Source organism: Vicia villosa, unplaced genomic scaffold, assembly GCF_029867415.1.
Source record: "Vicia villosa cultivar HV-30 ecotype Madison, WI unplaced genomic scaffold, Vvil1.0 ctg.004221F_1_1, whole genome shotgun sequence".
In the NCBI taxonomy this organism is placed as follows: Eukaryota; Viridiplantae; Streptophyta; class Magnoliopsida; order Fabales; family Fabaceae; genus Vicia; species Vicia villosa.
In genome coordinates, this window is record NW_026706392.1 from 53777 (window position 1) to 125865 (window position 72089).

The window sequence follows — 72089 nt, forward strand, 5'->3', positions numbered from 1 at the left end:
GCAAAAAGTGTTCATTCAAACTTTTGAAGTTATCAATTTTTCATAAATAGTGTAGTAGTACTCATCTAGCAAGAGGGGTAACCAACGGTAACATATTCATTATCATAAACCTCATTTTATCTATTATCTCTTTTCATTCTTTCATCTACTAAAATACATAAAAGTTTCGTACCTTTTCCACTGTATACATGGATCCTGGTACTACAAAATCACTCTTCTGTTGGTTCGTCCTTTTGTCTCTCTAACTTGCGACCAAACCGTTACTTACATTTCTCGGATTTTAGCTCTCATAAAGACTTTGTTGGCATGGTACCATAGTTATCCCCGACCATTCATACTAAGTTTCCGAAAGTCCAACGTGAAAGCAACTTCTTGGTTTGGTGGCTTAACATATCTAATTGTAATTAACGTGGATAGAGATAAAAATTTATTTCTAAAAAATTTGTCCTTAAGAAACTTCTTTTATAATCTTTATGACTTTTTTTTATGCATAAAAAATGTAAAATATGTAAAATAAAATGAGTACCAAATAATAAGTTTTGTTGATTTACTGAAAAAATCATTAATATAAAAAATGTAGTTTTTTATTTTTTCTAAAGAGTTTATTTAAATACAAAACTCATTCACCTCCATTTTATATGTGATAAAACCTCCATTTTATATGTGATAAAATGTGCATCTCTTTTTTTAAAATAAGTAATAACTTTAATACGATATAAAATTGATAAAAACTGAGATAGAGCCCGGAAGTGTGCCCAACATAGAAGGTAGGTTAGTTAAGGTGTTATCCAAAAAAACTATCAACAATAAATTTCTAGTCTAGAAGGCAAGTCAGTTAAAAAAATTATGCCTAGTCTAGAAAGCAGGTCGAGCCAGGAAGTGTGCCCAACATAGAAGGTAGGTCGGCCCATAAAGTATGCTCGCTTAGTTTCTTGTAGGTTCATGAAATTGATCTTCTTCCTAACCATAGTGTCCACTATTTCTATAAATTTTCTAGTAAGTGTGCCTATATTCTGTTATCTAATATGAATCCTACTCTCATGAAGTAACTTCTTTACTCACATTCATTCACAAAAATGGGAGAACCCTTGCTTATTTTTTACTGCATTCAAGCGCCAATGCAACAACCCCTTGCTCTTTTGACACTATACTCGAGCCATATAGTGTGTTGCTTACGGGTAATGATTAGAGGTGTAAGCTAATCAGAAAAAAGTAATTAAATTAAATAGAAAAACAGGATTATTTCTGGTTTGATTCCAAAATCAAATCGATTAAAATTACACATATAAAAAATTTTAAAAAATTATTAAATATTTTTTAAGATAAATCTTATAAAAATAAATATAATATACATTTTTATTTTAAATATATAAATGATAAATATATTACACTGCAAATGCATAGGTAGTATCCCACAAATTAAAATTTCTTAGTCTGTTTCTGCCTTTAACAAGAAAATTTCTTTACCCACCTCCCTATGGGGGTCACCCCCAGCGAAAACCCCACTTTACCCCTGCTTCGGAAATGCATTTCCGAAGTATTTTTTTTTTAAAAAATTTTTTAGACTTCGGAAGTGCATCTCCGAAAACACCAAATGGGGGGTGTTTTCGGAGATGCACTTCCGAAAACACCTTTTTTCAGATTTTGGGGGGTTTCGGAAATGAACTTTCGAATTATGCAGAAACTGTGTTTTTTTTTTAATATTTTTGGAAACAGTCTCGTATTTTTAATTAAAGGAAGACGGCAAATAAAATAAGCGACATATAAACAGAAAATACTAATATGATAAAATAGTAATATATACAAGCCGATCCAAATCCAAATAATAATAGTGTGCGAAAGATACAATCCGAAAACAAAAGAAAAAACCGACCACTACTGGGTATGCCTAACCCTCTCTCCCTGGGACCTCCTCTGCCGCCTGTATGCCGCCGCACGGCCTGCATCAGTGACGATCATCTCCATCACGGCGACTGCCTCTGGACCGCCCTGATGAACGACACCTCGATCCAACGCGTCCCGCCCAAGCATCTCTATCCGCTGGCAGATCGGCAGGAGATCAATGGCGTGGTCATCCTCGGCCTGCTGGTTCTCCAGGATCTCCTCGTGTGCTGGCCTAGGAGCGCCGGGAGCGTCGGGTGTCAGCAGAGGATGTGACACCCGATAGAACCATGTGACGTATCCCTCCACACTGTGCCAGTCCTGGATGACCCGAATGCGACGATACTCTTCCGGTACCACATGATGCTCCCAATCCTCAAATATGGCAGTGAGCTGCACTCGGGTCACTGTGTCGGGAGTAGCCTCAAAAGGTGACCTGGGTATCATCTGGACAAATCCGAACTGCCGCATGCACCGCTCAGGGAGATACCGAACCATGGTGCTGGTCCCGCATGCCAACCAGCCAGAATATAAAGATATGCCGTCAAAGGGGACAATATGAGTGTAGTCGCTGAATGGCCTCCAAGTGACGTCATCATGCATCGTGCGGTCCAGGTACCCACGGTATGGTCCCACTGCATTGTTCCCCCTCTAGAGAACGTATCTGGCAGCCCTGGGCATGGCATCATCGTACTCAGGATCAATGTGGAAGCCGTGGATGCGGGAGAAGTAAAAGATGATCCAGCTCTGAAACACAAACACGATAATGTATTAAAATTAAATACGAAACATAAATAAATATGAAACAATTAAAATGAAACGTACCGTAAGTAGTGTGTAGGATCCGGTCAACTGCCTCGTCCTCCAGTTGGAGGCCTCATTCAGCTTCTGGTATAGGTATGCCAGAGTAGCTGCACCCCAGTTCCACTGGTGAACGGTGGTCAAGTCCATGAAGTAGCGGAGGTAGGTCACGTCGACGTACCTCGCACTCTTGTCCACAAAGATCGCAGCGCCTACCACATGCATGTACCAGCACCGGAGAGCGCAGCCACGGTGATACTGTGTAAAGAGGTCGTCACCCGCATCCTCGGATTCGGCCGCCGCCACCAGGTGTTGCTCGAAATAAGAGCTCAGTGTGGTGAACCGGATATGAGGCCCACAGGTCGTGATGCACTCAAAGTCAGCAACTTCGGGCTCCATACCCAAATAAAGCGCTATCCACTGACTGGCTTCGACCCTCTGGATCCGGGAGTGGGTCAACAGCGCCCCCCTGATCGGCAGGTGGAGAAGACACTGCACATCATGCAAGGTGATCATCATCTCCCCAACCGGTAAGTGGAAAGAAGACGTCTCCTTGTGCCACCGCTCCACAAAGGCCCCCTGCATGCCGTGGCTGATGGTGGAATACCCCGTCATGCAGAGCCCACTAAGCCATGAAGCTCTCACCGCGTCGTTAAACCACTCAGCAGTCGGTTTAAACAGATTGAAAACCTTCCGGGCGTGGTTCACCATTTTCAACGGCTCTCTCTCCTGTTACAAAAAAAACAAATAAAAAAGTATGTTAAATAGACCGTTAAGAAAATATTGAATAAACGTCTAAATTATAAACGGTTAAATAATGTAGTCGGGCAAATTATAAAAAATACCTCTCCCTCCTAGATAGGCCGAGCGACGTGCTCGTGGTAGGTAAGCAGCACAGAAGTGTCACTGGGCCCTCCCGGGTAGCCCTCCTCCTGCTCATCCTCCTCCCCGAGTGGAGGGTCAACATCCGGTACCTCCTCCGCCTCGTGGTATGGCACTGCCTCCTCCTCCTCCTCTCGCTGGCGGGAAGAAGATACCCGAGCCAGACGACTCCTCGATCCAGATGTAGAGGTACCCTCGTCCATCTCCACGGGAACTCGCACACGTCGTCCTCGGCCCTGCCCCCGTCCCTATGTCGACGCCAGCTACGCCGCCGCCCGCTCGCGTCTAGCCGACGCAGTCTGGGTCTCTCTACCCTGTCTGATGCATGCTTGGTTGCCTGACATGTTCCTGAAAACAATTGAAATCGATTAATATGCGAGACAACAGAAAAAACTAAAAAAAATTGCACTTCTGATACAATTCGGAAGTTCATTTCCGAAACTGAGAATGGAGGTGTTTTTGGAAATGAACTTCCGAAACACCCATGCGAGGAAGTTTTCTGCAACTTCCATGGCAGACCCCAAAAACAAACTTCAAAACTATGTTTAATCATTCTAAACAACCTAAATATCAGTACCAACCTAACCTAATACATTTTTTGCTATTTGTAAACACCCTAATATGAATTTTAATCATAGATCTAAAACTCGAAATGCTTACCGATTGAAGAGATTGGAAGGCTTTTGAATGTAGTATATGAAGCTTATTGGAGCCTTTGATGTAGCCTTGGAAGTGTTTGCACAAAATTTCTCTGGGGTTGTGTTTGATGTTGAATTAGGGTAAATGAATGGGGGAGGGAGGCTGTTTTGCTTAATCTGCAAAACACGCAATATTTCGGAAATGAACTTCCGAAATGGTGTTTTCGGAAATGCATTTCCGAAATAAGTCAAATTTTAAAAAAAAAAACGCTTTCGGAGATGCATATCCGAAAACACCTTTTTCTTGCATTTCGGAAATGCATTTCCGAAGTCAGAGGTATATGTGGTTTTTCACCAGAGGTGACCTAGAAGGTTGGGAGGTGGGCAAAGAATTTTCCAATTCACATTATTTTTTGGAGTTGATTTTTTGTCATAAAAATTTGACAAAATTTTATGTTAATTATCAACTCCATAACACAATCCTTCCCTTTATCCGACTTTGAAACCAATTATGCATAGGAAAGTTTATAATGTTTAAAATTTAAAGGGTAGAAGGCTCCTGATACTGACGAGGAAGTTCTATAGTCAAGAATGGTGTCTTAGGATTTGTATATTATGATACTTAGGTCCTTTACGCTCTACATGTAAAATAGTTGTGAAGATCATATATTCACGTGCATCTTATGAATGATGACTGCAATAATCTGAACAGGATTTAGAGTTGATGGTATTAGAAACTTCTTTCTCAGCTTTCAATTCATTTAGAATATGATGAACCCATTCTAATTATTTATTCTAGAAGTTACCTGTGTCTGACATTATGTTTATCCTTTCAAGAATACTAGTATTATTTTTGTAGGAGACTTGTATCCGTTGGCAACACGTAGTTCAATTTTGAAGATCTTTCAGTCAAAAATTACATCATTAAAAAGCTTCTAGGATTTATTTAAAAAAATTCGGCATAAATTTCAACCTTTTTTTAAAATTAATTATTTATAATTTTAAAAATAATCGGCTATTTTTTACAAGTGGTAAAAGGAAAAAAAAAAGTAATTAAGTAGAAAATAAAGTTCCATTACCATCGGTTAGAAAGAGAGTGAATATTTCAATAGAAGGTTCAGCAATAGATCGGTACACTGCATCATTATCAACTCTATTTTGCTATTAGTCAACAAAATTATTTTCTTAAAAAAATAAAATATTTAAACTCAACATTCCTTAAAGAGAAACTCTTTTATATTGTGAAGAATCGCAGTATAGTGATGTCAAACATTAACAGACTCTAAGATAAGTTTGATAGTAGAGTTGGAGTCAAAATAACACATCAAGTCTTTGATGCCAAGTTCCCAGGCCATAAACAAACCGTAATATAGTGCCACCAGGTAGGCATGAAGGATGTTGGAATAACTAATATTAGCTGCAAAACTGTAAACCCAAACACCACCAACATTTCAAATCAATCCACCAAAACCCGAGACGTTGGGATTATCGAGGATACTGCTATCAAAATTCAAAATTATATTGTTATCTTTGTGGCCATTCCGTGCGATTGATCTCGTTGGATGACATAAATTATGCTTGAGAAAACATTTAGCTAACAGATTAGCATTTACTACGATGAATTTCAAAATATAAGATACCACTTCATTCACAAGACATAACTTGTTCCTAGCAAGCCACAACCACCAACAAACAACCAAAAAGATAAAGTCATCATTGATGTCATGTCTAATCCAATCGTATAAATTATCTCCTTGGAAGAATAGTGGGTCCATTAATCCAATAGATTTCCTAAAGTGAGTAGAAAATTTATAGTTTCTCGGGCAATGTAGAGTCGTCTCATCGTCCTGATTGGATCTAGGATAGAGATTCGTCTGGAGCATATACCACGATGACACAATATTGATCTGGTAGGAAAATACTTATATAATGTCGTCCAAAGGAAGAACTCCACCTTCTCAAGAGTAGGAATATGCCACACCCACTTCCAAGAGTAATTATTTGTTGTATTCCGAGCAAATTAAAATTTGTTAAGCCAGTTATAACCATCTCGAGCAGTATAGATACTGTATAAATTGTCTTTCCATGTTAACCGATCAGGCACCATAGAATTCAAACAAACGAGAATCACTTTTAGATAATCGCAAACAATGAGATGAATAATAGTATATAATAAATTGAAGTTCCAATTCCCATGCAAGTAAACATCATTCACTCTCATTTCTAGATTGTGGAAATCCACATAGAGAACCTGCTTCGCTAATTTTCCTACCTCAAACCAATTGGAAAACCAGAAAGAGGAGATCACATCCCTCAATATAAATTCAAACCCACCTTTAAGAGAAGATAGAGCTATCATAGTTGCATTCTAAGTAACTGGTCTTGATTTCATTTTCATATAAAGGAATGTTTCCTCACTAATATACTTATACTTCAAAACTTGGACCCATATGGAATGACAATCCCGGTGGAAACCCTAAATTAACTTACCTAACCTAGAAGTATTGACCTCTCTTGCTTTTGGAATCCCAAGACACCCATCTTTTTAGGCTTAGTGATTTTATTCCAGCCAGCGAGATGCACACCAGAGTTTGAATTACCTTTCAACAAAATATTCCTAGCCATTCTATCAATAAACTAAGTTGGCTAAGATAGTCAAGCCACTTGAATATAATAATTTGGCATCGATTTTAGGATAGACCTAACCAAAGTCTATGACTAATTTTCTCCTCTAGAAACTCAAAGTTCTTGATTTCAAGACGACCATGCAACATTGAGAAACCTAGGTACTTGCTTGATACATGTGTTGGAGACAATCAAATCTATTTTAATCCTCTTAGTTGTAGCAGAGAAGAACGCCTTTGATTTAGCAGCATTCACTTTAAGGCAATAAAACATGGAAAAACGGTTCAAGATATTAGAAATGATCTTTGTCTGGGATTTAGAAACCTTCACAAAAAGAATAATATCATCAATAAAATATAAATACGATAGATGAGGTCCATTACGAGATAACCTAACAGGTTTCCATCGGCCTTCATTGTATTTCCTGATGATTATATGTGACAAGAATTCCATGCAGATAACAAAAAAATTGTGTGAAAGGTTCTCATGTCGTAATCCTCTAGCCGGGACAAAATTTGGTAGTCGTCTCCCATTTAAAAGAATATACTTAGATGAGCTAGTTACATAGTACATGATCAACTTTATAGTAATGGGGGGAAACTCGATTTGCTTCAAACAAAGTCCAAGAAATCCCAATTAACAAGATCATAGGTCTTTTCAAGATCTATTTTGAACATCGTGTTAGCTTTTTTATTTTTATATTTACGTATAGAATGAATTACTTCTTGAAGGATAATGCATTATTAATTGTCCCTTTACCAAGCAAAAAATAACTCTAGAAGGGTCCAACTAGCTACTTTAATTAAGGACGCAATCTGCTAACCATAACCTTCATAATAAGCTTGTAAATAGTGTTTCATAAACTAATGGGCCTGAATTCCTTAAAATTTTGGGGGCAGTCTACCTTAGGAATTGATACGATAAAAGTCTCAAAACAAGACAAGTGAAATCTACCTATCACAAAAGCATGTGATATAAGTTGGACAACATCATCTCCAACTATATGTCAAAAATGTTTAAAGAAAATACCCTGGAATCCTTTAAGGCTAGGTGCCTTGAAAAGGTGCATTTGATTCAACGCATAAGTAACTTCTTCCCTCGTGTCCTGTTGAGTCAAAAAGTGTTGGGCTTCTTCAGTAAAGATCGAAGCCATAGATTTTTTTTGATAAGCGATCGAAGCCATAGTTGAGTTACCCATACTAGTGCAGATTATATGAGTTTTTGGGCAGAAAATATTATGATCATTACACCAGACGCGGTTGGGAAGATAAAGGCCATGAACTTTATTTCTCTTCAGCCTGATTACCGTCTTGGTATGAAAAAATTTGGTGTTCCGATCTCCTAGTTTAATCCAATCATCTTTAACACTTTGATACCAATGAATCTCCTCTTGCGCAAGGATCTTATCATACTCTTGTTGAAGTTCCCGATGGAGATAAACTAGTATTATCAACTCTATTATCTCCAAAGAGAATTAGATACCCCTGAGTCTCTTCTCAATGTTGTACTTATGTTTTGTGACATTGCCAAAAGTTTCTTTATTAAAAAGGATAGAATCGTGTTGCACATTTTAGAGACAAGTTACAATGCCATTTAAGGATTTTCGTCAAGTAGGCTAGACTATATTGGAGTATTCTTATTGAGTGATCCAAGCCACCTCAAACCTAAAAGGACGTGGCCTGTGATCTTGGAAGGGAAGACCATGCCTAAGGAGAATGGGATTGTGATCATAATGAAATGTACACAACATTTCAACATAAATATAAGGGAAAGCCATGCGCCAAGCAACGTCAACCACTTCCTTATCGAGCTTGCGATCGACCATTCTATTACCAATACAAGGTCTATTCCAAGTGCATTTCCCAATAGATATGTCTACTTCAACTAAACTACATTTATTAATGACATTCAACAAAGCACCTGCCCATGGAATGATTAAAATTATCCCCTTTTATTTCACTTGGATGAATAATGTCGCAAAAGTCTCCAATCAACATACAAGGACCATTGATAGTGTTCCTCAGACTAATGAGGTGGAGCCACAAGTCAAGACGAGAAGTGTCCATGAGACTAGCATAAATGCTAGTTACATACCAAAAGAGAGTTCCCAATGATAGTTACATGTGGTTCCAAAATGGCAGAGTTGGCCTTGATGCGTGGTCTCCTATACGTGTTGGCTGACGCGTGTTTGGGGTAGACTTCTTGCTTGCGCCATTGTAGGAACGACCATCTGCGTCTAATTATTTGGAGCTTTCTTACAATCACGAGATTGATATCCATAACAACCACAACTGGAGCAAATAATGTGAAAACCTTCATACAAGACGGTGTACTAGTGGCCATTAACATTGACCTTTCTCAAAACCACAAGATCAGATCAATCTCCACGCAAATTCTTGCAAACCTTCCCGTCTTTAAATTCAGAGTGTTAGTATCAACCCTTAATAGGAGCACACACTACATATGCCATCCCAAGAAGGTCAATTTTATCATAATATAATAAGTTAAGCCCTGGAAATCGAATCCAAACCAGAGTCTTCTCCACCTTTGCGAGAGGAGATGCAAAGTCTGGAGTCCATCGAGGCAATGTCAAATAATGGTCAAATAACTTCGACGAGCCTTCCCACACAATTTTCTCCCTATTTACGAGCAGTTCACACTTGACCGTAAAGAAACCATTGTCAACGTCCATGATCTCAAAACCTGTGGTAAGTTTCGACATCTTCTTCAATATATCCTTCATCAAATGATAGCCCACATTTTTTCCAAGAAGTTTAATGATTAGCGTCTCCATCCAAGGATTATACAGTTCTTAAAAAGCTTCTCATTCGTGATCTTTAAATCGTATGGTTATTATTAAAAGTTTTCAGTTCTCATAATAACCAAAGTTCTCATTTGATACGTCCCTTATATATATATATATATATATATATATATATATATATATATATATATATATATATATATATATATATATATATAGTCTTCCTTTAAAAAAATCATTTGACAGAGCTTCTCTTGTTAAACAAAATGATGTTACGAAAAACATGAACTTGCTTTTTACCATGTGTTCTTAAGCTGTGGAATGTTTCACTTGGAGGTGGTGAGCGAGCATGTCTACCTCATTCAGTTATATCCTGCAAAAATACGCAAAAAACGGGGCAGAGCGAGAAGAGCATTGTTGCCGTGAACTTAAAACTTGATTCATCCTAAAAAAATAAGAGTGATACGAGCTCGCGGGCATTGTGCCTTTAACGTCTAAAGTTACAAAAATTTATGTTAATCTCTGCATCTACAAAAAGTTTGCAAAAGAATAGGACAAGACAAATCAAACATATTAGAAGATACAAACTTAAAACGTTAATCTACTTCTACCATAACGAAGATGTGTGACATATTAAATTTATTTTGCCACCCATAATTTCACCTCCCTTCAAGTGGATTCCTCTTAAGAAAACAAAATCAACTTTTCATTTTCATTTCTTAGGAAAAAAAAAGTTTGAAATGACACTATCCAATATAAACAAGAAAAAAACTTTTCTTTTTTATTTTGAATTACTTGTTTTTTGTGAACAGTGCTTTATCATATGTAGTTCATTGATAATCATGTTTTTGAATCTTAACCCAATTCCTCGAGAACAATAGGATTAAGAAAACATAAAAAGTTAAAACGTTAAAGTAACAAAGACAAGAAATAGGAGTACATACAACAAGTGCTCATTCAAACTTTAGAAGTTATCAACTTAGACCATTTACAATGGTTTCAACACTCAACACCCACTTTTTCAACTCCCAACACTCCACATCATTTTCTCTCTCTTCCACCTAATAACTCAACACTCATTCAACTTTTACCTTCTCCAATGGTTTTTCACTCAACACCCTACCCCACCACTTTTTATTTTCATATTCTTATTTAAATTTTATTTTTATTTTTATAATTACATAAAATTACAATTATCGATTAAAATTAAATTAAAATAATAAATACTTAACAAAGCATATTAAATTAAATTAAAATACAACACACAAGTAACGTAAACACTAATAGAAAGATAATAATAAGATTAAGATAGTGAAAATTTTAGTTTTTTTTTCTGTGTCCAAATCAAATGAACCAAGTCTCTATTTATAGAGAAAAAAAAAATCATGAATTTTGGTAAAAAAAATAAAATAAAAAAAAATAATTTGCAACGAAATAAATGAGTTCAAAGTATTAAATGGATAAAAATCTGGCCAACCAACCAGCCGCTGCCACGTCAGCCCCTGCGTCAGTTTACATGGTGTTGAGTTTTCTCAACATCTCTCTCCTCCAACACACACTCAACACTACACTACACACACCATTGCACATGATTTTGTGGTGTTGAGTTCAAATAAACCCACCATTGCACATGGTCTTAGTACTCATCAAGCAAGAGTGGTAAGTAACATATGCATAGCCATAAACTTCATTTTATTTAGAATTTCTTTTCATTCAATTATCCACTAAAATACATACAACTTTCGTACCTTTTGATTTGTCCTTTTGTCTCTCTAACTTGCAACCACTCCCACACCGTTACTTCCATTTCTCGGATTTTAGCTCTTGTAAATAACTTTTGTTGGCATCGTGTCGTGTCGTAACTGGTACGACAATTATCCCCAACCATTCATATTAAGTTTCCTAAAGTCCAACGTGAAAGCAACTTCTTGGTTTTGTAGCTTAAGATAACTATATATAATTAAACGCGGACAAATATAAAGAAGTTTGTTTCCAAAAATGTGTGCTTAAGAAACTGCTTTTAGAATTTTTATGACTTTTTTTTAAATAAAAATAAAGAATTTAAAATAATGTTTTTTTTCTTACTGAAAAAATTAATAATGTTAAATGCGTGTCTATTTCAAGTTATTAAATTACATCCTTTAAAATCATATTTTCGAAATTATTACTCTTAAGAATAATATTCATACGTAAGAAAGAAAAAAAATCATGAAAAAATTAATAATGTTAAATGCGTGTCTATTTCAAGTTATTAAATTACATCCTTTAAAATCATATTTTCGAAATTATTACTCTTAAGAATAATATTCATACGTAAGAAAGAAAAAAAAATCATGTGTAAAATAAATTTTGAAAATAAAAATTATTTGAGAATAATTTTAAAAACTTAAAACAAACCCGAGATTATTGTATTTTCAATATCTTATTCTCAGGAATCTTATTTTGTAACTTGAAACAAACACACCCTAAATTATGGTACTGGTATCCTTAACCAATCTAACACTATAATTTGATATCACGTTACTTTTATTTTATTTTAAATTAAAATCTTAACACAATTTACGCTAAAGATATATGTGTTTATGGGAGACAAAACAGACTCAACTCGTTAGATATGTCCATTTTTTCACACTTTTCTGTAGTGTGGGGCAAACTTTTATGCTCGTAACTTTAAATATGTCCGCTTTGTCACACTCCATTTTTTTTCGGGCACAAACATTTGCATGGAATTTTACATTTTAGAAAAGGTACAAAGTCCACAGACATTATCCGCCCAATTGTTTGCGGTGCAAATCAATATTTTAGATCTGCAGTCTCAATTATGTCAACCCCGATCTAATTTTATGTTAACTTTTGCAAAATAAATTTAAACAGGACGGACATACCCAATTGTGAATACCCATCTTAAATTCAAATGTACCAAATAATTTACCATTTTTTTATTTCTTCTAAAGAATTTATTTAAGCACAAAACTACTAAAGTGGAGAAACAAATGATTTAAACTCATTAAATCATTTATGCATATCAAATGTTTTTAAGGTGTTTTTTTGTTTTGTTCTTATTTTCATGAATAAAAAATACATTAACAATATAAATATTTTACACGTCAATCAATTAAAATCATCGTAATAGTTTAAAATTATGATTAATATTAATATAAAACTATTTTACAATACCAAAACATTATCATTAATGAATAAAAAATAAACTTATTTAAAAGAAAACACTTGTTTCACGTGGTTGATATGCACTCCAATCCAACTAGTGTATGTAATATTATTCCATGCGGTAGTATAGTAGACTATTTTATTTCAGACTCATAAGTAAAGTATACGCATCCCCCACTAAAACTCTGTTCACTTGATTGTTTTTAATAATGTAAAGTGGTGTTATCAACTTTTAATTGATTTAGATAGTTTTTAATATTAACTCTTAATTTAATTTTTTTTACGCGTACACATTACACTTGGTCATGGCAAAAATAGTCTCTCTCACTATGTAAAATATATATTGAAAGTTTAACCATTATTTAAATAGATGAAATAGCGGTGTTCAAATACAAATTGTTTAAATAAAAATTATACATTAATTTCAAAAAACTTTAAAATGTAAAAAAAGTTAAAGATTTTCAATTTATATAAATGTTTATGAGTGAAAGTGAAATTCTTGAGATTAATTTTTTTAAAACAATTCAAACAAATCAAATCAATGCATATATTTTAATATTTATTTATTTGTGACGCAAATGATATACTCCATCAACTTATTATTAGTTAATAATTTATTTGTTTAAATATTATTTTTTAATTAATTTAATTAATATATTTTTTTTTATGATTTTAATTTCAAATATAATCAATTATTTTTAATATGTAATATTAATTTTTAATATATTATATGTTACATATTACACCTAATATATTATTTTACATTGTTTTTAAAATATAAATATTAATTAAAAAAATTATTATTTGCAATTTTGATATTAAAAAAAAATCCAAATTAAACAAATAAAAATAGATTGGATAAATCAGATTTTTTAAATAACCATCGAAAATCACACAATTATAATTAATTTTATAATGAGTTTTTACCTAAAAAATCTATTCAAAGCGTGCATGAACATTGTACCGTAAAAACTTTCTCGTTTAAAAAGTGACTTATGATATACTCCTTTTGTCCCAAGTTATAAGTTAATTTGAAAAAAAAACACAAATATAAGTTATTTTACAATTTTAATACAATTTAAAAAAACTTTTTTTTTCAAATATATCCTCTATTACTCGTTACTTTTCCTTCTTTCAATTCTCATAATTTTTTTCCCTTCTAATTAATGAAAAAACTAATGCAAATTTGTACACAATCTCTATTTTCCGTATAAAATTAATTGTCTTTCTTGATCCGTACAAAATATTCAAAATATTTTATAATTTGGGACGGATGAAGTATAAGTTGAATAATACTAAATGGGTTTGTCTAACTTTTTAAATGTATAACTTGTTTAAAAAGTAACATATAACATATGAGTTAGCTAATAATAGAAAGTCACACAGATCACAACACTTGCAAAAACGTAGTATATGTGAATAAACTAAAACCATGGCTATGCCTTTATTAAGTTTCTTTCCAAAACAAAACGGATAGGATAAGATAACGTGATTGGGAAAAAAAATTCACATAAATAAATCTTCGCAAATTAGAAACCAAATAATACGCTAATAAAGGAAATTTCTTTCTTATATTCACAAAACGTTAAACACTCATAATCCTTGAATAACATCCAAATACACGCACACATCACACTCCTAATCTAACAACTAATCACAAATTAACTTTCATAATAAACAAATAAAATTAATCACAATTGAAACACCATGCATGCACCCCTTAATAATAATTTCCAAGAAGCTTCTTATAATTTTGTCTCCACTCTTTGTACTTCTACCTTTCAATATCAACAGGTGAAAAAGTTTTTTTCCCCACATGAATAAAGCTCTTTTGGTTGCCAACTAAGCTTCCCTTTTGATTTTCCACGTCATCATTAAACTTTTCAAATTCTTCTCCTTCTTCTTCAATATTCCCCAACGTGAAATACCTAACCTTATTTTCATCGAAGAATTTAGTACAAATCAAATAGAAAGAAACACCAAAAATGGTGACAAGGATTAAAAACCAACTAAACATGATATTAACAAGTGCAATAGCACGATGAAGTGCTTCATGATCAGAACATCTCACAACTCTATGGCCTTCTTCAAGATTCATAAAACATCCTTTTGATATCAAACTTGGTGTCCAAAGCATGAATCCCATAATCATAAGCCACAAGCCTTGGAAAAATATACTCAAGGATCTCACGAAGCTAACCAAGAAGCTTTTTTGCATGGAGATTCCGAAAAGAGTGGTTGAAAAGGACACAAAGATAAGAGCTTGTAAGAGAAGATGATATTGTCCTTCTGGTCCCATGTGGTCAGATGAATGGAGATGAAAGAGAAGAAATTGTTGGAAAAAAGCTATGGAAGCTAGTAGTTGAGTTAAGGAAGATTTTGATTTGGTTTCGAGTTTATCGAGGATGATGGCGAATACGGCGTAGACGAAGAATGTCATGGAGATCGAAGCGTGTTCGAAGTTGTGGAGATGGTTTGAGGGGATTGTTCCGTCGGGGTCAAAGGGTTGGTGTCGGTCGGGACCGATGAAAAGCTCCATGGAGATTGAAGATATTGTGGCTACCATGATGAGGAGAAGTTCAAGGTATTTGAGTTTGGATGTTGGGAACCATGGTGAGGAAATGTAGGTTTTTGGATTTTGAAGATGGAGTTTGGTGTGGTTGAAAAGGTGCCATAGGCCTATTATTAAGAAACCAAAACCAGGAGCAACATGGCCTACTAGAGTGCCCATAGTTAAGGATGTTTTTTAAGGATGTTTATTTAAGGATGTTTTTTAAGGATGTTTTGGAAGAGGGAATGGAAGAGAGGGTTTGGTTGAATGGAAATGGATAGAGAAAGGGATTGGGGGTTCAAATATTTAAAGAGGGAATTATTTAAGATTGTCTAGAGGGTTCTATGAGTAATTCAAGTCCAAGATTAATTTGTGACTAACTAGGTTGGGAATAAGGGTTTGTTTTGTTGTTTTAATTTTCTACATTATGACCAAGTGACGAATGAGATGAGGTTTAGCTTGTTTCTGACTTTCTAGATGAATAAAATAAGTTTAGAGAAGCACGCAGCCCTTGTGATTGTCCCCTTTGTGTAGATTAATGTTGTGCAACACATGACAATGATGACATCATATGATTTCGGTCTTTTTTGGTTTGAATGATTTTTTGTTTTTTTGTATTATTTTGATTTGGGATTTAAAGAGTATATTTATCTTTGAAGTTTTACGTTTGAAATACGCTAGGTTCTGACGATTTTTATTTGGTCAATTTATTTAAGATAGAAAAACTTTGATATTATTGGTAGTCTTACAAATAAATGGTAGGATTAAATTAGTTGATCTTAAAATTAGATATTTGATTTGAAAAAAAGAAGAGTAGTTTATTTTTCATTTCTAATCTCAAATTTAAGTTATTTATAAGAATGCTGTTATAAATCTTAGAGATCTTGATACTTTGTGTGATTTCATGGGGCACAAATAATTAATTTTCATAATAGTGTGAAAACATGGCATCTATAATATAAGAAAATTATATCACGTGAAAATTTCACAATTGTCTTTTTTTTTTTTAAAAAAATTGCCACCTCCTCAAATTAGGATAATTTTAGTCTAAAAATTACTTTTTTTCAACTAATGATGTTACATTGTTTGAGAAAATTTCTTTAGCCACCTCCCTATGGGGTCACCCCCAGCGAAAATCCCAAAATACCCCTGCTTCGGAAATGAACTTCCGAAGCGCTTTTTTTTTTTAAAAAAATTTCCACAATTCGGAAGTGCATCTCCGAAAACACCTCATGGGGGGTGTCTTCGGAGATGAACTTCTGAAAACACCTCATGGGGGTGAATTCGAAAATGAACTTCCGAATTATGCAGAAACTATGTTTTTTTTTATGTTTTTTCTTAAACTGTCTCGCATTTTAATTAAACGCAAACGCCAAATAAAAATAAGCAACAGATAAACTGAAAATACTAAGATGATAAATCCAATCCAAAAACACTGTGCGAAAGATACAATCCGAAATCAAAACAAAACAAAACAAAGACACGTTATTCTGCCCGACGAGCGTTACAAAATACACATCAAACAAAACAAAAACACGTTATTCTTCCCGACGAGCGAACTCCTCCGAATGAAGATAATTATACCAATCCTCATCCCACTCAGTCTCAGAACCATCAGCGTTGATCACGCCTGAAGACTGAGCCTGCACGTCCGAGCAATGGACCCCAAGGGGACGAGAAGCAGAACTAGTCAAAACCTTCTTCTTCTCCTTCACCTCCTTCACCTCCTTCTTTGAAGAACCCTTTCTTCCCTTAGCGCCACCCATTCCTGCGTAAAAATGAAGAAAGAAAGGTCCATGAGACCTCCTTTTATAAAAGAAGAAAGGGGACAAAAACGTTTGGGAAACAGACAAGTCATTAAAGAACAAAGACGTTAGAAACCAGCGACACGCCGTCAAAGAAGTCAGAACGCATGCACACAAACTTCAAAGAAACAGGCACAATAAACAAAGGCGTTAAAAATAAAGTACTTGCAAATTAAAATGGACACTCCCTACCCTCTCTAGCCGACGCAGGCTTGGTCTCCCTTCCCTGTCTGATGCGTGCTGGTTGGTTGTCTGACATGTTCCTGTAAACAATTGAAATCGATTAATATGCGAGACAAAATAAAAAACAAAAAAATTTGAACTTCTGATATGTAACACCCCTCTAATTAACCCGCGGCAATTAAACAAATTATTAAATCAGAGTAACATGTAGAGAGGTATCACAATTCAAAATAACAAAATACACGTCACATAAGTCATGCATCATTGGAACACCTGAAAATCATAACTCATTATCCAAACCATGTTCTACGCAGCGGAAAAATACACCATCAAGTCTACATTATTACTAAATGTATCAGACTTCAACCAAAACAGATAAATATAGAGTTACAATCAAAACTACAAACAAACGTTCCCAGTGTTACAACTACCAGAGCATGACACCTGACGCTAACTAAAAATACTGACTCATGAGCTAATCCTCATCGAGTCGATCAGCCGCTATCCTCAATCTGAAAATGACAACATGTAAGGGTGAGTCTCGTCATAATTAACAAATGTTATAAGGTTATAAAGCAATAACACGTCACAGTTGCATCATTCACCCAATTGTTTCATAAACAGACAATCAAAACAAAACAAATAACAACCAACGCATCATCAGCATTTACAACACTGGAACACCTCCAATCATGTCATAAATCATGCATATGAATGAACTGACACTATGCATGTGGTACCAACGTCATCCAATGGGAATAACCCATGACCGATCTATCATCATCCAGATACGGCCCTGCCAGCACAGATTCCACACAATGGGAATCATGCCCTTCACTGATCCAACACATCCCTTATGGATACAGTATCAACAATGCACATGAATGAATGCAACATATATAACATACTTATATCATTATCATCATCATCCTCAATAATCATCATCATCATTCGAGTATGTTCATATATATTAACATCATTCAACCACAATTCTATCATCATCATGTCGAAAACATGCACATATTTGCTACAATCACCATCATCATCAAGAAATAGCAACATATATTATCATCATTCTAAAACCAGTCATATCATCATCACATAGATCGTTTAATAAGGTTCATTTAGCCCAAAACGGCGCATCAAATGAACCAACGGTTAGAAAGTTATGCCTCTTTGAACTTTCTTAAAATATCACAAAACAACAACAGCACGCGGCGCCATCACACATTCGCGGCGCGAAACGAATCGAAACAACGCCTTCGCGGCGCGGTCACCTGTTCGCGGCGCGTACTGAACGCAACAAAACTTCCTGACCTTCTGCCTTCAGGTTCGCGGCGCCTCCCCTCTGTACGCGGCGCGAACCGCGATTCTGAAAACCCCAATCTGCAGAAAAAACAGCATTCCATGTATCCCAAAACACCCCAACACATACCAGTGCGAACATGAAGAAATAGAATGCACAAACAACACAGATTACAACTCGTAATGCACCAATTATACATCAAATGAGACTATAACAACACATACATTATAGATTCAAACACAGGGGTCAATATCATACAATTGACACAATCCCTAAACCTATCATATGACTCAATTGATCCGAATTCTACATCTATTCAGCATCATCAACCCCTAACCCGATAATAGATGATAACTAAGACAAGTCCCCCCTTACCTTAGAAAATTCTGGATTCTTGGTCTCTCCCTCTACCGTTCTCCTCCATGTTCTTCGTTCTTCAGACTTCTTTCTTTCACGCTCTTTCTTTTTCCCAATTCCAATGTTTATGAAATAATAAAATTAGAAAAAGGTTTTTCAGAATTACCCCCCCTTCTTCCTCTATTTCCACCTATGGCCCAAAAGCCAAAACCTCATTTATTCATTATTTCCACAATTTCTTTAATAATTCTAATTATTAATTCAATAATAAAATTAAATTAATATTAAAATTATACGGGCGTTACAACTCTCCCCCACTAAAAGAGTTTTCGTCCTTGAAAACATACCTCAAGCAAAGAGCTCCGGATAGGAATCTTTCATCTGGCTCTCTAGCTCCCAGGTGACATTCCCTTCAGCTGGTCCTCCCCAAGCTACTCTGACTAAAGCTATTTCCTTGCCACGCAATTGCTTCAGTCTTCTATCTTCAATCCTCACAGGCAATGTTTCAACCGTTAAGTTGTCTTTTACCTGTACATCGTCTACTTGGATCACATGGGACGGATCTGAAATGTACTTCCTCAATTGAGACACATGAAACACGTCGTGCAAGTTTGCAAGCATCGGCGGCAAACCGACACGATATGCCAATTCTCCCACCTTTTCAGAAATTTGGAACGGTCCAATAAAACGCGGAGTCAACTTCCTTGACTTCAATGCCCGACCAATTCCTGTCATAGGAGTAACTCTCATAAACACATGATCTCCCTCTTGAAACTCAAGTGTCTTCCTTCTTTTATCATAGTAACTCTTCTGACGACTCTGAGAAGCTCTCATCTTCTCCTGAATCATCTTAATCTTCTCCGTAGTCTGTTGTACAATTTCTGGCCCAATCACAGCACTCTCACCAGATTCATACCAACACAACGGCGTCCTACATCTCCTACCATACAACGCCTCAAACGGAGCCATACCAATACTCGAATGATAACTATTGTTGTAAGTAAACTCGATCAAAGGCAGATAGCTATCCCAAGTACCTCCTTTTTCCAGCACACAAGCACGTAACAAATCTTCTAACGACTGTATTGTCCTCTCCGTCTGTCCATCCGTCTGCGGATGATAAGCAGAACTCAACCTCAGTTTAGTACCTAAAGCCTTCTGCAAACCTTCCCAGAACTTAGACGTAAACCTCGGATCTCTGTCTGACACGATACTTGAAGGAATACCATGAAGACTAACTATCTTCTCGATATACAACTGAGCTAGCTTCTCCATCGGATAATCCATCCTCACCGGTATAAAATGTGCAGATTTCGTCAACCTGTCTACCACGACCCAGATAGCTTCACAATTCTTGCCAGTCCTCGGCAAACCCGACACAAAATCCATTGATATGCTATCCCACTTCCACTCAGGAATAAACATCGGTTGCATAAACCCAGACGGCTTCTGATGCTCAATCTTTGACTTCTGGCAAATTAAACAAGAGTACACAAACTCGGCAATTTCTTTCTTCATTCTCGGCCACCAAAACAACTTTTTCAAATCATGATACATCTTGGTAGCACCAGGATGAATACTCAACCCACTACGGTGTCCTTCCTCTAAAATACGTTTCCGGAGTTCAACAATATCAGGGACACACACTCGATCACCAAACCTCAGTATACCATTTTCATCAATTCTAAATTCACCACCCTTGCCTTGATTAATCAAAGTCAACTTATCTATTAACTCAACATCATCTTTCTGACCCTCTCTGATCTCTTCCAGAATGCCACTAGTCAGCTTCAACATACCCAATTTGACACTAGTAGGAGTACCTTCACATACCAAACTCAAGTCTCTGAATTGTTCAATCAAATCCAATTCCTTCACCATTAGCATAGACATATGCAAGGTTTTCCTACTCAATGCATCAGCAACAACGTTTGCCTTACCCGGATGGTAATTCAAACCAAAATCATAATCTTTCAGGAATTCTAACCATCTTCTCTGCCTCATATTCAACTCTTTCTGGTCAAAGAGATACTTCAGGCTCTTATGATCACTGAATACCTCAAATCTCGAACCATACAAATAGTGTCGCCACAACTTCAAAACGAACACTACAGCTGCCAACTCCAAATCATGAGTCGGATAATTCCTCTCATGTACTTTAAGTTGTCTCGACGCATAAGCAACTACTTGCTGATTTTGCATTAACACACCACCTAAACCCATTAGTGATGCATCACAGTAAATCACAAATGATTCTGTCGGATTCGGCAAAATCAAGATAGGAGCACTAGTCAACCTTCTCTTCAGCTCTTGGAATCCCTCTTCACACTTTGCATCCCAAATAAAAGCTTGTCCCTTCCTGGTTAGTTTAGTTAACGGCAACGCTAACTTTGCAAATCCTTCAATAAACTTCCTGTAATAACCTGCAAGGCCAAGAAAACTACGAATCTCTGATACTGACTTCGGAGCTTCCCACTGAGACACGGCTTCTATCTTTGTAGGATCAACAGCAATACCATTCTTAGAAATCACATGTCCAAGAAAACTAACTTCTTCTAACCAGAATTCACACTTCGACAGTTTGGCATAAAGTTGCTTCTCCTTCAACAGTTCTAACACAGTTCTGAGGTGTTCGGCATGTTCTTCCTCATTCTTAGAATATATCAGGATATCGTCGATAAATACCACCACAAACTTGTCGAGATAAGGATGAAATATTCTGTTCATATACTCCATAAAAACACCAGGTGCATTAGTAACTCCAAACGGCATTACAGAATACTCATAATGTCCATACCTTGTTCTAAAAGCAGTCTTCTGAATGTCATCATCTTTCACACGTATCTGGTGATACCCAGACCTCAAATCAATTTTACTAAATACCCGCGCTCCAACCAACTGATCCATCAAATCATCAATCCTCGGCAATGGATACCGATTCTTGATAGTAACCTTGTTCAATTGTCTGTAATCTACGCACAGCCTCATCGAACCCTCTTTCTTCTTTACTAGTAACACAGGCGCACCCCACGGAGAAACACTAGGACGAATAAATTTCTTCTCCAGCAATTCTTCTAACTGCTTCTTCAGTTCGGCTAGCTCAGACGGCGACATACGGTACGGTGCCATCGACACTGGACTGGTTCCCGAAATCAAATCAATAGAAAACTCCACTTCTCTTTGCGGTGGTAATTCATTTACATCTTCAGGAAAAACTTCTGGAAATTCACACACCACAGGTAATTCGCTACTAGCCACCTTTTCTTTCACATTCATCATTGCGAACAACATAAATACTGTTGCACCATCTCCGATAGCCTCATTCACCTGCCTAGCTGTCATTTCCAGATTATCAGCACATCCCTCTTCATGAAAAATTACCGTCTTCTCAAAACAGTTGATATGAACACGGTTGAACTCCAACCAGTTCATTCCCAGGATTACATCAAGTTCTTTCAACGGAAGGCACACTAAGTCCATTTCGAATTCTCTACCAAAAATATCAATCGGACAATTCAAGCATGCAGATGAAGTAGTTACTGAACCCGACGCAGGAGTGTCAATAATCATACTTCCATTTATGTCAGATATCTCAAGATTTAACCTCATAGCACAGTCCAAAGAAATAAAAGAATGAGTTGCTCCAGTATCAATAATCGCGACTAAAGGTGTGCCATGAATGAAACACGTACCTTTAATCAATCTGTCCTCTGGAGTAGTCTCTGACCCGGTCAAAGCAAAAACTTTTCCTCCCGATTGGTTCTTCTTTGGCTTAGGACAATTAGGACTGATGTGACCCTCTTCACCACAGTTGTAACAAGTCACAACCCTCTTCTTACAATCAGCCGCGACATGACCCACTTCCTCACACTTGAAGCACTTCTTCTGGTTCAGCTTACACTCATTCCTACGATGTCCCATCTCACCACAATTGTAGCATCTGATACGAGCACTGGAATCTCCCCCACTGGGTTTCTTCCAATCAACAGGTTTACCTCTACCATATGGTTTACCTCTGTCCATAGGCTTCTTCCCTTTTCTGTCAACCAACTCGCGAGAGTGAGATGACTTCAGTTTGACGCTATCTTCCTCAAAAATCCTGCTACAATCCACCAGATCAACAAATCTCCGGATCCTCTGGTACCTGATACCCTGTTTGATCTCATCACGAAGGCCATTCTCAAACTTGACACATTTCGAGAATTCACTGGCTTCGTCGTTGTTGTAGTGCACATAGTACTTTGCCAGTTCCACAAACTTGGCAGCATACTCTGGTACAGTCATGTTACCTTGAACCAACTCCAAAAATTCCACTTCTTTTCTGCCCCGGACATCCTCAGGAAAATACCTCCTCAGAAACTCCCTTTTGAATATAGCCCAAGTAACCGCTGTACCGCCGGCATCCAGTTCAGCTTTGGTAGTCAACCACCAGTCATCAGCCTCCTCAGACAACATGTGGGTACCAAACCTCACCTTGAGATTCTCAGCACAATCTATGACTCGGAAAATCCTCTCGATCTCTTTAAGCCATTTCTGAGCACCCTCAAGATCGTGCGTGCCTTTGAACAATGGAGGATTGTTCCTCTGAAAATTCCCCAGTTGCCTATCAGCACCAATCCCTGTTCCTACAGTCCCTCCTCCAAGCACACCAGCAATCATGCCCAGAGCCTCAGCAAGAGCATCATCGTTTCTTCCTCCTCTTCCAGCCATTTGTTCTGCTTAAATACAACAATCCAGTCAGAACAAGTATCGACAAATAACTCGTATTAGTCGTATACACAGGAAAACTGACACTGACACTAAGACTCTGGTCACAACGACCGACTATGCTCTGATACCACTATTGTAACACCCCTCTAATTAACCCGCGGCAATTAAACAAATTATTAAATCAGAGTAACATGTAGAGAGGTATCACAATTCAAAATAACAAAATACACGTCACATAAGTCATGCATCATTGGAACACCTGAAAATCATAACTCATTATCCAAACCATGTTCTACGCAGCGGAAAAATACATCATCAAGTCTACATTATTACTAAATGTATCAGACTTCAACCAAAACAGATAAATATAGAGTTACAATCAAAACTACAAACAAACGTTCCCAGTGTTACAACTACCAGAGCATGACACCTGACGCTAACTAAAAATACTGACTCATGAGCTAATCCTCATCGAGTCGATCAGCCGCTATCCTCAATCTGAAAATGACAACATGTAAGGGTGAGTCTCGTCATAATTAACAAATGTTATAAGGTTATAAAGCAATATCACGTCACAGTTGCATCATTCACCCAATTGTTTCATAAACAGACAATCAAAACAAAACAAATAACAACCAACGCATCATCAGCATTTACAACACTGGAACACCTCCAATCATGTCATAAATCATGCATATGAATGAACTGACACTATGCATGTGGTACCAACGTCATCCAATGGGAATAACCCATGACCGATCTATCATCATCCAGATACGGCCCTGCCAGCACAGATTCCACACAATGGGAATCATGCCCTTCACTGATCCAACACATCCCTTATGGATACAGTATCAACAATGCACATGAATGAATGCAACATATATAACATACTTATATCATTATCATCATCATCCTCAATAATCATCATCATCATTCGAGTATGTTCATATATATTAACATCATTCAACCACAATTCTATCATCATCATGTCGAAAACATGCACATATTTGCTACAATCACCATCATCATCAAGAAATAGCAACATATATTATCATCATTCTAAAACCAGTCATATCATCATCACATAGATCGTTTAATAAGGTTCATTTAGCCCAAAACGGCGCATCAAATGAACCAACGGTTAGAAAGTTATGCCTCTTTGAACTTTCTTAAAATATCACAAAACAACAACAGCACGCGGCGCCATCACACATTCGCGGCGCGGAACGAATCGAAACAACGCCTTCGCGGCGCAGTCACCTGTTCGCGGCGCGTACTGAACGCAACAAAACTTCCTGACCTTCTGCCTTCAGGTTCGCGGCGCCTCCCCTCTGTACGCGGCGCGAACCGCGATTCTGAAAACCCCAATCTGCAGAAAAAACAGCATTCCATGTATCCCAAAACACCCCAACACATACCAGTGCGAACATGAAGAAATAGAATGCAGAAACAACACAGATTACAACTCGTAATGCACCAATTATACATCAAATGAGACTATAACAACACATACATTATAGATTCAAACACAGGGGTCAATATCATACAATTGACACAATCCCTAAACCTATCATATGACTCAATTGATCCGAATTCTACATCTATTCAGCATCATCAACCCCTAACCCGATAATAGATGATAACTAAGACAAGTCCCCCCTTACCTTAGAAAATTCTGGATTCTTGGTCTCTCCCTCTACCGTTCTCCTCCACGTTCTTCGTTCTTCAGACTTCTTTCTTTCACGCTCTTTCTTTTTCCCAATTCCAATGTTTATGAAATAATAAAATTAGAAAAAGGTTTTTCAGAATTACCCCCCCTTCTTCCTCTATTTCCACCTATGGCCCAAAAGCCAAAACCTCATTTATTCATTATTTCCACAATTTCTTTAATAATTCTAATTATTAATTCAATAATAAAATTAAATTAATATTAAAATTATACGGGCGTTACATGATACATTTCGGAAGTTCATTTCCGAAAACTAGGATGAAGGTGTTTTCGGAAATGAACTTCCGAAACACCCCTGCGATGGAGTTTTCTGCAACTTCCATGGCAGACCCCTAAACCAAACTTCAAACCAAATCAAAATGCTTCTAAACAACCTAAATACTACTAACAACCTAACCATATATCATTTATGCAATTAAAACCCTAAATAACATGCATTTGAATAATGAATCTAAAAATTTCAAAACTTACAAAGTGTTAGAATTGAGGGCTTTTGAATGTTGTTTAGCAGTGTGATTGGAGCCTTGATGCAGCCTTGGAATTCTGTTTGCACAAATTTTCGCCTTTGCTTGTTTTTGATTTGAGTTAGGGTAAATGAATGGGGGAGGGGGAGTGTTTTAATAAATCTGCAGAACGTGCAGTATTTCGGAAGTTCACTTCCGAAATGCTGTTTTCGGAAATGAACTTCCGAAATAAGACAATTTTTTCAAAAAAAAAGACGCTTTCGGAGATGCATCTCCGAAAACGCCTTTTTCTTGCATTTCGGAAATGAACTTCCGAAGTCAGGGGTAGTTTGGGTTTTTCACCAGAGGTGGACTAGAAGGTTGGGAGGTCTATAGAGAAATTTCCTTGTTTGATTTCAACTACATGGTTATTGTATTATACCGTTGCTTGCTAGAATTGGTTCAATTGATGATGTCATATAATTTATTTTCAATTTCTTTCTTTTGTCTAAATATTACTTTTTATTATATTCCCCTTCCTTTTGCATTATTGTTTCTCTCATATTCACGGAAATATCCTTGCTTTGAACCCTAACTTGCATTTCATCTTCATTCTCTCAACATTCTTCATCATCTTCTCTCTGAACCTATCCTCTCTTTGCATTTCATCTTTTTTTCTCTCAACTTTCTTCATCATCTTCTTCGATTGAACTTTCTTAGTGGCGGTGGCAGTTTGCGTTTTTGTGGGGTGATGGTGGTCGGAGCTAAAACGCTAACGACGATAGTTGCATTTTTTGGTGATGGATTCTTTGACAGTGTTCGTTCGCAGTGGCCGACAGTGATTATTCTGAAACAGGATATGTTTCAAACTTTTTTTCTTCCAATTTTCTATGTTAATATATTTGGTATTTGATGGATTTAGAGACTTTCCATTATGTATTTTTCGGGAGGAGCAAAACCCATGCCAACAATGGCCTTTTCTTCTAAGCACAAGATAGTTCATTCAAGCATTTTTCATGTTTTTTATCTGTATGTTTTGAATTAAAATTTGAAAAGTTTTCAATTTTCATGTGTATATTTTGTTGCAGAAAACAATTGGAGATATTGCTAAAACATATAAATCGTCTTCATCAGACATGAAGATTGAGATACACGAGCTTCTGTACGGTTTGATGACTTCCAAGAACCGTGAGTCTTCATCACAAAAGCTTGAAGCAACCATCAATCACAACACCTTTATTAATGCGGGTGGGTTTGAATTTTTGGAGATGTTCTATTTATTATTTATTTGCGCGTGTTTAGACTTTTGGGGTTATTTGTATGATCAGTGAGACTGTTGATTCTATCAAATCTCTTCAGACCTGTCACTCAGGGTGTTTGTCTTGGTTCGTTCTCTTTCTCTATTCTTCAAATTTTATTTTCAGTTTCATTTAAAATTGGACCGCAACAGAAGCTATGTTTCTATACTATATGAATTTATTTATGAAATTATTAATATATTGTGTTTTATCCATGAGAAGCTATGGGTATGATCGGTGAGACTATATATTCAGGTCCTCACTCGGGGTGTTAGTCTTGGTGCATTCTCCTTTTCTATAAAAATTGTGTTTTTTTACTTATTTAACTTTAATTTGGGAGCTACATTTATGTGGGTCGACTATGAAAACGTATAATTTTGATGTTTCAGATGTAAAATCTTCATTTTAGGGTTTATTTTTTATGTAGAATAAGCCATGATTTTGTTTAAGATTTTAGTTTTTTGGAATCCTCACAACCAAGGTGTGACCAAGACATCTTTTTGAAAATCTTGCTGTGGAAATCCTCCAAAAGATGGTGCAAGGTTGGTAATGTTAAAGAAATTTACTCAACTTTTCAATTTTTCGATGTGTATCTTTACCTTTGTGACATGTATTCATTGAGTCTTTATACCATCATTTCTATGACATAAGTGTTTATATGTGAGCAAAAATTATATACCAGGGCCTAATTAAATCAACACATAAACACAGGTGATTATGAGGTGGATGGAAGTGAGATTGAGAGAGGTGGTTTAATGGGGCATCCTATGTGTGAATTTTGCAAAACCCCATTTTATAGGGCCAATAAACTTTACACACACATGTCCACGGATATTATACTTGTCATATATGGCAAAGGTAACAATTGAGCTAATCAATCATATGAATGTGCTCAACAGAGTGTTTTTTTGTTTTGGGCTGAACTGTTGGAAGTGTAATCTTATTATAATGAGAACATGAAGTTACTCATCAAAATATTGAATAATAACAGGAACAAATTTATTATTGATTCAAATATTTTTGTAAATAATACAAAAACAAAAAAATTGTATGCGAAAAAATATATCGTTAGATTAGAATATTTTTAAATATGGAAAAAATTATAGACATCAATTTACTATCTCTTTTAAAAATAATAAACTTTTTTAGTTAAACAATTTTATCTTTCTTTCATTTCATTTTTACTACATTTTGAAAACACTTGCATGTACTATACAAGTATCCGTGCGTACTACGTAGGCCCGTGTAACAAATGCGTTGTTGATCCAAATGTTTTTATAAACATTATTATTGTTATTAACGGGAACAACTTTACTATTGGATCAAATATTTTTATAAATATTGTAAAAACAATAATAATATTTATATATGGAAAAAATACATAGTTGATTCAAATATTTTTATATATACGGAAACAACTTTTCTATTGATTCAAATATTTTTATAAATAATGTCAAAACAAAAATAATATTTATATACGGAAAAAAATATATTCTTGATTAAAATATTTTTATATACGGGAAAAAATACTATTGTCATTAACGGAAACCACTTTACTACTGATCCAAATATTGAATAATAGAAATTTATGGACCACTTTTTTCAAATATGTGATAAAGATTAAGGGAGCTTATTAAAAAAGATTGAGTATATATTTTAAAATTGTATTTTCTCTTATAAAATAATTATCTGATTTATAAAAAACTAAAACGAATGATTTATCTAATACAAGTTTCAATAATTTTTTTTAATCAAATTATTCATAATATTGTTGTTTACATTTCATCTTCTACATGTATTACTATTTCAACTTAAATTACTATTATTCTCAAGTTTTCTCTTCTTTCAACTTCTTATTTTTATGACCGTCTGCAAATAAATGCGTGTCCAGAATCATATTCCATCCAAAAACGTACCCCGAACATACACACGCGTTTGGCGTACGCACCAGGGTTTTGTTATAAAATTAAATTTGTTATTTATAAGTTAAATGAATAACAATATTCTATTAGAAAAAAACCCAGCATAGAAGATTAAAGAAACAAAAGTAAAAGATAAAGACAATCAGTTTTTATTGACATAGTTCTGTTAATAATGCATATCTCTACGACTATAGAACAATTATATTTATGTTTTATTTATGTGATAAATTAGTGTTACAAGAAATATATATACATAATACTAGGACTTAACTTATAATAATACCTCTAAACTGTAACGTAGAAGCTAACGCTCCTGCATCCTAAGTCCCACAACAAATAATTGGGCTTAAGATACATTTAAAGTTTGCACATATTTTGTTTCTCTTTATCTTAATATAAGTCATACTCAACAATCTCTACCATGGAGAATATCAAACCCCTATGAAGACTTCCTACATGATGATCACATTCTAGCATCTAGGAGATAAACCTCCTACTTAATACTGAGAAACATGTAACAAGTCCAAGTAATGCTTGAATTTGTCAGTAATGACTAGCTTGGTCAACATATCAATTATATTCTCTGAAGTATGAACATTTCCAAGTAATATATATTTAGTTGCAAGTAACTCTCTGATATTGTAAAAACTTACATAAATATGCTTGATCCTGACATGATACACTTGGTTGTTTGCCAAAAAAATGGTACTCTAACCATCACAATTCAACCAAACTCCACCTTGCTCAACACTCAACTCTATTAACAATCCAGTAAGTCATAAGGCTTCATTGGCAGCTTCACTTGTCGCCATGCACTTTACTTTAGTTGTCGACATGCTCACTATGGTTTGACTCAATGAATTCCAACAAATAAGCCATTCTACTAAAGTAAAAATATACCTCGTTGTAGACCTTATATCATTCATATCATCAACATAGTATGGATCAACATATTCTATAATTGAAAAATCACCTTGTTAATTGCTAAAAATGATACCATGATATATTCTACCCTTTAAATACTTGAAAATTCACTTGACAACTTCCCAATGACGTTTTCCCAGTTTAGATATAAACTTAAAACTTAGCTTACAACTTGTGCTAAATACGGTCTGATGCAGACCAAAACATACATTAAACAACCAATATCACTAGCATAAGTAATATTTGACATACTCTCAAACTCTGCTCTGTCTCGGGACACTATCCAATGAGAGCTTAAAGGAATTCGAGAATGAAGTACTCACAACTTTTGAGTTACTCATGTCAAACTTGTCTAGCACCTTTTTAACATAACTTTTGTCAGAGAACCATAATTTTCTAGCACTCATATCCTTGTGAATTTCCATACCAAAAATCTTCTTAGAAGCACATAATTATTTCATGTAATACTCCTTTCCCAACATAATTTTCAGTTCATTTACGTCATGTAAACTATTAACACAATCAACATGCCATTAACAAGAAAATAAAAGATTCATCATGAAGGCTTCTAACATAAACACAACAATCATACTCACACCTTTTTTAGCTAATCTTAATCATGTATGAATGAATGTGTTTGTACCATTTCTTGGTACACTGATTTAAACCATACAAAGACCTCTTGAATTTACAAACTAGTCTTCCATGTTCAGCATCCCAAAACCCCTCTTAATGCTCCATGTAAATAAATGATATATTCATATCCATCTACTTTAAATGCATGCTTCGGCTGGCTACCAAGGTTAACACCGCCCTGATATAAGTATGCTTTACAATTGGAGATAAATTTTTATCATAGTTAATCCCTTTCTATTATGAGTACCCCTTTGATACATGAAGAGCCTTGAATTTTCCCCTTCTTTTTCTATTACTGCTGATTTACTCTTAAGAAACCACTTACATATGATGGCCTTTTCATCTTAGAAAGATGAACAAGCTCCCATATCTAATTTTTTTCAAGGACTCCATCTCCTCCACCATTGCACCATTCTTTTATCTTTGTCTTGGCTAGCTATAGCCTCTCAAAAGATGGAACGGTCTCCAAAACTAGTAAGAAGTGCATAGGCTATCAAGTCTTCATGCCCATATCTTTTCGGTATCTTGGTTGAGTGTTGCTCTCTGTCACATACTAGAATATAATCTTTTACTCCATCTGAAATTTCACATCTATGGTCAATTTCAGTATTAGAATTTGGTTCCTCTTGTGGTTCAAGCACTACTTGCATATTGTTCAATGTTGGCGGATCAACATCCACCTGAATCACATGTTTGCAAGAAGTTTCTCTATTTGATGTAATAAGTGCCAAATTTATTGATTTTACATAATTGAAACATTTTGAAAAACTATTCAAGGCCCTAATTTTACCAGAAAATCCAAGACAATAATTGAGAAATAAAGAGGGAAGATTGAAGGCGGAAACATTGTCCGAGAAATCAATATAGATGTTATTCCAATTCTTTCTTCTAGATACTTATTGTACAACTACTATGAGGAAGAGTGGATAATTTCTCTTTTATTGGGGTTAGATATAGTCGTTAAAATATTCAGGTATCGCTCTTGATCATGGTATTTTATGTAATTCAAATTGTGCTTTAATATTGATGATCATCTTCATGCTTAGTTCTTATTTTAGAGAAGCTAAATAGAACATGTTTTCATTTTAAGTTCATATTGTGCATAAGAGGGGGTGAATTAGGTACTTTAAAATTTTTCTGGTTTTAGTGATGAAGGTAATTATTTTTCTGATTTATGGTGATTTAATGAAAGTAAAGAGTGCAGAAAAATAAAGAACGCAAGGATGTATCATGGTTCCACTCACAATCCGAGAGTAATTCAGTCCCCTTTCAACACGAAAGAGATTTTACTATTGTTAAGATTTGTACAAGACTAACACAATCAATAAGAACAATCCTCTTGTGATCAACCAAATTGGAATGAGAACAATCCTCTCAAAATCAATTATCTTTCTTCCAACAATCCTGGACAGCAAAGTGCAACAACCAAAATCTGGAAATAATTGAACTAAAGAAAGTATATGAATATATATCAATCACTAGAATTGATCTTCTCTTTCAAACAAGCAATTTATAATGATATAATAGTGCTCAAGTGTTTATGAATGAATGAGAAATTTTTTTTAATTGATATGAAACAATGTGCAGAAAAATCTCAATGAAAGTTCATGTATCAAAAGCACTTGTATGAAAATTTGTGAGAAAATGATGTTAAATTGCAATGAAAGAGGTGAAGCATTGAAATCTGAATTGTATGATATTTATATGAGTATCATACCATTTAGAAAGGATGTATAATGATCAACTAATGCAATGGTCAATGGCTTAAAAAATAATTTTGTTTGAATAAAAAAATGCATGAAAAAGTCTCACTGGTTCAATGGTAACCGGTTACTTTGAAGCGATGCCTTAAAAATTTCAAAAAATATGCATAGGTAACCGATTACTTGGTATGAGGTAACCAGTTACTTCGTCCAAAACAAGCCAAAAACATGTAAACAGAGACACTGCCAGTTTCAAGTAACCGATTACGTGACTTCATGTAACCGGTTACTCAGAAGCAAAAAGTGAAAAATGCTTGTGCAAATTACTTGAAAATATAGGTGTTTTTTTAGCACTAAATTATACTAAGGTTTAAATTTTAACTTGTACCAATTTGAGTTTGAAGATCAATCAATCAAAACTAATTTTCATCAAAGTTGCAATCTTGATCCATAGCCATTTGTTCCTTTTGCTCATCCTTTCTTGATACAAATGCATATTAGTTGTCTTTATCAAATCATATACTTAAATAGTCTTGACTTCACATTCATGGTTTTGAATCAATATTGAGAAATAATTTTCTTTACTCGATCAAAGCTTTTCATCTTCAAGATACTAAACTCTAGACATAGATTTATGTCTAACATCCACAAATACTAATGAATCTTAATGGTATATTAGTAAACTGACAGATTGTCTATTATTCAATACAATTGATTTTACATTGTTAATTTAGACATAAACAATGAACAATGAACAAAGAATAATAAATGGTAATATTATTTGCTTATCAGAGATACGTATTACTGATCACGATAATACATGAAAATAAGATGATTAAATCTAACCCCATCAAGCCTTCTGATATGTTAAAACACCAAGTTCATTTACCATTATTTTATCATTAAATATTACACAAATAAATTCCTACACAAAATTTTCTTAAAATCTTAGAAACTATTGAAATTTTTTGAAATCACATCAGTTCCTATGGAGTCAATAATCTTAAGTACTTACTTTTGTTTGCTGCACAAACAAGATGTTGTCAAATTTGTTGCTACTTACTACTTCATTACTAACTGATCATCAAAATTTAACATATTTGTTGATTATAACTTTAATTAGATTCTATTACTTGAATCCCTTCACAACTTACGTGTAACAACAAAGACACGCTTCTTCTATTGCTTAAAACATTGGCATGCTGTCGCAAATCAAATACTTCTTCCACCTTTACATTGTATAGTCGCTACTTTGCAAACAACTTTTTTACTACTGTCTTTGACAAATATTGACTCTCCAGTTTTTCTGAAATCTCCTTCGGTTTTGTTAGGTTCAGAATATGATACATCACCTCATCTAAAATACATCGGAGAATTAATTTTGCGACTTTCTACTTCATCTCTAACGTAGTGCGTCGTCTGAAAAAATTATGATATATCCTCCATGCCAATTGGTTTCAACTCACGCAGCGTCTTCAATAAAATTTGTTGAGCCAATTGATCCTTAACCGTCCTTTACCATAATATGAAATTACCCTTTTAGCCGAATCTTGTCACCTCAAATGTCACATCACGATTAATCGTCATCTAATACAAATTGTTTGAATAAAAATCAGTATGAAATATTAAAGAAACAAAAATGACATAAAAAACATGATGGATCTTTTTAAGGTAGTTCTGGAAATGATGTATACCTCTGTGACTATAGAGCAGATATAACTGTTTTATTTCTATGATAAATTAAGGTTATAGTGTTACAATAAATATATATAATAATACGAATCAATTTACATTAATAAACCTAAACTTTACCGCGAGGCATAATGCCCTCGCGCTCCCAGTCATCTACCCACAATAAACAGCTAGGCCTAAGACATGTTTGGAGTTTCCGCATATTGTGTTTCTCATTGTCTTAATATTAGTCATAATAAAAAATAGGGTTAATAGTACTTTACCCCCCTGTAATATGAGCGTGTTTCGGTTTACCCCCCTACCGTTGCCAAAGGCAGGTTTTGGCAACGGTTTTTTTGAAAAAACCGTTGCCAAAAGGTAGGGAGGGGGGAAAAGCAAAATTCGCTAATATTACAGGGGGTGAAGTACTATTAACCCTAAAAAATATCCACCTTGGCGAATATCAAACCCTTATGAAGAGTTATGCATGACGATAACATCATGTCAACTAGGGAGGTACATTTCTTTCTTAGCACTAAGAATCATGTAACAAATTTAAGCCATGTTTGAAACTTGTCACTGATAACTGGCTTGGTCAACCTTTTTAATTAATATATGTCCATATGCAAGTAACTTTTTAATTTTATAAAACCTCACATCAATATATTAGGTTCGGACATTATATACATGATTGTTTGCCACATGTTATTTTTCTCTTTGCCTTAATATGATACATACTCAACATATTCTTATTAAAAACACTTTATGCGAATATACACAAAGATGTGGTATGACAATCTCATAGGTGATTTTGAAGACATTAGACTTAAGAATATTAAGAATATGTTATTTTGTAGTATTGGAAAAATTTCAAATCCTACATTGATTGTAGTATTACATATAAAGTTTGATAAAATTTTATATAAAATGATACTCATCATCATATAGGTTTCATAAAGAGAAATTAAACCAAATTCTAATTTTAATATAGCATCAAACCCTATTACTACTAAAAATAGGACATTTGCTTAAAGAATTTTACATCAGGTATCAAAATATAAGATGTGAAAAATATTTGTCAAAACATTTTACATCAGGTATTTATTTCCAATGATATAAAAAAATGAAAAATGTATAACACAATGGCAGTATTGTAAATAAAATGAATAAAAAAAAGCGGTGGCAAAATTGTAAATAAATGAAAATCTTGTTATAAGGGATTTTACATCAGGCCTAGTTAATACCCGATGTGATAAATGTTACGCTTAGTGAGCCTTCACATGGGTCCAAATAAAACCCGATGGGAAATGTTACGATAGTGGGCCTTTACATCAGGCCATTAAAAAACCGATGGAAATGTTTTGCCCAATTTTTCTCTAAAACCCTATCCCTTCTATGCTACGCCCAATCTCACAAAAATCTTTTCTCCCTTCTTCTTCTTCGGCCGTCACAACCCACTCGCCTTCCTCCTCCGCCGACCTCTGTTCACCGACCTCCGTTCTCCTCCTTTGTTCGTCGACCTCCTCCATCTTCCTTTGTTCTCCGACCCAACTCCTAGCCGACACCACCCACTTGCTCCGAATTCAAATCTGACGACCACCCATCCTTCTTCTACAGGTTCTTGACTCTTGACTCCTTCTTCTCTTCTTACTAACCGTAGCAACATTCTGATATTTGTCTGAAAATAGTGTAAGAATTTTATATGCTTTGTTTGGCTTTTGTGTTTTAATGTGTTTGGATTTTGCTATTATATACAGGTGAATTGTAGTAAATGTTTGTGTGTTCTTTGTATTGTGGTAAGAATTATTGAAGACAAATAAAATCAAACACCGTAATTGTAACAGAACCATTTTCTTTCAATTTGTGTAATTCAGATCTTATAGTAGTTGTTACATGGAACCTCTATCATAGAAATTGGTGGGGATTGTAAATACTAATAAACATTTTTTTTTATAGTTTTGCGAAGCTTTTTATCCTTATTGAGATTAGTTGTTTGTTTCTGTAGGCTAGATGTAATGAAATTCTATGTAGGGGAGCTGGACTATTTTCTGGTATTACTGTGTTACTCTACCATATCTCTGTTGTGAAGACTAAGATGCAGTTTTTTACAAAGGATGCTGCAGAGAGAACGGCATCTTCTATTGTCAAAGGATTGCTTAAGAAAGACGGTATCCATGGTTTGTATAAAGGGTTTGCGACGGTCCTTACTGGAACAATACCTACCAGAATCGTATTTCTCACTTTCTTAGAGACCATTAAGGAAGCTTCCTTCAAGATGGTTAAACCGTTTGAACTATCTGAAACTAGTAAGGCTGCCATAGCGAATGGCATTGCAGGCATGGCATCGTCGGTTGTGTCACAAGCTGTGTATACTCCAATTGATGTGGTACTATTCTCTTCTCTCATCTTCTTCCTTATCAAAATGTTATAGCATTCACTGATTCTTAATTGCTGCTTATTACCTGGTTTGGATGTTGCTTGGAAGTTGATAAGGTCCGAGGGCTTCAGGGGACTATACAGAGGGTTTACCTTGTTAATACAAAACCTGTTGGCCATCAGGTATTAAGATGTTTCCCTTGTTAACTGCATTATATTCATCTTTATAAAACTGCATTATATTCATTTGTATAAAACCTTGCGTGTCTCCATGCTCGAATTTTTCCAACCCTCTTTTGTCTCATTGCAGGATCTAGTTGGTCTGTTTATGTCTATATTACTCCTTGTAGATTTCATCTTAGTGTTGCTTACATTACTTCAGATATACTTGTTGCCGCTAATGAGTTTCTTCTTAGTTTTATTTGTCCTCCCTCTTGGTGTGTTATTTCCATTTCCATATGGAATCAGTGCTTTGTTTAGTCCAGGGCCTAGGCGACCAGCTGGCCTTGCTCGGCTATATGTTGTGTGGAATCTGACCTCCGTAGTCAATGTTGTAAGTTGTTCTAAACATGAACTTGCTTCTAACTAGAGAGAAAGAAAAAGAAACAATGATCATTTTTTAATTGAGCTTTATACCTATAAAGAGTCAAAACAAGCATTTATATAATACTATATAATATATGAGCACACACGTACCAACTTATATCGATTTTGACTGGATATAGATTTTATCAATTAATCCAAACACGTCTTTATTTGTTTTGGAGGCTATAGTGAAAAAAAAGTGCTTAACAAGGATTAGGTTGGAAGTGATGATAAACTTGGTGAAGTGTTCATGTTGAGTTTGTCTTTGTCAAAGAAAATTGCAATTAAAATAGGTGAAAGAATCGTTTGAAATTCAATTAGTTAAGTAACTAAAATATATAAATATTTAGCAAACGGAATAGATTGGAAGTCAAAACACGTCTCTAAGAAGAGAGGGTAAGTTCATGCAGGTGATTAAGAATACTGTTTTGTTAAATTTATACCAAACAGAATATAGTATATAGTATTTAACCTAGTGTCTATACTATATTTAAGGTGTGACTCACTTGACTAGTATAAGAGAAAGAAGGGAGGTTATGTAATATGTATTAAATCTAAAACACATGCTGAGTTAGGCATGATCTCAACTCAGATTGTTCATCTTCTCTCATACAGATTTTGAGATATGTATATACATTAATACATTCTTACCACAAATTTTAATATGAATCATAACCTAACTAGTTTAAAAATATTTTAAGTTTCAATAATAAAATTCTCACCGTATTTAGATTTGACCTAAATCAATATTATAAATTTGTAAATAGAGATTTGTTTTGATTTATAAATATATGTTGCTATTATCTCTCATATAATAGGTATTTTAAGGTCTAGAATTTGAATTCACTGACACGGCCACCATACATTACAAGACACAACACTATGTCAATACTGATAATAATTTGATTTTAAAAGTAATAGTTGAATATAACCATGTGTCACTGTTGTGTTGGTGTCGGACACCACACATGCCTTTTATGTGAAGTATCATATTTTTCATTATATTATTTTCTATTTAAAGTGATATCAAATAAGCTCGTTCACTATCTCAGGCATTTGTTTTAACCTTAACTGTGAAATGGGTCTCTTGTATCAGGTAGTTGTCTTCATTTGTGGTTTTATTCATTATATAGTTCATTCACATGACAAGCATTCCAACATTCAATCCTGGAATTTAGTATGTAAGTAGCAAATAATTATTTTTTATCAGATAATTAAAATTGATAGTACCTATTTGCTGTGACTATTTGACAACTTTTTCTAAACCTTTGTGCTATGTGGTAATCACCAATACAGGGAAGAAAGTGAATGGTGGATGCTTCCTTCTGATCTATTCCTCTGCAAAATAATTCAAGCTCGTCTTATTGATTGTCATATGGCTAACTAGGAAATACAAGATCTTTCATTGTATAACAGTGACACTATTGTCTTTTGTAATAGTGGCGGATATCTCAGCATAAATTGCTCAAACTTCTTGGTCTTTCGTTTGTCTTATCAGATATTTAAAATTATGATTATACATGCAAATATTCAATTCAATCTCATTTTTTATAAGTTATGAGCTTTATCTATCAGATAGGTGAATGTGGTCTGTGTGATATTGACAAAATATAAAAAATTAGGTATAACAAAATTAAAGAAAAAAAGGTGAAACTGATCTATCCATAAAAAAATTACAGGACATATTACATTGGGCCAAATACGAAACCGATGTAAAAACCCACATTTTACATCGGGTTATCATGGAAACCGATATAAAAACATACATTTTACATCGGACTATTACGAACTCGAAGTTAAATATCGCACATATATTTTAAAAAAAATATTGGATTTTGTTTCACATCAGATGTAATTTTAACCGATGTGATATCATGATTTTTCACATCGACTTGTTGCCCGATGTAAAATGTCCTGGATTTATTACATCGCCTGAATTTACATCGGATCCAGACCCGATGTAAAATATATTTTTCGCCCGATGTAAAAAGTGTTTTCTGCACTAGTTGATCAAGTTACAAACACGCTACTATTTATATTTATGCAATGTTCAATATTCTTTGATGTGAAAAAATATATTCGAAAAATTCCAAATCTCATGCTTGAAAAATATTTATATAAAATGATACATTTCACAATAGAAATAGGTTTGTTGAGATGAGTTAAACCAATTGTTAAAACTAATATGTACATTTTATTTAAAGTTTGCTTATGTCAATAATTTTAATATTGGATTAGTTTATAAAGAAGTTAGTCCTCGCTTTAATTGGACTTCGGTTATGTTGAGATTCTCTCACAAATTAATCGGTTCTTAAATATTAAGTTTAAAAAATTTATAGATTGATGACTATTCAACCATGCATGCATTCCAAATTTTGAACTTGAACTACGCCTATTAATATATTTAGTCATTTCATATTTTATTAACCTATAGCCTACGCATAATAATATTTAGCTCAAAATCAAAGATACAACTTTTTAAAAAATACACAGCATATAGCGACTGTTTGGTTCTTTATTCTCAAACGTCTTCACTGGGCAAACTCAATTTTCTGTTTTACGATGTTTGGGTAAATTGAAAGCACAACCATCACAAGTAGTATAGTCCAATTCACTTCAACACAAAAGTTGCAATTGAACGTGCTATTTGATTGCAACCACTTAAGCAACCCATACATAATCTCAAGTCTCAACCTTGAATGTGTGTCATAAGAATCTATAATCTAATATTAGGAAAGCTCATGTCTCACCAGACTTTATTTAAAATATACAAGACGACTAAATTTTTTTCGTAAGATTAGCTAAAAAAAAAACTAGTTTGTATCTCAATCACTTTGTCTTGTGGATCTCAAAACTCTTCAATTCTTGATAAGTTGTCATCTATCGGCTAGACGTCTAATGAACTATGTTACATTCTCAAGTAAATATATATATTTAATGGATCGCCTTAACTTAAGGGGAAGAGCTTTGGGGCCTTTAAGGCGCCGTATTCACTATGTCTTTGAGTCTATTTCTCTTTACATTACACACATTTTCATCTTTTTCAAAAAAATTATAATTTCTTGTTGGTGTAATTGCACATTCAGTATTTACTATTAGCTTGTTGTGGGCCTTGAGTTGGACTTTAACTAGTTGGACCAATATGAATTTAGTATATATTACAATTTTGTCTTGTAATTAGTAACAGAGTAGAATCATTCTTGTAACCGTTTTCAATTGAGTAGAAAAATTTGTTACACTTTAATTTCTCTCTCTTCTTCCATCTTTACCTTGCTCTGCTGTGCACCAACAATTGCTAATTAGAGCTCCTGTTCAGATCCACGGGAAGGAAAACACGAGTGTACGTGAGGTGTGTGATTGTTTTGATTTCAGATTCATTCAATTCACAATGAATTGAAGATCAGAATCGTAGCAGAATCACATTTCTTGATTTCGACGGACCGGGATACACGAGTGTTTGGTGAGATTTAAGTGATTTCTTACAAAATATCAAAGATGAACAGTGGAAACTGTGGTTTAAAAATAAAACTTCTGGTGTTTAATAGAATGAATTGGAGTAGGTGGATGATTCAGATGCGTGTGTTGTTTGACACTCAAGATGTGTTTGATCCTGTCTACGAGGGTTACATGTCATTTGTTGCGGATGCAACTGAAGCACAAAGAAACGCGCAACGAGAAACAAATAAGAAGGATCATAAAGCGTTGTTCTACATCCATTAATGCGTGGGTGTGAATGTGTTTGAAAAGATCTTTGATTCGACGACGATGAAGGCTACATGGGACACACTGGTACGGTGCTATGGCCGTGACGCATCAGTGAAGAAGGTGAAGCTTCCGAGTCTACGTAAGTAGTGTGAGAATCTCATTAAGAAGAACAATGAGAAGGTACTTGATTACATCTCCAGAGTGATTTTGATCACTAATGAGATGAAAACTTGTGGAGAAACTCTCTCAGAACAAATGATTATTGAGAAGGTACCGAGATCACTTACTCCTCAATTTGATTACATTGTTGTAGCTATTAAACAATCTAAGGATTTGAGCACCATGAGAATTGAAGAGCTGCAAAGCAGTCTAGAAGCACAAGATTTGTGTCTAACTGAGAGAACCTCTGTGAGAGAGGTCGAGAAGGCTCTAAAAGCTTCTTTTGTCAAGAAGGACCAGAAGCAATCTTGGTTGAAGTCAAGAAATTATATGGTGGTTCTCAAAAGTTAGAAGCCTCCTACTCTGATGGGAAGAAACATCAGAAGGCAAAGGAGAAGCTTGATAAAAGAATGGTTCAATTTTACTGGTGTAATAGGTTTGACCACTTTGCTAAGGAATGTTAGTCAAATAAGGAAAGGAAGTCAGAAGAAACAAACATAGCCAAAGGAGAATCGGATGAGGAACCTGTGCTATAGATAGCTTATGAATCTGACGAGGAGCCTGTACGAGTAACATTTTCTGATTCTGAAGGAGACTTTGAATATGAGTCTGAGTCAGAAGTTATCTCTGAATCTAAAGTCAAGTCTGATTTTGGAGATGAGTCAGAATCAGAAGATGACTCTGAAGTTAAAGTCAACAGATACATCATTGTGATGAAGTTAGAAGCATGGTATTGGAGAAAATCTCAATCCAACTCTGGTGTAGTGTTAAAACCTGAGGTAACTTTTGAAGATGTTTCAGAATCTGAATATTATGAAGAGGAATTAGAGTTAAAAGGAGACTTTGAAGACGGGTCAGAGTCAAAAGATGATTCTGATTCTGAACATGAATCAGTGTTTGAAAGAGACTTTGAAGGTGAATCTGACGGAGACTTTGGAAGTTATCCAGACTCTGAAGGTGATCCAGAATCTGAAGGTGGTCCAGACTCCATAGGTCAAACTTCTGAAGGTGGTAATTATGAAGATGGTGTTTTTGGAGGAGGTCCAGAAGCTGACACTGTTCCAAGTTCTGAAGAAGATTCAGAACATGTTCAGAGACCACAAAGAATGAGACAAATACCCAGAAGGTTTGTAGAGTTCGAAATGTTACGAGATACTAAGAAAGACTCTGAAGGTGAATGGGAGCCTTCCTTCAGCTTTCAGCTTTGCTTAAGTATTTTGACTTGAGTAGCATAAGCAGCTTGAGTAGCATTTGCAGCCTAGGCATTCGCTATTTCAGCATTCACAACCTTTCTTCTTAAATCTTAATCTTCTTTTATAGTATTCAAAGAAAGAGACGTTGGGAGGATAGAAGATTCCTTTCCAGAGCCATTGGTTACGTTCCAACTGATAGTTTCAAGCGTAGATGTTGGATAGTACAACACGTTACTTCCTTAGCCCGTAGCTTGGAACTTTATCATGATAGCATGGAAGACAACTTCTGAATAGTACGAACGTCTTGGTAATGGTGGATTTGTTCAAGCATACCGTTGTACTGAAATCTTTTTGAGAAAGTTTCTTGATCTTATCTTTTTGAAATAACCTTGTAAATTGTGGTGCAAGACGCGGTCGGCCTCATATCCTTCATAGAAATTGCTTCATGACTTTTAGGAATCAAAGTTACTAATGAACAATTCAAGCAGAATAAAGATAATTTTTCTCAAAGAAATCAAATATGGCTTCTACGAAGTCCTTCTTAATGATATTCCAAGCCGTCTTGAAAATTTTAGAGTTGAATCCATTTATGCCTGGGGATTTCGTTTCACCAATGCTCTTGAGCGCCTGCCGCACTTCCTCTTTATTTATAGGTTTGATAAACCCTTGTTTACTAATCTCCTACAGCTGGCTACCTCTTCTAAGAACTTCAAAATCCACGTACTTGAGCCTATTTGAAGAAATTCCAACCAGTGCTAGGCACACCCTTTTGTTTTGGGAAGGAATTTTCCTAGTTTTGTGGGAAGACCCACTAATAGCAAGATGTGATTACGACATTGCAGACTTTTCCTTGGAGCATGGGTCCCCTCTATGTGACGGCTGACGCGCGTCTAAGATGTGACTACTCTTATCAAATGGTTATTTCTTAGAAACTGCGTTAAGTGATTGGGTCAAGCAGTTTTGGTGTCTGAGCTTATTTGTTTTAAGGAAACATCAATCCCCTTGATTTTAGAACTCACTGAATATCTAGGCGCATTATTTGATAAAGATTTCCCTTGACCATAACTGACTCTTTTGTTGCATTTTTTCCTTTGCACCACCAGCCAATCATCATGACTGCATTTTTCTCCAAAATATTTTGCTATAATTTTGGCACTATAATCGCCCACTTCCTAATGTAGTTCCATTAGCCTTTGCTCATGGACAACATTTGCTTGGAAGACCTCTTGGTTGCGCCACCGTAGGAACGATCGACTTCATTAGATTATTGGGTGTATTATGGAAATCACGTGTGTGATGTCCATAATAGACACATCTGGAGTAAATAATGTGAAGACCTTCATAGTGAACCTTGTATAAATGGCCAGTAACATTAACCTTTCTGATAACCGATAAGGTCATATAGATTCCATGTAAATTCTCGCAAACCTTCCCCTATCTACATTTAGGGTGTTAAAATCTACCTTAACAGGAGTGCCGATAAAATATGTCAAACCAAGAATGACACTTTCATCATAATACAATAAGTTAAGTCCTGGAAAATGGAAATCGATCTAAACCAAAGTGTTCTCCACCTTTGAAAGAGGAGATGCAATGTATAGAGTCCATCGAGCCACTACCAAATAATGGTCAAACAATATCCACGGGCCTTCTAACACAATTTTCTCCTTACTTGCGAGTAGTTCAAACTTGACCATAAAGAAACCATTGTTAACGTCTATGATCTCAAAACCTCTGGTAAGTTTTCATTTCTTCTTCAACATATCCTTCATGATCAAACGATAGTTCGCATTCTTTCCAAGAAGTTTTATGACTAGCTCTTCCTTCCAAGAATTGCATATTTCTTCAAAAAGCTTCTCATCCATCGTGACATTTGGTAGCAATCAATTTTTTCTTTCTAGAGAGACTTTTATAGTCCATTTTCAATTAGGTCCATTATCTCATTCACATAGTGACTCCTTGTCTTTCAGTGAGAATATCCCAGAATGGCGGTCTAGGAGACTTAGATGCACCTTTATCTGGTGACTTGACCGGTGTCGATGGTGTGGCAGCAGGGAAAACAAAAGTTCCATGCAAAAACTTCTCCACTATTTAAGTTATTGTTGTTATATTACTAGTAGATACGTTCTAGTACTAATATATTATTCCCTCAGATTCTATTTATAAGAAAAAAAGTATTTTTAAGATACATTAAATAATTAATGTATTTAGACAATATATTAGCCATATACATTGTCTTTTCAATGAACCTAAAAAAGTAAAGTTTTTCTTATAAATAAGACCAAAGCTATCCTAAATTATTATTTTTATTATTACTAATATTATTAAAAAATATTATTCATTTTAATTAAATATTATTATTAATAATTAAAATAATTTGGTGATTGTGGCAATGACTAATCACCCCTATCACAAAAATTACATTAAACCAAAACTAATTTTGTGTGGTGAAATATCAAAATTGGCCCCAATTTATTATGTATGAAAAAAAAGCAAAAGGGGCTATTCAATAATTTTGGTACTATGAGGTTATATAAAACGAAAGTGCACACGTTCGGACCCGTGCGGAAATAAAAACCGCTACAGTAAATTAAACCCGCAAAAACCCTAAAATACAAAATCTAACCCTTAACAATGGCGGTAATAACACGGAAACAACTACGCAGGATGACTGAAGCCACGGCGGAGTCAATAAACACGATTCTCCCAGAGGAACTAATAATCGAAATCCTTACCAGAATTGATTTAACTGATCCTTTGCAACTAAGATGCGTTTGCAAATGGTGGAAATCGATGGTGGTTGATCCTCAATTCGTGGAGAGTTACTTGCACAGATCGTTCAGTGATATCATTGATCTAACTTCGACGGCTATGGAGCACGTGGAATCGTTTGGATCGCATGATTTTTATGCGCCGAACGATGTTCAAGATGATGATGATGATGATGGTGGTGGTGAGGAGGAGGACGAGGATGACGAAGAAGCGGCGGAGTTGTTGGTGAACAAGGCGGCGCAGTTGGATGATCTATTGGTGATGCTTCAGACTATGAAAAGTAATTTGAACACTATGAAAGTTGACATGATAGGTTTGAAGAAAAGAATGAAGAGTTTCGAAAGTTTTCTGAAAGTTTATCTGAAGTCAGCACCATCTTCATCTTCTAGCGTCTGATTTTGGTTTTCTTTCTTCCTGTTTTTTTTCTGAAATGTTGCAACTGATGACTAGTTTGATTATCTTATATGGTTGCTTCATTTTGCTTTAAGCTACTTTTTTAATGCTGAGGTTTGTGCTCAGATATTGTTCTTCTTTGGATGATATTGTAAAGGAATGGATTATTCATTAGTGAGTTGAAGCCAACTATTGCATCTTTCACCTTACACCTTTATAGAGATAAATGAATTTTATCTTTAATAAATTTTTAATTTAAAAATATTTAATAATATAAATTAAATTTTAAAGAATTTATGTGAATTGGGTATATTTGAAAAGGGCCGTTTAGGTTTGCATAATGGATATAATAAAGAAGAATTAATCTTTTTTACAATTGGGTTTAAGAAATGAGTATGTAAACCCCAATGCTTTGTTTCTCCTGCTTTATGTCATTGATGGTGTTATCGTTATCGATAAACCTATCAACTATCTTTTTGCTATTAGTATTTACAAACCTATCAACTATCTTTTTGCTATTAGTATTTACAAGAGTGATGTCCTTAGAGGTATTTCTTTGATTTTTGTCTTTTTTTTTTTCTCTCCATATTGGCCTTTATCGTCTGCTTTTTGGTTTTGTTGTTTTTTCAGCTTTGTTCCATTGCATGTCACTATCTTTATGATTATTTTGCTGAGATTGATGATGAGGATCCATTTTATGCTTGGTGTTAGGACCCATATATGATTGCTTCTTTTTTCTTCAAGCTACTTATACTAATGTTATGGCTTATGTTATGGCTTGTATTTAGATATTGTTCTTCCTCGAAGATTGTAAAAGAATGGATTAGTTAGTTGAAACTTGAATGTCAACCATTGCTTCTTTGGCCTCATAACTTTTTAGAGACAAATGAATTTATCATTAATATAATGTTAATTTTTAGAATATGATAATGGTAAATTTAATTTTATAGATTAAATTTTAAAAATTTGTCTATACACTTCAAAAATCATTCTTCACTAGGTGCAAGATAAAGTGGTGTGGTCACGTTTCTAATGTCGCGACACCACCTTCCCTAAATCATTTTTGGGTTGTTTCAAGGAACCTCATCGCCTATGGAAGCTCTTCTTCTAGTTTAAAGATTGATTCATTAGATTTGGTTGTTGTTGTTATTCTCACATTGCGCTTTGTTGGCGGTTGTTTCTTGATTTTCATATTCGTTTCTTTCCACATCAGTTGAGATTTGTAGTTTTTAAGGCGTTTGAATCTCCACCACCCCATCAGTGGTTCCATGGTGGTTAAGCGTTTGGATTTTGGCCAATTTCTCCCACCCAGACAATGGTTTTTGTGGTGATTAAAGACCTTTTCACGGATGTGTTAAAGACCTCTTCACCTCCCACCCAATTTCTCCTTCCCTAAATCACAGGGGTTGCTATTATGCATTATGCGAATTTGTTAGTGTTTGTGATCGATTTGTTCAACCTTCCTTAAAAGATGGGATTGTTTAGAATGCTTCCGAATTTTTACACATTGTTCTTACCATATGGTTTCAAGCCATGCGATGGATTTGCAAGGTTATGCCTATGTGTGTATCTATTTGCTACATGATGTTTTGCATTACCTGTTTAGGACTACTATTTAATTGTTGAGTCAGGTTTATGTCCCTCATTTCTTTTATACTTTATTATTTATTATATTTTCCCTAGCTAAAATTAATCTTCAATATAGTTTTTTAGTTCCTACCTTTTACAAAGGTTCACTACTACAAAAAAAGACATTTAACAACGATTGAGAAACATATATAATCACACAGGACCAGTCGTTGTTATGTAGCGTGTGGTAGTATATGCGACACTTTCAATCACGGACCAGTGACTGTCGTAGTAAACAGGAAAGCACACACTCTTTAACAACAGTTATTCCTAATAATTGTTGTGATATTATATGTGAATAAATGTCAATCGTATCATACCAGAATCAACACTACACCATGTTTGAGTTATTGTCAAAACTTGTATTATAAGTACACAATAAATTTGAACAACTCGAGGTATGTAATCTTTCCAACTTCCAAAGAGAATAGAAAGCGTATAAAATTAAAGAAACAATAATGAGCATATTTGATTTTTAAACTTCCAAGAGAAGAGGATGAAGAATCATAAGGAACAATATAAAAGCGGAAGAACCAAAACACAAAAACAAATTCATTCAAAAGAATAAGCATGCGTTATCACGCTCAAGCTACCAACAATACTGAGAATCCAAATGATGTTGCAGAGGATGTTGTGGTGTACCACGCGGAAGGTGACACCCCTTCCCAAGGAGGGTCCATCACTCTTGGGAACGCGTTTACATTTGAAATTTTAATATATCCTATGAAGGAAAGGGAAAAAATATAAATAAACCCTAATGATGTGTAGGTGCAGAGCACCTGAGAGATTGAGGATTGGAAGCCTTTTATTTATGTTTGTGCTATGAGTTGTATTTCTCGTTTTTTATTGAGAAAGTTTCTCCGTTGTGTAAGGAAAAGAGTGAGGATTGTTAAAAAGGGTGAGGGACCTAAACTGGTTTTTTTTAGTGCGCTCGCAAATATTCTTGCAAATCTCAGCCTACATATCCCTTGAGGTAGTCAGAGCATCTGTAGTTCGGGGAACTATAGGCAATTATGCTTTGAGTGCTCGTCGAGGATAGACCTCGTACCTACATATTCTCCAAGGAAATTTGTGAAATCAGAGCAGTCGTAGTTATGTCCGTGTATTGGTGATGTTTTATTTGTGTCTTGTTCAAAGCCTAAGATTGAAGCTAAACTTTATTTTTGGTAAGAGGAAGAGACAAATTATCATCTTAGCAGGGGAAATATCTCACCTATTTCACCACAAACATTTTGAGAGAAAAAAAGTGTTCTTTGCATAATAAGAGAGGGACGTTAACCCGAGTTTACAAGTGATAAGTGTCAAAATGTACTTATTTTGTATATATGTTTTGTGGCACTTATCGAGACTTTTGTTGATATTCGTTGAATAATAAATACGTATACTTTGTGAATAGTTGTATTTTCATATACTTTTATACCTTTTGATAGTTTTTGTATCTTTTTGTAGGTATTCTTGTGTATTTGGAGCATGAGCAGTAAAGTGTCGAAGACACGGCTTCAAACGCGCGATTTTGAGCAACAGAACCAACTCATCAACGAATAAGGCTCAAAATCAAAGAATACAAAATCATCAATTTGGTTGATATTTTATCATTGTTAGATAGGAAATTAAATAAGCTTTTAAACTCTTCGAACCGAGCGCAAATCGGAGTTACGGTTCTCAAGTTATGGCCAAAACACTAAAGCTGATTTTTTCAAGACAGCACAGAGCGCGTTGTGCGAGTTTCAAAGTGTTTAAATAGGTGAAAAACAGATTATTTAGGTTATGTTTTGGGTATTTTTGAACCCCAACTCATAATAGGACATTTTTTGGTAGAAAAATAGATTTTTTGGTAGATAAATAGGTGAAAAATAGATTTTTTGCATACGGATGATGCGAAGTCGAACTTCTCATCAATCGGAGCTGACAACCCGTGAGATGTTTGGTTCTTATTCCTTCTTCTTTGTGTATTTCTCTTTTGTTGGGTTTTGTTTGTAAGTTTACTCTAAACACATGGATGTTTGTTACTCTTTCTATTAGTTGTATAAAGTTTGCTTTTCAAATCTTAATCGGTGTTTCCTTGATCTTTTTGCTTAAATGCTTTGGATTTGTGTTGTTGTAGAAATAGACATCTTGAATCTTGATTAGGGGGATATCTGTTAGCTTTACATTCTAGAGATAGGATTGGAGTTAACATCCACATAATATTTAAGTTTAATGCCTCTGTTTTGTTCGACCGGTTGAGACATCGTCGAAAGAGCAATATAGTTGAACTCTCGTCGGTGTTGCAGAAATGGACATTGATGTGAGAGATATGGGGTAATTCTGATGATTATTGTAGATTGAGTGCGGCGGAGTGATAAATCTAAGTTTGTGAGGAGTAGTTTAGAATCAAACCAGATAAGTTATTCTCTATCAAGAATGTATTCTTTTTATGTTTATATGTTATATTTTTCATGTTTACATAAAACTCATTTAATCCAAACTCATAACAAAGGATCCGTCGAACGGCAATTCAGTAGCACTAATCTCTGTGGACACGATAATTTCCCGGATAAATATTTCCAAAACTTTTGTTGCTTACCGCTTTATCGCTTCAACAAAATGGCGCCATTGACGGGGATTGTTGTTTTTATTGAATTTGCATTGCGATAGTTTCTTTGTTTTTGAGTTTTATCAATATCGTATATTTGTGAATTCCCTAATACTTGTATATTTTTGTATAGTGGATTATATAGATACATGTTTTAATTTTGTTTGGTGGACTTATTAAACAAGTTGAACTCGGATAGTTCTTTAATTTCAAATCTTCACTTTTCCACTTGTTTAGTTAATTTCACCAAACTTTTATGAAAATCGTGTTTTTTCTTATCGTTACGTGTTTGTTAATACATGTTGTTTACGTATTGTTGTATATTATTGTTTCGTAACATTTGTTCAAGTGCGTGGTTAGGACATTTTCTTTAGGTTGCGTTGAGGCGAGAGCATTGGCGTGACGTGGAGGAAGTTACTACCCGAGCACAATAATGGCGTCGAGCTAACGACGTAAAACAAGCGCTTATTGGGAGGCACCCCAACGGTTGTAAATTCTGTTTAATTTTTTTGTAAATGAGTTGTGTAGGTGAGAAGTGGAGAGTGGCTGGGACTGCATTGTTGTTGTACTGGTTTTTACCCAACTAGTATAGCACGCTTCACGCGCTAACCCACGCGTCACGCGCCTTGTAACTTTTGGCCAGTGAACTCTTTTTAATGGTTCACTCGGCTCGCCTTTTTTCCACTTACACCAAGGCTTTATAGTATAGTATTTTATAGTTTTATTTTTTAATTCTTTTGCTGTTGCTTAGACTCAAATTTTGGCTCGATTACTTGGAGTCGCATTTGGTAATTCTCCAATTCTTTTGTATGTATCAAGGTACTCGTTTATCGCTTTCTATAGCATAACATGTTTATGAGACTCTTCATTTGTACAAATTTCATATTACTCATTCTTTTTGCATAACTTGCTCATGACTTAAATCACAATTAATTTTCCCTTTTTACCATAAATGTGAGGTGGCTTTCCATTGTGTATATATGCAAGAGACCGACATTTCTTGTTTTAACTGGATATTATTATGTTTAATCTTTCGTTTGTGTTGGTTTTGTGAATGCACGAAAGTGATCAAGGCACTTGTTTGATTTTGAGCACAGCTACCATAGCCAAATATCAATTCATCCTCTGAGTGTGTGAGCATTAGTAACCTCCTTTTAGCCTTTTTGTCAATATCCATGTTGTTTTTGCTTAATGCTTCTCTATGAGTGTTTGGTTTTCAATTGTGTCGGATGTTGATTCTTTGTTTTCTTGAACCCTCCACTATGATTTATAGTGTGAATTTTTACCTTGCCTTAGAAAGTATGGAGTATTCTTATTATGATGATAGTTGTATTCAAGTTGGGGAGAGGATGTTTGCCCATTTATATTGTGGTTGGTATGAGGTTGTGAAAAGAAAAAGAAAAATAAAGAAAAAAATGTGAAAAAGAAAGAAAAGAAAAATAAAGAAAAAAGAGAAATTTTTTGAAATAGAAAATAACAAAAAGAGTATGAATAAGAGTGTGCTAATTAGTATTGTGTTTGGTGTGAAACTTGTGATTAAGGAAGAAAGTTTTGATTTGAATTTTATTGCTTGAAACTTTGTGGAAGTAATTACTCCCTCAGGTTTAGGCAAGTTTTTGTTTCGATTAGCTTTAGGACTTATCACTTGTTTGTTAACCGAGCTACATTACAACCTTGAAAGTCCTTGTGATTCGTGTTGTTGCATTTTCAATACTATTTTTGGATGAACGCATAATTTTGTCTATTGTTTGCAAGATTGTTGGGTGTGTGTCAAAGTCCTCACCTTTCAGTGTTTTTCATCTACCGATGAGTTTTTGCTAGGCGTGGTTCGTGATTGAGCGTGTTTTGTTTAGAATGTTTTGTATGATTTTTGTACTTAGGATTCGTTTCATTTTCATTTGTCGTTGTAGGATTGTGGTAAGTTTTACTTTGTTTGTGCGTTTTTGGTTTGAACCCTGCAATTGTTTCGTTTTCTAAACTTTGTTGATTCTTGATTCTTTGGATTTTTACCTTTGATTCTTTAAGTTTGTTTGTCCTTGTTTGAGGACAAACAAGTTCAAGTTGGGGAGATTTTGATAAGTGCCAAAATGTACTTATTTTGTATATATATATATATATGTTTTGTGGCACTTATCGAGACTTTTGTTGATATTAGTTGAATAACTTCCCGTTTTGTGTATAAATACGTTTAATTGTATTTTCATATACTTTTATACCTTTTGATAGTTTTTGTGTCTTTTTGTAGGTATTCTTGTGTTTTTGGAGCATGAGCAATAAAGTGTCGAAGACACGGCTTCAAACGCGCGATTTTGAGCAACAGAACCAACTCATCAACGAATAAGGCTCAAAATAAAAAATAAAAAATAATCAATTTGGTTGATATTTATCATTGTTAGATAGGAAATTTAATAAGCTTTCAAACTCTTCGAACTGAGCGCAAATCGGAGTTACGGTTCTCAAGTTATGGCCAAAACACTAAAGCTGATTTTTTCAAGAGGTAAAAAACAGATTATTTAGGTTATGTTTTGGGTATTTTTGAACCCCAACTAGTCATAGGTCATTTTTTGGTAGATTTAGCTTGAAAACACCATTGGAGCTTGCATACGGATGATCTGAAGTCGAATTCCTCATCAAATCGGAGCTGACAACCCGTGAGATGTTTGGTTCTTATTCATTCTTCTTTGTGTATTTCTCTTTTGTTGGGTTTTGTTTGTAAGTTTACTCTAAACACATGGATGTTTGTTACTCTTTCTATTAGTTGTATAAAGTTTGCTTTTCAAACTTAATTGGTGTTTCCTTGATCTTTTTGCTTAAATCCTTTGGATTTGTGTTATTGTAGAAATAGACATCATGAATCTTGATTAGGGGGATATCTGTTAGCTTTAGATTCTGTAGATAGGATTGGGGTTAACATGCACATAATATCTAAGTTTAATGCCTCTGTTTTATTCTACCGGTTAAGACATCGTCGAAAGAGCAATATAGTTGAACTCTCGTCGGTGTTGTAGAAATGGACATTGATGTGAGGGATATGTGGTGATTCTGATGAGTGTTGTAGATTGAGTGCGATGGAGTGATAAATCTAAGTTTGTGAGGAGTAGTTTAGATTCAAACCAGATAAGTTGTCTCTATCAAGAATGTATTCTTTTTATGTTCATATGTTATATTTTTCGTGTTTACTTAAAACTCATTTAATCCAAACTCATAACTAAGGATCCGTCGAACAACAATTCAGTAGCACTAATCTCTGTGGACACGGTAATTTTCCGGATAAATACTTCCAAAACTTTTGTTGCTTGCCGCTTTACCGCTTCAACAACAAGTGTGTCGCTTACATCACTTAAATGAAAGAAGTGTTTTTTCAACCCTAATAAGATAGGGATTCCAGCTTGGATTTTGAATCAACAAGTGTGTTAGAACAAGATTTGTTCGGATCAATATTCTTAGTTTTGATGATAACAAGGATATGAATTTTGTGTGAGATAATGTGGTACTCTAATACATTGCAATTTCCCTTTCAGGAAACATATAAAGAGTATGCACAAATCAGCGCTCAGAAGCTTTGTCTCAGAAGGTTCAGCATGCAACATCAGAACATGGTCTGGCAAGACATCAGAAGATGGTCAAAACAGAATTAGAACATGGGTCTATGAAAGCATCAGAAGAACTTGAGATCAGAAGCAGAAGCAATGAAGTTCTCATGGTATCACGCTCAGAAGCACTTCAAGGTCAGAAGACAAGAAGATGCTATGCACCAAGCTGTTTGACTCTGATGATATTCAAATATTATATTCAAACATCAGATCAGAAGAAAGTACAGGTGGCAGGCTACGCTGACTGACAAAAGGAACGTTGGAAGCTATTAAAGGCAACGTCAGTAGACACAGCGTGAACAAGGCTCGAGGTAGTTGACAAAAGCGTGAAACATTAAATGCAAAGCTGTACGGAATACGCAAAGCATTAAATGCGCTCAACGGTCATCTTCTCAAACGCCTATAAATATGAAGTTCTGATGAGAAGCAAGGTTACTAATTCTGAACAACTCTGAACCAAATTCTGTGAATATTAACTTGCTGAAACGCTGCTCAATTAAAAGCTCAGAAACTTCATCTTCATCAAAGCTCACTACATTGCTGTTGTAATATATTAGTGAGATTAAGCTTAAACGTTAAGAGAAATATCACTGTTGTGATTATAGCTTTTCAGAAGCAATTGTAATACTCTTAGAATTGATTACATTAATTTGTAAGTAACTAGAGTGATCAAGTGTTGATCAGGATACTCTAGGAAGTCTTAGCTTGTGTCTAAGCAGTTGTAATTAGAGTGATCACGTGGTGGTCAGGATACTCTAAGAAAGTCTTAGCTTGTGTCTTAGCATTTGTTCCTGGAGTGATCAGGTTGTGATCAGGATACTCTAGAAGACTTAGTCGCGGACTAAGTGGAAAACCATTGTAATCTGTTGCGATTAGTGGATTAAATCCTCAGGTGAGGTAAATCACTCCGTGGGGGTGGACTGGAGTAGTTTAGTTAACAACAAACCAGGATAAAAATAACTGTGCATATTGTTTTTATCGTTCAAGTTTTTAGACTACACTTATTCAAACCTCCCCCCCCCCTTTCTAAGTGTTTTTCTATCCTTCAATTGGCATCAGAGCGCCGGTTCTAAGGTGCAAGCACTTAACCGTGTTTAGAAAAGATTCAGGAAGAGAAAAACGCTTCAGTAAAAGATGGCTGGTGAAATTCCAACAAATCCAGCTGCATCTACATCTGGCTCTTCTGAGCAATACAATGGTAACAATGGTTATACTAGACCACCAATATTCGATGGTGAAAACTTTGAATATTGGAAAGATAAACTGGAAAGTTACTTTCTTGGTCTGGATGCTGATCTATGGGATCTTCTGTTGGATGGTTACAAACATCCTGTTAAAGCTACTGGTGTAAGGCTCACGAGAAGCGAAATGACTGATGATCAAAAGAAAGATTTCAAGAATCATCACAAATGCAGGACTGTTTTGCTGAATGTTATCTCTCATGCTGAGTATGAGAAGATATCTAACAGGGAAACGGCCCACGACATATATGAGTCCTTGAAAATGACTCATGAAGGAAATGCTCAAGTCAAGGAGACTAAAGCTCTTGCTCTAATCCAGAAATATGAAGCCTTCAAGATGGAGGATGATGAAGATATTGAGAAGATGTTCTCAAGATTTCAAACTCTAACTGCTGGATTGAGAGTTCTGGATAAAGGCTACACCAAGGCTGATCATGTAAAGAAGATTATCAGAAGCTTACCCAGAAGATGGGATCCAATGGTAACAGCATTCAAGATTGCCAAGAATCTGAATGAAGTTTCTTTGGAAGAGCTTATCAGTGCCTTGAGAAGCCATGAAATAGAGCTGGACGCAAACGAGCCTCAGAAGAAAGGTAAGTCTATTGCATTAAAATCTAATATTAAAAAATGCACTAACGCTTTTCAGGCTAGTGAAGAAGATCCTGAAGAATTAGAATCTGAAGAAGAAGATGAACTGTCCATGATCTCCAGAAGGGTGAACCAACTCTGGAAGAGCAAGCAAAGGAAGTTCAGAGGCTTCAGAAGTTCAAAGAGATTTGAACGTGGAGAATCTTCTGGTGACAGAAGATCTGACAAGAAGAAGGCTGTCTGCTATGAGTGCAATGGGCCTGGACATTACAAGAATGAGTGTCCAAAACTTCAGAAGGAGAATCCCAAGAAGAAGTTTCATAAGAAGAAAGGTCTTATGGAAACATGGGATGATTCTGAATCAGAATCAGGATCAGACTCTGAAGGAGAGCAGGCAAACTTTGCGCTGATGGCGACAGAAGATGATGGATCAGAATCTACATCAGAATCAGATTCTGAAGAGGTATTTTCTGAACTATCTAGAGAAGAGTTAGTTTCCAGTCTAACAGAGCTTCTTGAATTAAAAGCTCATCTTAGTATCAAATACAAAAAGCTGAAAAAGCAATTTGAATTTGAAACTAAGAAGCTTGAGTTGGAAAATTCTGAATTAAAAGAAAAAGTTTTAAAATTATCCAATAATGTTGGATCTCCTTCTGATTCAGAAAAATCCACTCCCAGTCTGAATCATATTCTGAAAGAATATGATTTAAGTTTCAGGAATTTCTTATCTAGAAGTATTGGCAGAAGTCAGCTAGCTTCTATGATATATGCTGTGTCTGGGAACAAGAGAGTTGGCATTGGTTATGAGGGTGAAATCCCATACAAGCTTGAATCTGTGGATGATATGAAAATATCATACAAGCCTCTGTATAACCAATTTAAATTTGGCCACTCCCATGATATTAAGCACACATCACATGCACAAAGTTTTCACATAACACACACCAAGAAGCATGTGACACAACCTAAGAAATATCATGGAACTCAGAATAAGAAGTATCATATTGTTCCTCCTGTTAAATATTTTGCTAAACCCAAGTTCAATCAGAACTTGAGGAGAACTAACAAGAAAGGACCCAAGAAAATGTGGGTACCTAAGGAAAAGATTATTCCTATTGCAGATATCCTTGGCGGCAAAGAGGACAGAAAGCAAAACGTCATGGTACCTGGACTCTGGGTGCTCGCGACACATGACGGGAAGAAGGTCTACATTCCAAGACCTGGTGCTTAAACTAGGTGGAGAAGTCAAGTTTGGAGGAGATCAGAAGGGCAAAATCATTGGCTCTGGAACCATAAGTCTTGGTAACTCTCCTTCCATATCTAATGTACTTCTTGTAGAAGGATTAACGCATAACTTATTGTCCATAAGTCAATTAAGTGACAATGGTTATGATATAATCTTCAATCAAAAGTCTTGCAAGGCTGTAAGTCAGAAGGATGGCTCAATCCTATTTACAGGCAAGAGGAATAACAACATTTATAAGATTGATCTTTCTGATCTTGAGAAGCAGAAGGTGACTTGTCTTATGTCTGTTTCTGAAGAGCAATGGGTCTGGCACAGAAGATTAGGACATGCTAGTTTGAGAAAGATTTCTCAGATTAACAAACTAAATCTGGTCAGAGGACTCCCAAATCTGAAATACAAATCAGATGCTCTTTGTGAAGCATGTCAGAAGGGCAAGTTCTCCAGACCTGCATTCAAGTCTAAGAATGTTGTTTCTACCTCAAGGCCGTTAGAACTCTTGCACATTGATCTGTTTGGCCCAGTCAAAACAACATCTGTCAGAGGGAAGAAATATGGATTAGTCATCGTTGATGATTATAGCCGCTGGACATGGGTAAAGTTCTTGAAACACAAGGATGAGTCTCATTCAGTGTTCTTTGAATTCTGCACTCAGATCCAATCTGAGAAGGAGTGTAAAATCATAAAGGTCAGAAGTGATCATGGTGGCGTATTTGAGAACAGATTCTTTGAGGAGTTCTTCAAAGAAAATGGTATTGCCCATGATTTCTCTTGTCCTAGAACTCCACAGCAAAATGGAGCTGTAGAGCGAAAGAATAGGACTCTACAAGAAATGGCCAGAACCATGATCAATGAAACCAATATGGCTAAGCATTTCTGGGCAGAAGCAATAAACATTGCGTGTTATATTCAGAATAGAATCTCTATCAGACCTATTCTAAATAAGACTCCTTATGAATTGTGGAAGAACAGAAAGCCCAACATTTCATATTTCCATCCTTTTGGATGTGTATGTTTTATTCTGAATACTAAAGATCATCTTGGTAAGTTTGATTCTAAAGCACAAAAGTGTTTCCTTCTTGGACATTCTGAACGCTCTAAAGGCTACAGAGTATACAATACTGAAACATTGATTGTAGAAGAATCAATCAATATCAGGTTTGATGATAAGCTTGGTCTTGAAAAACCAAAGCAGTTTGAGAATTTTGCAGATTTTGATATTGATATATCAGAAGCAGTAGAACCAAGAAGCAAAGCTGCAGAAGCTGGCAGTCTCAGAAGCAATGGATCAGAAGATCAAGTTGCTGCATCTTTAGAGAATCTTAGGATTTCTGAAGAACCTACAGTCAGAAGATCACCTAGACTTGCTTCAGCTCATTCAGAAGATGTGATCCTTGGAAAGAAAGATGATCCCATCAGAACAAGGGCATTCCTTAAGAACAATGCAGAATGTCAATTAGGTCTTGTTTCTTTGATCGAGCCAACTTCGGTTGATCAAGCTCTAGAAGATCCAGACTGGATAATTGCCATGCAAGAAGAACTAAATCAGTTTACAAGGAATGATGTATGGGACTTGGTTCCTAGACCAAAAGGATTTAACATCATCGGTACTAAGTGGATTTTCAGAAACAAGCTAAGTGAGAAAGGTGAAGTGGTAAGAAACAAAGCCAGACTGGTTGCTCAGGGTTATAGTTAGCAAGAAGGGATTGATTATACAGAAACCTTTGCACCAGTGGCCAGGTTAGAATCTATTCGTCTATTAATTTCTTTTGCCACTCAACACAACATCACTCTTTATCAGATGGATGTCAAGAGTGCCTTCTTAAATGGTTATATAGATGAAGAAGTTTATGTTCACCAACCTCCTGGTTTTGAAGACTCCATGTCTCCAAATCATGTTTTTAAATTAAAGAAATCATTATACGGATTGAAACAAGCTCCCAGAGCTTGGTATGAACGTTTGAGTTCTTTCCTTCTGGAAAATGATTTCACTAGAGGAAAAGTGGACACTACTCTCTTTTGTAAAACATTTAAAAAGGATATTTTAATTTGTCAAATATATGTTGATGATATTATCTTTGGAACATCTAATGCTACACTTGGAAAGGAGTTTGCTAAGTCTATGCAGGCTGAATTTGAAATGAGCATGATGGGAGAACTCAAGTATTTCCTTGGGATTCAAATCAACCAAACTTCTGATGGAACCTATGTTCATCAAACGAAGTATGTGAAAGAACTTCTGAAGAAGTTTAATCTTTCTGAAAGCAAAGAAGCCAAAACTCCTATGCATCCAACATGTGTACTGGGTAAGGATGAGGTAAGTAAGAAGGTAGATCAGAAGTTGTACAGAGGTATGATTGGATCTCTTCTATATCTAACTGCTTCTAGACCTGACATTCTCTTTAGTGTTTGTTTGTGTGCTCGATTCCAATCAGATCCAAGAGAATCTCATTTAACTGCGGTTAAGAGAATTCTAAGGTATCTGAAAGGTACTACTAATGTTGGTTTAGTTTACAGAAGATCTAAAGACTACAACTTAGTAGGATTCTGTGATGCTGACTATGCTGGAGATAGAATAGAAAGAAAGAGCACTTCTGGAAGTTGTCAATTTCTTGGAAGTCATTTGATCTCATGGTACAGCAAGAAGCAAGCTACTATTGCCCTCTCAACAACAGAAGCAGAATATGTTGCTGCTGCTGGTTGTAGCACACAAATGCTTTGGATGAGAAGTCAGCTGGAAGATTATCAGATATATGAGAGTAACATTCCTATTTTCTGTGATAATACGTCTGCTATATGTTTATCTAAGAATCCTATTTTACATTCAAAAGCTAAACATATTGAGATTAAACATCATTTCATAAGGGACTATGTTCATAAGGGTGTTATATCTTTAAACTTTGTGGATACAGACCATCAATGGGCTGATATCTTTACAAAACCCCTTGCTGAAGATAGGTTTAAGTTCATTCTGAAGAATATCAGTATGGATTTATACCCAGAATGAGAAGATGAGAAGATCTTATGTATGAGTATCTTCTGAAATGAAATTGGATTTCTTTTTTAAGAAGTTCTGATTGAAATCAATTAGAAATTGTGACTCAGTTATTACTAATGTTTCAATGTCTAAGTTGATTCAGAATCTCTTTAAAAGCAAAACAGCTGTAACTGGCTATCCAGATGGTAAACACGTGTTCACTATTCCTGGACAAGCGTGCGTGCAGTTGAGGGGACGTCTACTTAGGTAACTGTGCAAATCACGTCTTTTGTCATTATTATCTCTCCTCACGTCAAATAACATTAAATGCCATTCATCATTTCTTTTATTGTCCTTTATGTTTTTTTTATATCCGTCAAACGTTTCCCTTCCCTAGAACGTTTTCCTTCCCCACATTCCCTCTATTTATTTCTCCATTTCTTTGCATTCTTCAATCAATCCTTGTGCATCTTGTCTTCCTTCTCTTCGTGTACTTCTGTACCTGTTGTTTGAACTTCAATGAAATCATCCTTTTTTCTCTGTGTGTTTCTTTTTATTTGTATCTGAATCTTCTCTGTTTTTTGATGATATGACAAAAAGGGGGAGAAATATGTGATAAATGATTTGATTTAATCAGTTGCTTTACTAACAGAAGCTGCAAGCTTCATATGTTTTTAAGTTGTGTTGTTGCAGGAATCGAAGATTCAAGATCAACATGAGAAGCAACAAGATGATGAATCAAGCTCTTGGATTCTTGAAGCAAGCTGAGTGCTAGGAAGCCTCAAAATCAGAAGCAAGAAGTAAGAATGATCAGAAATTCTGATAATAGAATATGATCCAAATCATTGTTTATTTGCTCTGATACATTGTCTATTGGATCTGATATATTCTATATGGCTTATATGGCTCTGATACATATTTTGTGTTCTGATACACATTTTATGTTCTAACTCATTCATGCTGACTTTTGTCGTTTAGTTTTGTTCTGTAACATTTCAGGATGTAGAGATGCTATGATGATGCTCTGGTACATTCAACAATGTTCTGATACAATCTAGCATGAAGTGATGTAAGAAGAAATTCAAAGCTCTGAAGTTATCCGAGGGAAGCAGAAATCAGAAGCTGTGAATGTTCTAAAGATCCAGAAAACTCAAGTTCTGAAGCTGTCCTAAAATGGAAGCATGAAGCAGAAGCTGTGAATGTTCTGAAGATCAAAGAAATTCAAGTTCTGAAGCTGTCCTAAATGGAAGCAGAAATCAGAAGCTGTGAATGTTCTGAAGATCAAAGAAATTCAAGTTCTGAAGCTGTCCTAAATGGAAGCAGGAATCAGAAGCTGTGAGTGTTCTAGGGATCTAAAGAAATTCAAGTTCTGAAGCTGTCCAATGGAAGCAGAAGTCAGAAGCTATGAATTATCAGAAGCAAGAAGCTTATGTGATCGTCTCTACCGAAATAATCAGGGAAGTCTTTTATTATTAAAGTTCTTAGAGTATTTATTTCAGGGGGAGATTATTCATCTCAGGGGGAGATTGTTAATCTCAGGGGGAGACATACTCACATGCTTATGCTATAGCTGTGTAATTTGTCTTTAGCCGTCTGCTCTTTCTGATCGCAAATTCATATCATTTATATATGTTTTTGTCATTATCAAAAAGGGGGAGATTGTTAGAACAGGATTTGTTCTGATCAATATTCTTAGTTTTGATGATAACAAAGATATGAATTTTGTGTGAGATAATGTGGTACTCTAATACATTGCAATTTCCCTTTCAGGAAACATATAAAGAGTATGCACAAATCAGCGCTCAGAAGCTTTGTCTCAGAAGGTTCAGCATGCAACATCAGAACATGGTCTGGCAAGACATCAGAAGATGGTCAAGGCAGAATCAGAACATGGGTCTATGAAAGCATCAGAAGAACTTGATATCAGAAGCAGAAGCACTGAAGTTCTCATGGTATCACGCTCAGAAGCACTTCTAGGTCAGAAGACAAGAAGATGCTATGCATCAAGCTGTTTGACTCTGATGATATTCAAATATTATATTCAAACATCAGATCAGAAGAAAGTACAGGTGGCAGGCTACGCTGACTGACAAAAGGAACGTTGGAAGCTATTAAAGGCAACGTCAGTAGACACAGCGTGAACAAGGCTCGAGGTAGTTGACAAAAGCGTGAAACATTAAATGCAAAGCTGTACGGAATACGCAAAGCATTAAATGCGCTCAACGGTCATCTTCTCAAACGCCTATAAATATAAAGTTCTGATGAGAAGCAAGGTTACCAATTCTGAACAACTCTGAACCAAATTCTGTGAATATTAACTTGCTGAAACGCTGCTCAATTAAAAGCTCAGAAACTTCATCTTCATCAAAGCTCACTACATTGCTGTTGTAATATATTAGTGAGATTAAGCTTAAACGTTAAGAGAAATATCACTGTTGTGATTATAGCTTTTCAGAAGCAATTGTAATACTCTTAGAATTGATTACATTAATTTGTAAGTAACTAGAGTGATCAAGTGTTGATCAGGATACTCTAGGAAGTCTTAGCTTGTGTCTAAGCAGTTGTAATTAGAGTGATCACGTGGTGGTCAGGATACTCTAAGAAAGTCTTAGCTTGTGTCTAAGCATTTGTTCCTGGAGTGATCAGGTTGTGATCAGGATACTCTAGAAGACTTAGTCGCGGACTAAGTGGAAAACCATTGTAATCTGTTGCGATTAGTGGATTAAATCCTCAGGTGAGGTAAATCACTCCGTGGGGGTGGACTGGAGTAGTTTAGTTAACAACGAACCAGGATAAAAATAACTGTGCATATTGTTTTTATCGTTCAAGTTTTTAGACTACACTTATTCAAACCCCCCCCCCCCCCCTTTCTAAGTGTTTTTCTATCCTTCAAAGTGTTCCACTTACATTACTTAAATGAGAAATGTTTGAGAATGTTTGATTTGAATATGGTGTAATAGAAGAGACATCTCTTCCATAGAGATGACTCATGTCTCATCTATGAGGAAGAATTTGAGTTTGAGTGTCTTGCACAAAGCACAAGATTGAGGCTAAAGAGCGAGTTGAAAATTGACTCTATTGTGGATTATTCCACTTGGATTTATTCGACTAGGGAGTTTTATCTGTTTTGTACTAAGCCCAACATTGAGAGTGACACTAGAGGGAATTTATTCTGAATGTGAGTTATATGGGATTGATTTTTATGGCTCAACCTATTGAGGAATTATATTTTTGTCTCGTACAAAGCTCGAGATTGAGGATGACTTAACTGAGGATGGATTTTGTATGAGTATTGAGATTTTCCATATCTCTTATTCTTGGGGAATGACTCAGTGCATGAGATTAAGAGAGGGTCCTAAATACTTGAATGATTGTGATTGTATATTCTAATGGTTTTGATCCTCACAGGGACTAGATAAAGGTGACTAAGATCTATCATATGCTTTTAGAAAGCCTGAGGGTCCTTGTACTAAGCCCAAGAGGAGGCTGGGGAACTTCTAAGAAGCATGTGGGTCCTTGCATTCTGAGCCCAAGAGAAGGTTAATCGAGGTTCATCGGGGGTCCTTGTTTTAGTACAAGAGAAAGATATGTGGGATTCCCTAATTTGGCTATAAGCAAAAGGGTAAGAGGTTTCACCGGGAATAATCCTCTTTAGGTGCGTGTGCCCTATTGATTGATCTAAGGATTTTAAGAGGTTTCACCGAGAATAACTCCTCTTTTAGGGATGTAGCACTATGATTATCTAAGGTCTAAGAGAGGCTTCACCGAAAAGTAATCTTCATCTTGGTAATATATATATATATATATATATATATATATATATATATATATATATATATATATATATATATATATATATATATATATATATATATATATAAAGCTTATTGGTGGGGATTTTCTCAGGAGAAAGATTTAAGCAGTATAAAAATACATTTTATATCTGATAAGTGCATAACAAATATAATAAATATAAAGTAAACTCTTGTGAATAAATATTCAATCAGGGATGAGTAAAAAAAGATGGGGCTTATACCAAGTGGAAGCCCAAGATTATTCAGATTTGAAATTGTGAATTTGAAAGTTAAATATTTCTGCAAGTGAAGAAAAAAAGGGTATTGGACTTACACTCTAATAGAGGCCCATAATGTATTTATAAAAAAAAAGGGTTGAGACTTACAACTCAAGGAGATGCCCATTCATTATTTTTATTGAGATTGAAAAGATTGAAGATGATTTTGATGGATGATTTGAAGAAAAGAGAAAGGGGATGAGACTTACACTCTAATAGAGGCTCAGGTAATGTTTTTTTATGTACAAAAGGGGTGTTGGGTCTTACACTGTAATAGAGACCCATTAATTATTTTTATTTAAAGAGTTTGGTTTAGAGAAAAACCCTAACTGTCTAGTTAGTCGATGGTATAAAAAATCAATTTAATTTAGGTATAAAAACAAATAAGTTAGGATAAACATATTATGCACATTTAATCAAGACTTAAGACATGATGTTTTATTTACTTGTATTTTTAAAATGATTAGGATAAGAAAATAAAAAAGAAGAAAGTCATTTTAAAAGTATTAAATACTTAAAAAGTACTACTTTTACCTTAATAAAAATGCATCAAATAAATATTATTTTTGTGATTTTTTGTATACTCATAAAATATATGTGATAAATGAGGAGTGTGTAAAAAATTAATTCAAAATGGTTAATTTTTCTAGGTTAAGTAATAATGTGAAGTTTGGAAAATAAGTGAAGAAAATTAGTTTTAAAAAATTAGTTTTTGCCTCCAAAGGGCTTGAACCCACACTCTTCAACTTACTACTCAAAACTCTTACCATCTGGACCATGCGCTGACTTTGTTTAAAACATGACTCCAATTGATAACCTATGAAAACAAGTTTTGAATGTGTTTAAAAAATAAAATAAAACCAAAAGGTCTGGGGATTCGAACCCCAGACCTTGGGCATGGCAAGAGAGGTTTGGACGTGTGCTTCAGCCACTAGGGCAGCGATGAATTCATTTTTTTAAATGCAAACCATTAATTATATTATAAATCATTTTCCAGAATTTGAAAAATGGCGCCACAGCCATGTTCTTCAACCTCAAGCTTTCATCAATTTTTGAAAATCATATCACTTTCATTTCTCAACCAAATGCAACGATGTAAACATCAAAATTGCAAGAAATTTAACAAGGAATTGGATGGTACCATTGAATTTTATTTATTTTCAGTGTGGATTAAGAATTTTTCGTATGAACCTCAAGAACCCTAGAATGGATTCTTCAACGTGAAATCCTGGATATGCGTGATATGATGCAATTGATTGAGGGTAAACACTTTATATATGTGCATAAACATGATGGTAACTCATTTGAACATTTAAGATGCATAATATAGAACTGCAACAAGAAGCGAACAATCAAATTCTTTTCGAGAGAAAGGAACGGTGGGTCGTATCTTGTGATTATTAGTGGAACATACCCATGACAAAGGAAAGAAGGGGCGCCATCAAATCATAGAATCTTGAGAGAATTGTCTTGCTCCTTGACCCGCATAAAATTGTCCGTCCAACTACCTAGGGACACCTAGTTACCCTTTGATGGGTTGGTGGTAAGGAAGGAGAAAAAGATCCCCGTGGTCGGACTAATGTCTAGCTCCACACACACCATCTCAAAGGCCTTAATATAGCCCTACATCTATGGGTTGGTGGTAAAGAAGTCACCACCACCTTCATAAGCGTTAAAAAATAACTATTTACCTATAGCCCTACATCTAGCATAAAAACCACATCTCTAATATACCTTCGCAAAGTTCATTACGAAAAATAAAGAAAAGAAGGAAACCATGCCTGAGAGAAGGTTGCGAGCAAGGATATGACATGGAAAAATAACTTGGACAGACTTGTAGAGAAAGGGTAAAATGGAGCAAATGCTAAGAGAGAAGCCTTTTATAAAGAAAGGCATAAAATACTCTCTGAATCCCCACAAGGTTTTAGAAAAACTCAGCATGTTTCTTATATGTGCCACTAATGTTTAAAGTCTCAAAAAATAGTTCATCATTGATTAAATTAAATAAAGGTAAACACAAGCACGTGTGGATTAATTGACATCCTTGGATGACATCTTTTAGCTAACATGGGATATCTAGAAGCTGAATCATCTATTGAGGGCCATGATAAATAGACACCTTTAGATGAGGGACTCGCCCAATGAGCATGGTCATCCTCGTCTAAAGAAATTAGTGACATGGCGAGGGGAACACTCTAAGAGTTTAAAAACATTTCGCCTTTAGAAAAGCCCTCGTGTTTGAGGGACTATGTAATGTTATATTTATGGATGCTCTAAGTCAGGGCGCCCTCGCCCAGGAGTCGCGCCGCCCGGACGATGATCCAACGACTCACCCAAAGGAAATCATGATGTGTGAGCCAAGAAAGAATGAGTCTCTACTAACTCCTGAATCATAGGTGGTCAATAACTTTCTCAGAGAAGAAGGGGCAGATTGATGCCACTAAGGGTGACTCAAACCCTAGGTCCTAGAGACTTTTATAAATACATATCCTCTCATGGAAAAAGGTACAGTTCCCAAGTGATACATATTCTCTACACCCTAAAGAGCACAACACTCACCATAGCCTTGATACACAACCTCTAATAATCATACGCTTGCCACTAAGAATCACCAATCAGTAGCAGAGCCTCTTGTCTCACGTGTGCAGGTCTCCTCAATCACCCCAAAACACCACCGTATAGGAAATCTTGTTGTCTTCGGTAAGCTCTAACACCACAATGTCATACCCAAAATTTTTCATACCCGTTATCAAATTTTCTGGCTTAGACTTCTCATTTCATCTGCATACCTCCACTAGGTCATTTTGCACATCATGCATGATTAATCAATAACTTGGCATGTGATCAAGATTTTCTTGCGATTTTGGTTTTCCCCATTGAAAGAGAATCATTAGGTTCCCAAGAAAATGTTAAGACTCACATCATCAAGATCATAGTCTTTGTCAAGCATCATCAAGTTACAATGGCATCTCCTTCAAGTCTTCTCAAGAATATCAAGTATTGAGGGCTTTGGGCTCATTTGTGTTGATCATGAATTAGGTTCTGGATTGATTATTATCACCTCAGATTTCTCTCATCATCATGGTGCATCTCAAGGAAGGAAATTAGGGTTTGTGTTGATCATTGTTGCTCAAAGTTGTTTGGCTTTGGTCAAAGTGAACTTAGTGTTGACTTTCTGAACAAAGATTAATCCCAAGGCATGAATGAAGATTCATTGTATCCATATGCATCTTATTGGTTCAATAGATTAGTTCAAATTGTTGGAGATAGCATGGCAAATTGAAGCAAGATTTGAATTTGGTTCAATTGGTAAAAGTCAACACAATGCCTTAAAGTCAAAGATTGACTTTAGGGTTTTTATGGTCAAAATGATGCCAAGTGTCAAAAGGAATCATGAAAAGTCAATAAATGGGTGGAAAAGTCAAAGTTGAAGAAAATTGGAAAATTTTCTAATTCCAAAATAACATGTTTATGTAGGTGTCTTTGCAAGATTATATCTCTTTCATTTGTGCACCAAAAGTGCCAAATAGGGTCTACAATTAAAGCTCATATTTGATACTACATAATGATGCCAAGTTTGAGTACTAAAATAATCCCTAAGTGGTTGGAGTTTGATGCTAAAGTGAAGAAGTCAAAATGTGCGAAATGGCAAAACACTTATAATTTTTCTAAGTTTTGGTTCGGTATAATGGCACAATTTTGAGAGCAAATTATGGGAGTTTTTCAGGACTTTTATCAATTTGGTTTCTATACTAAAGTTGTAATATGCCATGATTTTTATCCAATGACACCAAGTTTGTACCAAATGTACCACTATACATCAAGATAAACAATTGCAAAGTTATCATGGTTTGTCTGCAAAATTCAAATTGCTACAACTCTAAACCAATTCCAAAATGAACCAAAACTTGAAAATCAATTGAACTAAAGCTTGTTCCAGAATTTTCTCACTTCCATACTTGTAAACCAAGCCAAAGCAAATGGTTTCCATGCCTGAACCAATTTGAAACCGACCCTACCTCCAAACCACCATTTCAAGTGCAATTTCACATTTCACAAACTCCAAACCAAGTTTAACCAACTCATACCCTCCGCTTTGGATCCAAACCTAATCAAACTTTTCCTACAAGCTCCCTAAACTTCTATATAATCTCTTTCCCTCCACAATTCATAATTCATCACCATTTTCACAAAATTCACCAAAATATTTCTTTGAATCTCAATTCTCTTTCACTCTCTCTCTCTCTCTATCAAATTTCTTCACGCCTTCATCATCAACATCACATGAGGAAGCTTCTGCAAGCAATTTGAAACTCAAGTCATCACTGAATTAAGATCTGGAACTTCACTCCATTATCAATGGTGTAAAATCGAATTCTCCATTTTATTGAGTTTTTCTACAAACTAGTGCTTCAATCATCATCTACAAATCGTAATGGAACAATTGTATGCCTTGAACCACTTCTGGATCCAGTGAATTGAGCCTCCCAACTTCATCTTCTTCATCACATAGCTTAACTTAGTCAGAGTAATTGAGCAACATTCAAGGAAAATTATTCATAGATTTATTTTCCTGATACTTCTCTGAAGCTCAATTGATCATTATCTTATCTTAAAACACCTTGAGAAGGAGCATCAGACTCTCCCCGATAGGTAAGGTTTTGTTCACTTTGATCTACATAATTTCATCATCCTATTGATTGATTCTTACTATAATTATTCTTGTGTTGATGTTGTGAATGTTAACCCTAACATCTAATGCTTCGATTCTATGTATATGCTATTCGCTTGGCGAGCCAAGATTCTCCTGGAGAATTCCCCGCTTCTAGTGCGCTAGGCGAATTCCACAGGGTTCCAAATCGGTAGCTACTGGAATTTCTCAAATGATACTCGCCCCATATTCTCCTTGTGATCGCCCGGCGAGCTCGCTCCTTCCTCGCCAGGAAAATTTGCTGAAACAACACCACTTTGCTTTGCTTCAATTCTTATTCTCTTGCATATGCTTTTTGATAGCTTTGCATAAAGTTTTACTTCAAAATCAACAAACATATTATAAATACCAAAGTTATATACACAAACTCTATTATCAAGCAAGTTGTCATACCCCAAAATTTGCCCATCATATTTACTCATATTTCAGTCTATCTGACTTTCAAATGCTCAAAGATATACAAGAAGGAAGCATGCAGTCTCTCTCCTAAACAACAACCCTCAAACTAGGGTTTTGATCTTCTCAAAGTAAAATCAGTTTCGGATACCTCAAGTGGATCCCATGGTCTCTCATATGCCTCAGAGAATCCTCACATCAAGTTTCAAGCTCTGATTCATAAGATTGCTCAGTCTACAGTTCAAATGGTCAACAGTCGACTAGTTTGACATAAAAGTCAACTATGATCAAATCATAGTCAAAACTCCTGATTTTTTGGTTGACATCAATTTTTCGAAGCCCCATTCATCATTTGATCAAGTTTTGATCATGATTCATCAATGAGAGCTCAGAAGTCAACAAATTCAAAAGTTTCTAAATTAGGGTTTTTAACCTAAAAGTCAACTGAACTTTGAGTGATCATAACTCCCACATGGAACATCAGAAATTCCTCAACCAAAGCTCATTCTCAAGGAAATTCAATTATCTACAACTTTGATGTTGGGTCCAAGATTCATAAATGCTTCCGCATAAGAGATATAGGCCAAAACATTACAGGTCCTTCTAGAAGATCGCAAAAAGCTGTTTTTTGTCAGGAGCAATATCATCAAGATAAAATCTCCAAATGAAAAGTATGTTCCAAAGTGTCTTGTAGAGGACATCATGGGCTTTCCAAAAAGTCCTATAACATGGTCATATGACAAATATTGAAGGAGATACGAGGCTCAGAAGTTGGTCAAATTTCAAGAAGTGCTTGAAACCCTAATTGAATAATTTGGTGTTTTTGGACTAATGGGCCTAAGTTTTGGACTTCAAACACATATATGACCCAAATAAGGACCTATAAAATAATTCCCATATTTTTGGCATTTTTATTTATATTTATTTAAATTTTCTTCATTTAAATGCAAAATAAATTGGGTAAAATATCAAAAATAGCAAATTAAATTATGGGGCTTTGTTTTGGATCACATAAGGGCCCAGGAAATACCTTGAGGGCCAGGGAATTTCGTTCAAGCATGGTTTTGAATTTTTATTTTATTTATTTTTTATTTTTACTCAATTTAAATCAAGAAAAATAAAATAAAGATCAAATTGGTACATGATCCAATCTTTTCATTCAAATATTATTCTTAGGACTCAATTAAATCAAATATTTGATTGGGAAGAGATTGACTGAATGAAAATAGAAAGGTTTCATACAAAATAAATCAAAATTTTTCCAATATTCTCAAGTCATCAATCACACAATTTCTTTCCAAAACAAATGACCTAGTCTCTCCCTCTATATATACCTAAATTATTCAGAAGCAAAGGGGACGTTCTTGCAGCCACAAAGCTAGGGTTTACATTCCAAAATTTTCACACTAAAGTTGCACCATTGAATCCCTATTTGCGATGACTCTCAAGCGACTTCAAGCATATATTCTTGTTCCTGAGGTAATATAGAGTGGTACTGGTCTATTAATAATGCCCCATAACAGGTAAATCGGTTGCATCGTGTTCATGTCATTCCGTACATACTTGCATGTCGTTTTCCCTGTTCCAATGTGTTTTATTCAGATTTAACGATTTGGATGAATTTGTGATGAAGCTTAGAACAGATTGGAGCCATTTAATCAAAGCTTGAACGCTTAAACCAGGATATGCCATTGCTAGGGCACAAAGCTCCTTAAGTTCGTATCCATAGGTTCAAGCCGTATCCAGCCAAATAGAATGCACAGACGAGTTCGAATAGCCTTGTTTAACCGATCTGGGTTCTTTTCCCGGTGATTTTGGTCGTATTTCATGGTTTGTTGTTTTGCAGGTTACTGCTACAAATGCTTCCGTAGCTAATCTAAAGCAGTTTTGTAGCAAATTCGTAGCTTCTCTTTTTATGCAGAAAGCATGAAGAAGATGAGACAGCATGGCATGAAGGACGATGATGATTGGTCCGTCAGCAAAAGCACCCATTCTCCATGCGCGTGTCTTATTCCTACTGGCCAGTCAATATTTCTGCTTCCTCCCTCCAACCATAATTGGCTAACACACACCAAGGGGCCCACACGTTGTACTTTGGTTTGAATTTCTGGGATCAAAGAGTTTTTTTAATTTATTATTTTCGTTACATTTATTTATCAACATGTGCAGGTGGATAAGCTGGCTGGAGGTTTTGGTTGTTATAACTAGGGTCGCGGGTTCGACCCCTCATCGTTGCTGGTTCTTTTTAATTGAATTCTATCATAGAATCATGTGCCTATCATCCAGAGGAGACCACCATACGCTCTCAACACTCTGCCCTCAGATCAATCACCTTCCAGATCCAAGAGCCCAGATACAATGCCTCACCATGGACCTTCAACACTTCACCACATTGGAGCCAAGCTAAGTTTTCAATTAATTCTCTTTCCTTTTTCTTTTTACTTTTTATTACATAGACTCTTTTTTTTCTTATTTTGTTTAGAACAAAATTGTTTTTATCACATAAACTTTTTTTTTTTTCTTTTTTTTTAAACAAAATTATTTTATGACATAATAATTTTATAACCATTTATATTTAATTGAAAACTTGTTTTTCTACCCTGATTTCTTCCTGATCATTAATCACTGTTAGGTAGATGTTGTTCATTAACTTAGTATCCTTGTAGTTGTTGTTGTTCATTAACTTAGTATCCTTGTAGTTGTTGTTGTTCATTAACTTAGTATCCTTGTAGTTGTTGGGGACTTTAATACACTGACCTTTCTTTTTTTTCATTCTTAATATTTTCAGGGTCAATCAAAGGTTTTTCAGCTACGCGCCCCACCAATCGAAAGCTAAGTTTCTAATTCTTTCTTTTTTATTTAACATCATTTGTCTGTAATACACTAACCCTTATTATTGTCCGTTTAACTCTCAGAGGATTAGAGTCAATCGAAGGTTCGAAGAAGATCAAGGCTGAAGATGTGTAAATTAATTTTCTGCCTTTATTTTTCCGTTACCCTATAAGGGTTTTATCGTAATTGTAATAGGTTAGTTTTATTTGTCCCCTATCCCCGCAGGTGTTTATTGTAATAGCTTAGGATTTTAACTGTTTTATTTTCTGCCATGGTTAGTAATCTTAGGGAGTGCAAGCCTGCTAAATAACTTAGATCACTAATTACAAGATAAATATCATCGAAGTTAACCACGTGATTGTGCACCCACACACCTTTAGGGTAATCCCTCTTGTTGCCTGTTGCCTTATATTGTTGCCTTGTTGCCTTAATTATTGCTGCCTAAAAATAGTCAAGTCCCTCGATTCCGAGGATACCTAAAGCAATGATGCCTTAAAGTTATTGAAACTCCCTCGAAGTTGCCTCGAAAAAACGATGATTGTCCTAATTGCTAAGGTATCCTCGCATGATGCCTAAAAAATATTGAATGAATATTATATCCTTCCCTTAGACTACCTGCCCTCTTTATGGCATGGGACAGTCTTGTGGCGAACGATTATTCTCGATGACCCTTCAATATCCAATTGAAAGACTTTCTGCCCTCTTATGGTATGGATAGACCCTTTCGCCCAAAAAGCTAAAAGAACGATTTTTTTCCAAACTTAGGGTAGTTGCTACTAATTGGTTGCTCTTTTTTCAAATTCAAATTCAAACTTTTTTACCACTCTTTTCCAAAATCAAATTAAAAAAGACTACGCTTATTTACAAGCTAAAGTTCTTATTCAAATTCCTATTCACACCCCGCTTATCAAACAATTCAAAAAATTTTAAAAAAGTGAGCTAAGCAATTAAGAGCCCATGGATAACCATGGATGCAAAGGGTGCTTTACACCTTCCCTTTGTATAACTTACCCCCCGAACTCAAAATCTTTTTAAAAGGTCTTTTCCTG

At 35.3% G+C, this 72089-nt stretch overlaps 3 protein-coding genes across 3 annotated transcripts; 2 read left to right on the forward strand and 1 right to left on the reverse strand.

Annotated features, from left to right (window-relative positions):
* Nucleotides 1-14335: 14335 nt before the first annotated feature.
* LOC131641884 (uncharacterized) lies at nt 14336-15683 on the reverse strand. Its single transcript, XM_058912179.1, has one exon. It carries the CDS (start codon nt 15488-15490, stop codon nt 14534-14536), a length of 957 nt encoding a protein of 318 aa, XP_058768162.1. The 5' UTR covers nt 15491-15683; the 3' UTR covers nt 14336-14533.
* Nucleotides 15684-36471: 20788 nt separating this feature from the next.
* On the forward strand, nt 36472-38395 carry LOC131641886 (uncharacterized). Its single transcript, XM_058912180.1, has 3 exons — nt 36472-36929; nt 38058-38142; nt 38258-38395. The coding sequence occupies exons 1-3, from the start codon at nt 36648-36650 to the stop codon at nt 38308-38310; spliced, it is 420 nt and encodes a 139-aa protein (XP_058768163.1). The 5' UTR covers nt 36472-36647; the 3' UTR covers nt 38311-38395.
* Nucleotides 38396-44570: 6175 nt separating this feature from the next.
* Nucleotides 44571-45316, forward strand: LOC131641887 (uncharacterized). Its single transcript, XM_058912181.1, has one exon. The coding sequence runs from the start codon at nt 44653-44655 to the stop codon at nt 45184-45186; it is 534 nt and encodes a 177-aa protein (XP_058768164.1). The 5' UTR covers nt 44571-44652; the 3' UTR covers nt 45187-45316.
* The last annotated feature ends 26773 nt before the right edge of the window (nt 45317-72089 follow it).

Coding starts and splice junctions, on each gene's coding strand:
- LOC131641884 (XM_058912179.1), bottom strand. CDS start 15,490: ATGGGCACTCTAGTAGGCCATGTTGCTCCTGGTTTTGGTTTCTTAATA.
- LOC131641886 (XM_058912180.1), top strand. CDS start 36,648: ATGCTCGAATTTTTCCAACCCTCTTTTGTCTCATTGCAGGATCTAGTT. Junction 36,930..38,057: donor TGACCTCCGTAGTCAATGTT/GTAAGTTGTTCT, acceptor CTCTTGTATCAG/GTAGTTGTCTTCATTTGTGG. Junction 38,143..38,257: donor TCAATCCTGGAATTTAGTAT/GTAAGTAGCAAA, acceptor TCACCAATACAG/GGAAGAAAGTGAATGGTGGA.
- LOC131641887 (XM_058912181.1), top strand. CDS start 44,653: ATGGCGGTAATAACACGGAAACAACTACGCAGGATGACTGAAGCCACG.